The sequence below is a fragment of the Eptesicus fuscus genome, chromosome 25 (genome assembly GCF_027574615.1).
Source record: "Eptesicus fuscus isolate TK198812 chromosome 25, DD_ASM_mEF_20220401, whole genome shotgun sequence".
Lineage (NCBI taxonomy): Eukaryota > Metazoa > Chordata > Mammalia > Chiroptera > Vespertilionidae > Eptesicus > Eptesicus fuscus.
The window spans coordinates 11,082,195-11,152,522 of record NC_072497.1 but is presented as its reverse complement, the minus strand read 5'-3'; the positions used below and the strand labels follow the sequence as shown (position 1 = coordinate 11,152,522).

The 70,328-nt window shown below is 55.8% G+C and overlaps 1 protein-coding gene, 1 long non-coding RNA gene and 1 other non-coding gene across 3 annotated transcripts; all 3 read right to left on the bottom strand.

Annotated features, from left to right (window-relative positions):
* Positions 1–18,271: 18,271 nt before the first annotated feature.
* LOC114229985 (uncharacterized) lies at positions 18,272–21,987 on the bottom strand. Its single transcript, XR_008555398.1, has 5 exons — positions 21,921–21,987; positions 20,679–20,808; positions 20,073–20,219; positions 18,972–19,126; positions 18,272–18,462 (listed from the first exon to the last, which is right to left on the bottom strand). It is a non-coding gene; the product is annotated as an uncharacterized LOC114229985 (long non-coding RNA).
* On the bottom strand, positions 18,735–18,859 carry LOC129148418 (small nucleolar RNA SNORA54). Its single transcript, XR_008555442.1, has one exon. It is a non-coding gene; the product is annotated as a small nucleolar RNA SNORA54 (small nucleolar RNA).
* A 17,304-nt stretch (positions 21,988–39,291) lies between the features above and the next one.
* Positions 39,292–68,684, bottom strand: CHSY1 (chondroitin sulfate synthase 1). The gene is made up of 3 exons (XM_028135770.2): positions 68,283–68,684; positions 55,956–56,451; positions 39,292–40,917 (listed from the first exon to the last, which is right to left on the bottom strand). Exons 1-3 carry the CDS (start codon positions 68,603–68,605, stop codon positions 39,313–39,315), a joined length of 2,424 nt encoding a protein of 807 aa, XP_027991571.2. The 5' UTR covers positions 68,606–68,684; the 3' UTR covers positions 39,292–39,312.
* Between the last annotated feature and the right edge of the window lie 1,644 nt (positions 68,685–70,328).

Here is a 70,328-nt window from a genome sequence, read left to right as displayed (position 1 = left end):
TGCCCCCTGCACGCCCCACTCTGGGCATGGAGCCCACAACCCGGCATGTGCCGCGACCGGGAATGGAACCGCACGACCCCCCGGTTCCTAGGTCGAAGCTCGACCACTGACCCACACCGGCCGGAGGGCGTGGGTGGTTTTAATGGTCTCCTCTGCAGCCAAAGGCCCAAAGAACGGAGACAAAAGGAACGTTTGCTTGAAAATCAGAGGCTCCGGGGCCTGCGGGAGGGACTCGGACCCTCGCCCTCAGCCTGTGAACCGGCAGCCACGGTCAGGCGGCCCCGGGACAGGGTCCTCCCGACACCCTAGTTCCTCTGCCTCCTCAAGTGCACCTCCCAGGCCTCCGGCCCCTGCCCCTCACCTGACAGGCAGGCCCCACCCGCAGCCCTGCAAACTGGCACAGCCGCCACTGTTTTTTCTCTCTAAAAGAAGATAACACATTTTTATTGATTTCAGGGAGGGGGATACACACCCACGGTGAGAATCGGCGGCCTCCTGCACCTCCACACCGGGAATGGAGCCCCCAGCCCGGGCATCGAACCAGGAATCAGACCGGAGACCTCCTGATTCATAGGTCGAAGCTCAACCACTTGTGGGCTGTTAACTCTGTTAACTTAGGGTTAACAGCGCATTAACTCAGTGTTAACACCACGTGTAATCGCTGTGCCGGGGAAGAAAGACTCCTTGGCTGTGGGCTGTTAACTCTGTTAACTTAGGGTTAACAGCGCATTAAGTCAGGGTTAACACCGCATTTGCTCTGAGGGTGTCCTGGGTTTGATCCACCCCTGCGGAGGGGTCACCCCAGCTCCCGAACACTTGCGGTTCAGAGGTCCTGGGGGCCTTGGCTAAGTCCCGGTTCTGGTTACTTTCCGGGGGGCGTCTCTGGAGCCTAGGGGGTCCCTGATTGCGGACATTTGTACCCGCTGGTTCAGCAGAGTGTTAAGCACTCGAGTCTGTAAAAGGTTCGAGGACGAGGACTGGCGAGAGATGAAGACCCAATGCAGAGTGCGCCTCTCACGGGAAGGGGGTGTAAGCCGGTGAGGGGGGGGGTCTCTGGCCACCTGCGAAGGGCATTCCTGGGACAAAGGGCGACATTTGAATCCCGCCAGAGGACTGGGCGGCACAGACGCATCAGCGTGAACTTCCCGATTCTGACGGTTGTGCAGGAGGACGCCCTGGTTTATAGGAAATTGCCCCTGAAGTATGTGGGAGAACAAAATTTAAAATATTTGCAGGCGTCACAGGGTATCACACGGGTGATTTCAGATTGCTCATGAATAGAGATCTCTGTGCTATACTCATCGCTTTTCTGGAGCTTTGCTTTGGGATGGCTTAAAAAAAAAAAAAGTTTCAAAAGACAATGCAATTCCATATGTGTCCACAAGACGGCGACATAATCGCCAAAAACTGGTTTTTTACCAGGTATCGTGGTTAATAATACCCATTTTTTCCCCCTTGATGGACTTACTATTAATGAAGTCAAACTTCCCGCAAGTGCCCTTTTTTTGGGCACTAAACTCGACATTTTTAGGCGTAAAAATATCTACAATGTTAACGCCTTCAGAAAATGTGACATGAAGTTTTGGAGCTTGTCGGCAATACAACAAAATAGTATCCATATCAAATCGCAGATATGTCAACATATGAGTACTTGCCATTTCGCTTGCTGGGCTTTCAAAATGGTTGTGTGTTTTTATTTTGTTTTTGGGTTTTTTTTTTGTTTAAATCTGTTATTGATCTCAGAGGGGAAGAGAGAGAAATACCAATGATGAGAGAAACGTCCATCGGGTGCCCCCTGCACGCCCCACTCTGGGCATGGAGCCCACAACCCGGCATGTGCCGCGACCGGGAATGGAACCGCACGACCCCCCGGTTCCTAGGTCGAAGCTCGACCACTGACCCACACCGGCCGGAGGGCGTGGGTGGTTTTAATGGTCTCCTCTGCAGCCAAAGCCCCAAAGAACAGAGACAAAAGGAACGTTTGCTTGAAAATCAGAGGCTCCGGGGCCTGCGGGAGGGACTCGGACCCTCGCCCTCAGCCTGAGAACCGGCAGCCACGGTCAGGCGGCCCCGGGACAGGGTCCTCCCGACACCCTAGTTCCTCTGCCTCCTGAAGTGCACCTCCCAGGCCTCCGGCCCCTGCCCCTCACCTGACAGGCAGGCCCCACCCGCAGCCCTGCAAACTGGCACAGCCGCCACTGTTTTTTCTCTCTAAAAGAAGATAACACATTTTTATTGATTTCAGGGAGGGGGATACACACCCACGGTGAGAATCGGCGGCCTCCTGCACCTCCACACCGGGAATGGAGCCCCCAGCCCGGGCATCGAACCAGGAATCAGACCGGAGACCTCCTGATTCATAGGTCGAAGCTCAACCACTTGTGGGCTGTTAACTCTGTTAACTTAGGGTTAACAGCGCATTAACTCAGTGTTAACACCACGTGTAATCGCTGTGCCGGGGAAGAAAGACTCCTTGGCTGTGGGCTGTTAACTCTGTTAACTTAGGGTTAACAGTGCATTAACTCAGGGTTAACACCGCATTTGCTCTGAGGGTGTCCTGGGTTTGATCTACCCCTGCGGAGGGGTCACCCCAGCTCCCGAACACTTGCGGTTCGGAGGTCCTGGGGGCCTTGGCTAAGTCCCGGTTCTGGTTACTTTCCGGGGGGCGTCTCTGGAGCCTAGGGGGTCCCTGATTGCGGACATTTGTACCCGCTGGTTCAGCAGAGTGTTAAGCACTCGAGTCTGTAAAAGGTTCGAGGACGAGGACTGGCGAGAGATGAAGACCCAATGCAGAGTGCGCCTCTCACGGGAAGGGGGTGTAAGCCGGTGAGGGGGGGGGGTCTCTGGCCACCTGCGAAGGGCATTCCTGGGACAAAGGGCGACATTTGAATCCCGCCAGAGGACTGGGCGGCACAGACGCATCAGCGTGAACTTCCCGATTCTGACGGTTGTGCAGGAGGACGCCCTGGTTTATAGGAAATTGCCCCTGAAGTATGTGGGAGAACAACATTTAAAATATTTGCAGGCGTCACAGGGTATCACACGGGTGATTTCAGATTGCTCATGAATAGAGATCTCAGTCGCTTTTCTGGAGCTTTGCTTTGGGATGGCTTAAAAAAAAAAAGTTTCAAAAGACAATGCAATTCCATATGTGTCCACAAGACGGCGACATAATCGCTCAAAACTGGTTTTTTACCAGGTATCGTGGTTAATAATACCCATTTTTTCCCCCTTGATGGACTTACTATTAATGAAGTCAAACTTCCCGCAAGTGCCCTTTTTTTGGGCACTAAACTCGACATTTTTAGGCGTAAAAATATCTACAATGTTAACGCCTTCAGAAAATGTGACATGAAGTTTTGGAGCTTGTCGGCAATACAACAAAATAGTATCCATATCAAATAGCAGATATGTCAACATATGAGTACTTGCCATTTCGCATGCTGGGCTTTCAAAATGGTTGTGTGTTTTTATTTTGTTTTTGGGTTTTTTTTTTTTTTTAAATCTGTTATTGATCTCAGAGGGGAAGAGAGAGAAATACCAATGATGAGAGAAACGTCCATCGGGTGCCCCCTGCACGCCCCACTCTGGGCATGGAGCCCACAACCCGGCATGTGCCGCGACCGGGAATGGAACCGCACGACCCCCCGGTTCCTAGGTCGAAGCTCGACCACTGACCCACACCGGCCGGAGGGCGTGGGTGGTTTTAATGGTCTCCTCTGCAGCCAAAGCCCCAAAGAACGGAGACAAAAGGAACGTTTGCTTGAAAATCAGAGGCTCCGGGGCCTGCGGGAGGGACTCGGACCCTCGCCCTCAGCCTGTGAACCGGCAGCCACGGTCAGGCGGCCCCGGGACAGGGTCCTCCAGACACCCTAGTTCCTCTGCCTCCTGAAGTGCACCTCCCAGGCCTCCGGCCCCTGCCCCTCACCTGACAGGCAGGCCCCACCCGCAGCCCTGCAAACAGGCACAGCCGCCACTGTTTTTTCTCTCTAAAAGAAGATAACACATTTTTATTGATTTCAGGGAGGGGGATACACACCCACGGTGAGAATCGGCGGCCTCCTGCACCTCCACACCGGGAATGGAGCCCCCAGCCCGGGCATCGAACCAGGAATCAGACCGGAGACCTCCTGATTCATAGGTCGAAGCTCAACCACTTGTGGGCTGTTAACTCTGTTAACTTAGGGTTAACAGCGCATTAACTCAGTGTTAACACCACGTGTAATCGCTGTGCCCGGGAAGAAAGACTCCTTGGCTGTGGGCTGTTAACTCTGTTAACTTAGGGTTAACAGCGCATTAACTCAGGGTTAACACCGCATTTGCTCTGAGGGTGTCCTGGGTTTGATCCACCCCTGCGGAGGGGTCACCCCAGCTCCCGAACACTTGCGGTTCAGAGGTCCTGGGGGCCTTGGCTAAGTCCCGGTTCTGGTTACTTTCCGGGGGGCGTCTCTGGAGCCTAGGGGGTCCCTGATTGCGGACATTTGTACCCGCTGGTTCAGCAGAGTGTTAAGCACTCGAGTCTGTAAAAGGTTCGAGGACGAGGACTGGCGAGAGATGAAGACCCAATGCAGAGTGCGCCTCTCACGGGAAGGGGGTGTAAGCCGGTGAGGGGGGGGGGTCTCTGGCCACCTGCGAAGGGCATTCCTGGGACAAAGGGCGACATTTGAATCCCGCCAGAGGACTGGGCGGCACAGACGCATCAGCGTGAACTTCCCGATTCTGACGGTTGTGCAGGAGGACGCCCTGGTTTATAGGAAATTGCCCCTGAAGTATGTGGGAGAACAAAATTTAAAATATTTGCAGGCGTCACAGGGTATCACACGGGTGATTTCAGATTGCCCATGAATAGAGATCTCAGTCGCTTTTCTGGAGCTTTGCTTTGGGATGGCTTAAAAAAAAAAAAAGTTTCAAAAGACAATGCAATTCCATATGTGTCCACAAGACGGCGACATAATCGCCCAAAACTGGTTTTTTACCAGGTATCGTGGTTAATAATACCCATTTTTTCCCCCTTGATGGACTTACTATTAATGAAGTCAAACTTCCCGCAAGTGCCCTTTTTTTGGGCACTAAACTCGACATTTTTAGGCGTAAAAATATCTACAATGCTAACGCCTTCAGAAAATGTGACATGAAGTTTTGGAGCTTGTCGGCAATACAACAAAATAGTATCCATATCAAATAGCAGATATGTCAACATATGAGTACTTGCCATTTCGCATGCTGGGCTTTCAAAATGGTTGTGTGTTTTTATTTTGTTTTTGGGTTTTTTTTTTTGTTTAAATCTGTTATTGATCTCAGAGGGGAAGAGAGAGAAATACCAATGATGAGAGAAACGTCCATCGGGTGCCCCCTGCACGCCCCACTCTGGGCATGGAGCCCACAACCCGGCATGTGCCGCGACCGGGAATGGAACCGCACGACCCCCCGGTTCCTAGGTCGAAGCTCGACCACTGACCCACACCGGCCGGAGGGCGTGGGTGGTTTTAATGGTCTCCTCTGCAGCCAAAGCCCCAAAGAACGGAGACAAAAGGAACGTTTGCTTGAAAATCAGAGGCTCCGGGGCCTGCGGGAGGGACTCGGACCCTCGCCCTCAGCCTGTGAACCGGCAGCCACGGTCAGGCGGCCCCGGGACAGGGTCCTCCCGACACCCTAGTTCCTCTGCCTCCTGAAGTGCACCTCCCAGGCCTCCGGCCCCTGCCCCTCACCTGACAGGCAGGCCCCACCCGCAGCCCTGCAAACTGGCACAGCCGCCACTGTTTTTTCTCTCTAAAAGAAGATAACACATTTTTATTGATTTCAGGGAGGGGGATACACACCCACGGTGAGAATCGGCGGCCTCCTGCACCTCCACACCGGGAATGGAGCCCCCAGCCCTGGCATCGAACCTGGAATCAGACCGGAGACCTCCTGATTCATAGGTCGAAGCTCAACCACTTGTGGGCTGTTAACTCTGTTAACTTAGGGTTAACAGCGCATTAACTCAGTGTTAACACCACGTGTAATCGCTGCGCCGGGGAAGAAAGACTCCTTGGCTGTGGGCTGTTAACTCTGTTAACTTAGGGTTAACAGCGCATTAAGTCAGGGTTAACACCGCATTTGCTCTGAGGGTGTCCTGGGTTTGATCCACCCCTGCGGAGGGGTCACCCCAGCTCCCGAACACTTGCGGTTCGGAGGTCCTGGGGGCCTTGGCTACGTCCCGGTTCTGGTTACTTTCCGGGGGGCGTCTCTGGAGCCTAGGGGGTCCCTGATTGCGGACATTTGTACCCGCTGGTTCAGCAGAGTGTTAAGCACTCGAGTCTGTAAAAGGTTCGAGGACGAGGACTGGCGAGAGATGAAGACCCAATGCAGAGTGCGCCTCTCACGGGAAGGGGGTGTAAGCCGGTGGGGGGGGGGGTCTCTGGCCACCTGCGAAGGGCATTCCTGGGACAAAGGGCGACATTTGAATCCCGCCAGAGGACTGGGCGGCACAGACGCATCAGCGTGAACTTCCCGATTCTGACGGTTGTGCAGGAGGACGCCCTGGTTTATAGGAAATTGCCCCTGAAGTATGTGGGAGAACAACATTTAAAATATTTGCAGGCGTCACAGGGTATCACACGGGTGATTTCAGATTGCTCATGAATAGAGATCTCAGTCGCTTTTCTGGAGCTTTGCTTTGGGATGGCTTAAAAAAAAAAAGTTTCAAAAGACAATGCAATTCCATATGTGTCCACAAGACGGCGACATAATCGCCCAAAACTGGTTTTTTACCAGGTATCGTGGTTAATAATACCCATTTTTTCCCCCTTGATGGACTTACTATTAATGAAGTCAAACTTCCCGCAAGTGCCCTTTTTTTGGGCACTAAACTCGACATTTTTAGGCGTAAAAATATCTACAATGTTAACGCCTTCAGAAAATGTGACATGAAGTTTTGGAGCTTGTCGGCAATACAACAAAATAGTATCCATATCAAATCGCAGATATGTCAACATATGAGTACTTGCCATTTCGCTTGCTGGGCTTTCAAAATGGTTGTGTGTTTTTATTTTGTTTTTGGGTTTTTTTTTTGTTTAAATCTGTTATTGATCTCAGAGGGGAAGAGAGAGAAATACCAATGATGAGAGAAACGCCCATCGGGTGCCCCCTGCACGCCCCACTCTGGGCATGGAGCCCACAACCCGGCATGTGCCGCGACCGGGAATGGAACCGCACGACCCCCCGGTTCCTAGGTCGAAGCTCGACCACTGACCCACACCGGCCGGAGGGCGTGGGTGGTTTTAATGGTCTCCTCTGCAGCCAAAGCCCCAAAGAACGGAGACAAAAGGAACGTTTGCTTGAAAATCAGAGGCTCCGGGGCCTGCGGGAGGGACTCGGACCCGCGCCCTCAGCCTGAGAACCGGCAGCCACGGTCAGGCGGCCCCGGGACAGGGTCCTCCCGACACCCTAGTTCCTCTGCCTCCTGAAGTGCACCTCCCAGGCCTCCGGCCCCTGCCCCTCACCTGACAGGCAGGCCCCACCCGCAGCCCTGCAAACTGGCACAGCCGCCACTGTTTTTTCTCTCTAAAAGAAGATAACACATTTTTATTGATTTCAGGGAGGGGGATACACACCCACGGTGAGAATCGGCGGCCTCCTGCACCTCCACACCGGGAATGGAGCCCCCAGCCCGGGCATCGAACCAGGAATCAGACCGGAGACCTCCTGATTCATAGGTCGAAGCTCAACCACTTGTGGGCTGTTAACTCTGTTAACTTAGGGTTCACAGCGCATTAACTCAGGGTTAACACCAGTGTAATCGCTGCTCCGGGAAGAAAGACTCCTTGGCTGTGGGCTGTTAACTCTGTTAACTTAGGGTTCACAGCGCATTAAGTCAGGGTTAACACCGCATTTGCTCTGAGGGTGTCCTGGGTTTGATCCACCCCTGCGGAGGGGTCACCCCAGCTCCCGAACACTTGCGGTTCGGAGGTCCTGGGGGCCTTGGCTACGTCCCGGTTCTGGTTACTTTCCGGGGGGCGTCTCTGGAGCCTAGGGGGTCCCTGATTGCGGACATTTGTACCCGCTGGTTCAGCAGAGTGTTAAGCACTCGAGTCTGTAAAAGGTTCGAGGACGAGGACTGGCGAGAGATGAAGACCCAATGCAGAGTGCGCCTCTCACGGGAAGGGGGTGTAAGCCGGTGAGGGCGGGGGGGTCTCTGGCCACCTGCGAAGGGCATTCCTGGGACAAAGGGCGACATTTGAATCCCGCCAGAGGACTGGGCGGCACAGACGCATCAGCGTGAACTTCCCGATTCTGACGGTTGTGCAGGAGGACGCCCTGGTTTATAGGAAATTGCCCCTGAAGTATGTGGGAGAACAAAATTTAAAATATTTGCAGGCGTCACAGGGTATCACACGGGTGATTTCAGATTGCCCATGAATAGAGATCTCTGTGCTATACTCGTCGCTTTTCTGTAGCTTTGCTTTGGGATGGCTTAAAAAAAAAAAAAAAGTTTCAAAAGACAATGCAATTCCATATGTGTCCACAAGACGGCGACATAATCGCCCAAAACTGGTTTTTTACCAGGTATCCTGGTTAATAATACCCATTTTTTCCCCCTTGATGGACTTACTATTAATGAAGTCAAACTTCCCGCAAGTGCCCTTTTTTTGGGCACTAAACTCGACATTTTTAGGCGTAAAAATATCTACAATGTTAACGCCTTCAGAAAATGTGACATGAAGTTTTGGAGCTTGTCGGCAATACAACAAAATAGTATCCATATCAAATCGCAGATATGTCAACATATGAGTACTTGCCATTTCGCTTGCTGGGCTTTCAAAATGGTTGTGTGTTTTTATTTTGTTTTTTGGCTTTTTTTTTTTTGTTTAAATCTGTTATTGATCTCAGAGGGGAAGAGAGAGAAATACCAATGATGAGAGAAACGTCCATCGGGTGCCCCCTGCACGCCCCACTCTGGGCATGGAGCCCACAACCCGGCATGTGCCGCGACCGGGAATGGAACCGCACGACCCCCCGGTTCCTAGGTCGAAGCTCGACCACTGACCCACACCGGCCGGAGGGCGTGGGTGGTTTTAATGGTCTCCTCTGCAGCCAAAGCCCCAAAGAACAGAGACAAAAGGAACGTTTGCTTGAAAATCAGAGGCTCCGGGGCCTGCGGGAGGGACTCGGACCCTCGCCCTCAGCCTGTGAACCGGCAGCCACGGTCAGGCGGCCCCGGGACAGGGTCCTCCCGACACCCTAGTTCCTCTGCCTCCTGAAGTGCACCTCCCAGGCCTCCGGCCCCTGCCCCTCACCTGACAGGCAGGCCCCACCCGCAGCCCTGCAAACTGGCACAGCCGCCACTGTTTTTTCTCTCTAAAAGAAGATAACACATTTTTATTGATTTCAGGGAGGGGGATACACACCCACGGTGAGAATCGGCGGCCTCCTGCACCTCCACACCGGGAATGGAGCCCCCAGCCCGGGCATCGAACCAGGAATCAGACCGGAGACCTCCTGATTCATAGGTCGAAGCTCAACCACTTGTGGGCTGTTAACTCTGTTAACTTAGGGTTAACAGCGCATTAACTCAGGGTTAACACCACGTGTAATCGCTGCGCCTGGGAAGAAAGACTCCTTGGCTGTGGGCTGTTAACTCTGTTAACTTAGGGTTCACAGCGCATTAACTCAGGGTTAACACCGCATTTGCTCTGAGGGTGTCCTGGGTTTGATCCACCCCTGCGGAGGGGTCACCCCAGCTCCCGAACACTTGCGGTTCGGAGGTCCTGGGGGCCTTGGCTACGTCCCGGTTCTGGTTACTTTCCGGGGGGCGTCTCTGGAGCCTAGGGGGTCCCTGATTGCGGACATTTGTACCCGCTGGTTCAGCAGAGTGTTAAGCACTCGAGTCTGTAAAAGGTTCGAGGACGAGGACTGGCGAGAGATGAAGACCCAATGCAGAGTGCGCCTCTCACGGGAAGGGGGTGTAAGCCGGTGAGGGCGGGGGGGTCTCTGGCCACCTGCGAAGGGCATTCCTGGGACAAAGGGCGACATTTGAATCCCGCCAGAGGACTGGGCGGCACAGACGCATCAGCGTGAACTTCCCGATTCTGACGGTTGTGCAGGAGGACGCCCTGGTTTATAGGAAATTGCCCCTGAAGTATGTGGGAGAACAAAATTTAAAATATTTGCAGGCGTCACAGGGTATCACACGGGTGATTTCAGATTGCCCATGAATAGCGATCTCTGTGCTATACTCGTCGCTTTTCTGGAGCTTTGCTTTGGGATGGCTTAAAAAAAAAAAAGTTTCAAAAGACAATGCAATTCCAGATGTGTCCACAAGACGGCGACATAATCGCCCAAAACTGGTTTTTTACCAGTTATCGCGGTTAATAATACCCATTTTTCCCCCTTGATGGACTTACTATTAATGAAGTCAAACTTCCCGCAAGTGCCCTTTTTTTGGGAACTAAACTCGACATTTTTAGGCGTAAAAATATCTACAATGTTAACGCCTTCAGAAAATGTGACATGAAGTTTTGGAGCTTGTCGGCAATACAACAAAATAGTATCCATATCAAATCGCAGATATGTCAACATATGAGTACTTGCCATTTCGCTTGCTGGGCTTTCAAAATGGTTGTGTGTTTTTATTTTGTTTTTTGGGTTATTTTTTTTTGTTTAAATCTGTTATTGATCTCAGAGGGGAAGAGAGAGAAATACCAATGATGAGAGAAACGTCCATCGGGTGCCCCCTGCACGCCCCACTCTGGGCATGGAGCCCACAACCCGGCATGTGCCGCGACCGGGAATGGAACCGCACGACCCCCCGGTTCCTAGGTCGAAGCTCGACCACTGACCCACACCGGCCGGAGGGCGTGGGTGGTTTTAATGGTCTCCTCTGCAGCCAAAGCCCCAAAGAACGGAGACAAAAGGAACGTTTGCTTGAAAATCAGAGGCTCCGGGGCCTGCGGGAGGGACTCGGACCCTCGCCCTCAGCCTGTGAACCGGCAGCCACGGTCAGGCGGCCCCGGGACAGGGTCCTCCCGAGACCCTAGTTCCTCTGCCTCCTGAAGTGCACCTCCCAGGCCTCCGGCCCCTGCCCCTCACCTGACAGGCAGGCCCCACCCGCAGCCCTGCAAACTGGCACAGCCGCCACTGTTTTTTCTCTCTAAAAGAAGATAACACATTTTTATTGATTTCAGGGAGGGGGATACACACCCACGGTGAGAATCGGCGGCCTCCTGCACCTCCACACCGGGAATGGAGCCCCCAGCCCTGGCATCGAACCTGGAATCAGACCGGAGACCTCCTGATTCATAGGTCGAAGCTCAACCACTTGTGGGCTGTTAACTCTGTTAACTTAGGGTTAACAGCGCATTAACTCAGTGTTAACACCACGTGTAATCGCTGCGCCGGGGAAGAAAGACTCCTTGGCTGTGGGCTGTTAACTCTGTTAACTTAGGGTTAACAGCGCATTAAGTCAGGGTTAACACCGCATTTGCTCTGAGGGTGTCCTGGGTTTGATCCCCCCCTGCGGAGGGGTCACCCCAGCTCCCGAACACTTGCGGTTCGGAGGTCCTGGGGGCCTTGGCTACGTCCCGGTTCTGGTTACTTTCCGGGGGGCGTCTCTGGAGCCTAGGGGGTCCCTGATTGCGGACATTTGTACCCGCTGGTTCAGCAGAGTGTTAAGCACTCGAGTCTGTAAAAGGTTCGAGGACGAGGACTGGCGAGAGATGAAGACCCAATGCAGAGTGCGCCTCTCACGGGAAGGGGGTGTAAGCCGGTGGGGGGGGGGGTCTCTGGCCACCTGCGAAGGGCATTCCTGGGACAAAGGGCGACATTTGAATCCCGCCAGAGGACTGGGCGGCACAGACGCATCAGCGTGAACTTCCCGATTCTGACGGTTGTGCAGGAGGACGCCCTGGTTTATAGGAAATTGCCCCTGAAGTATGTGGGAGAACAAAATTTAAAATATTTGCAGGCGTCACAGGGTATCACACGGGTGATTTCAGATTGCTCATGAATAGAGATCTCAGTCGCTTTTCTGTAGCTTTGCTTTGGGATGGCTTAAAAAAAAAAAGTTTCAAAAGACAATGCAAAAAAAAAAAAAGACAATGCAATTCCATATGTGTCCACAAGACGGCGACATAATCGCCCAAAACTGGTTTTTTACCAGGTATCCTGGTTAATAATACCCATTTTTTCCCCCTTGATGGACTTACTATTAATGAAGTCAAACTTCCCGCAAGTGCCCTTTTTTTGGGCACTAAACTCGACATTTTTAGGCGTAAAAATATCTACAATGTTAACGCCTTCAGAAAATGTGACATGAAGTTTTGGAGCTTGTCGGCAATACAACAAAATAGTATCCATATCAAATCGCAGATATGTCAACATATGAGTACTTGCCATTTCGCTTGCTGGGCTTTCAAAATGGTTGTGTGTTTTTATTTTGTTTTTTGGGTTTTTTTTTTGTTTAAATCTGTTATTGATCTCAGAGGGGAAGAGAGAGAAATACCAATGATGAGAGAAACGTCCATCGGGTGCCCCCTGCACGCCCCACTCTGGGCATGGAGCCCACAACCCGGCATGTGCCGCGACCGGGAATGGAACCGCACGACCCCCCGGTTCCTAGGTCGAAGCTCGACCACTGACCCACACCGGCCGGAGGGCGTGGGTGGTTTTAATGGTCTCCTCTGCAGCCAAAGCCCCAAAGAACAGAGACAAAAGGAACGTTTGCTTGAAAATCAGAGGCAATCGGGGCCTGCGGGAGGGACTCGGACCCTCGCCCTCAGCCTGTGAACCGGCAGCCACGGTCAGGCGGCCCCGGGACAGGGTCCTCCCGACACCCTAGTTCCTCTGCCTCCTGAAGTGCACCTCCCAGGCCTCAGGCCCCTGCCCCTCACCTGACAGGCAGGCCCCACCCGCAGCCCTGCAAACTGGCACAGCCGCCACTGTTTTTTCTCTCTAAAAGAAGATAACACATTTTTATTGATTTCAGGGAGGGGGATACACACCCACGGTGAGAATCGGCGGCCTCCTGCACCTCCACACCGGGAATGGAGCCCCCAGCCCGGGCATCGAACCTGGAATCAGACCGGAGACCTCCTGATTCATAGGTCGAAGCTCAACCACTTGTGGGCTGTTAACTCTGTTAACTTAGGGTTAACAGCGCATTAACTCAGGGTTAACACCACGTGTAATCGCTGCGCCGGGGAAGAAAGACTCCTTGGCTGTGGGCTGTTAACTCTGTTAACTTAGGGTTAACAGCGCATTAACTCAGGGTTAACACCGCATTTGCTCTGAGGGTGTCCTGGGTTTGATCTACCCCTGCGGAGGGGTCAGCCCAGCTCCCGAACACTTGCGGTTCGGAGGTCCTGGGGGCCTTGGCTACGTCCCGGTTCTGGTTACTTTCCGGGGGGCGTCTCTGGAGCCTAGGGGGTCCCTGATTGCGGACATTTGTACCCGCTGGTTCAGCAGAGTGTTAAGCACTCGAGTCTGTAAAAGGTTCGAGGACGAGGACTGGCGAGAGATGAAGACCCAATGCAGAGTGCGCCTCTCACGGGAAGGGGGTGTAAGCCGGTGGGGGGGGGGTCTCTGGCCACCTGCGAAGGGCATTCCTGGGACAAAGGGCGACATTTGAATCCCGCCAGAGGACTGGGCGGCACAGACGCATCAGCGTGAACTTCCCGATTCTGACGGTTGTGCAGGAGGACGCCCTGGTTTATAGGAAATTGCCCCTGAAGTATGTGGGAGATCAAAATTTAAAATATTTGCAGGCGTCACAGGGTATCACACGGGTGATTTCAGATTGCCCATGAATAGCGATCTCTGTCGCTTTACTCGTCGCTTTTCTTTGGGATGGCTTAAAAAAAAAAAAGTTTCAAAAGACAATGCAATTCCATATGTGTCCACAAGACGGCGACATAATCGCCCAAAACTGGTTTTTTACCAGGTATCCTGGTTAATAATACCCATTTTTTCCCCCTTGATGGACTTACTATTAATGAAGTCAAACTTCCCGCAAGTGCCCTTTTTTTGGGCACTAAACTCGACATTTTTAGGCGTAAAAATATCTACAATGTTAACGCCTTCAGAAAATGTGACATGAAGTTTTGGAGCTTGTCGGCAATACAACAAAATAGTATCCATATCAAATCGCAGATATGTCAACATATGAGTACTTGCCATTTCGCTTGCTGGGCTTTCAAAATGGTTGTGTGTTTTTATTTTGTTTTTTGGGTGTTTTTTTTTTTTTGTTTAAATCTGTTATTGATCTCAGAGGGGAAGAGAGAGAAATACCAATGATGAGAGAAACGTCCATCGGGTGCCCCCTGCACGCCCCACTCTGGGCATGGAGCCCACAACCCGGCATGTGCCGCGACCGGGAATGGAACCGCACGACCCCCCGGTTCCTAGGTCGAAGCTCGACCACTGACCCACACCGGCCGGAGGGCGTGGGTGGTTTTAATGGTCTCCTCTGCAGCCAAAGCCCCAAAGAACGGAGACAAAAGGAACGTTTGCTTGAAAATCAGAGGCAATCGGGGCCTGCGGGAGGGACTCGGACCCTCGCCCTCAGCCTGTGAACCGGCAGCCACGGTCAGGCGGCCCCGGGACAGGGTCCTCCCGAGACCCTAGTTCCTCTGCCTCCTGAAGTGCACCTCCCAGGCCTCAGGCCCCTGCCCCTCACCTGACAGGCAGGCCCCACCCGCAGCCCTGCAAACTGGCACAGCCGCCACTGTTTTTTCTCTCTAAAAGAAGATAACACATTTTTATTGATTTCAGGGAGGGGGATACACACCCACGGTGAGAATCGGCGGCCTCCTGCACCTCCACACCGGGAATGGAGCCCCCAGCCCGGGCATCGAACCAGGAATCAGACCGGAGACCTCCTGATTCATAGGTCGAAGCTCAACCACTTGTGGGCTGTTAACTCTGTTAACTTAGGGTTAACAGCGCATTAACTCAGGGTTAACACCACGTGTAATCGCTGCGCCAGGGAAGAAAGACTCCTTGGCTGTGGGCTGTTAACTCTGTTAACTTAGGGTTAACAGCGCATTAACTCAGGGTTAACACCGCATTTGCTCTGAGGGTGTCCTGGGTTTGATCTACCCCTGCGGAGGGGTCACCCCAGCTCCCGAACACTTGCGGTTCGGAGGTCCTGGGGGCCTTGGCTACGTCCCGGTTCTGGTTACTTTCCGGGGGGCGTCTCTGGAGCCTAGGGGGTCCCTGATTGCGGACATTTGTACCCGCTGGTTCAGCAGAGTGTTAAGCACTCGAGTCTGTAAAAGGTTCGAGGACGAGGACTGGCGAGAGATGAAGACCCAATGCAGAGTGCGCCTCTCACGGGAAGGGGGTGTAAGCCGGTGGGGGGGGGGGTCTCTGGCCACCTGCGAAGGGCATTCCTGGGACAAAGGGCGACATTTGAATCCCGCCAGAGGACTGGGCGGCACAGACGCATCAGCGTGAACTTCCCGATTCTGACGGTTGTGCAGGAGGACGCCCTGGTTTATAGGAAATTGCCCCTGAAGTATGTGGGAGAACAACATTTAAAATATTTGCAGGCGTCACAGGGTATCACACGGGTGATTTCAGATTGCTCATGAATAGAGATCTCAGTCGCTTTTCTGTAGCTTTGCTTTGGGATGGCTTAAAAAAAAAAAGTTTCAAAAGACAATGCAAAAAAAAAAAAAAGACAATGCAATTCCATATGTGTCCACAAGACGGCGACATAATCGCCCAAAACTGGTTTTTTACCAGGTATCCTGGTTAATAATACCCATTTTTTCCCCCTTGATGGACTTACTATTAATGAAGTCAAACTTCCCGCAAGTGCCCTTTTTTTGGGCACTAAAATCGACATTTTTAGGCGTAAAAATATCTACAATGTTAACGCCTTCAGAAAATGTGACATGAAGTTTTGGAGCTTGTCGGCAATACAACAAAATAGTATCCATATCAAATCGCAGATATGTCAACATATGAGTACTTGCCATTTCGCTTGCTGGGCTTTCAAAATGGTTGTGTGTTTTTATTTTGTTTATTTGGTTTTTTTTTGTTTGTTTAAATCTGTTATTGATCTCAGAGGGGAAGAGAGAGAAATACCAATGATGAGAGAAACGTCCATCGGGTGCCCCCTGCACGCCCCACTCTGGGCATGGAGCCCACAACCCGGCATGTGCCGCGACCGGGAATGGAACCGCACGACCCCCCGGTTCCTAGGTCGAAGCTCGACCACTGACCCACACCGGCCGGAGGGCGTGGGTGGTTTTAATGGTCTCCTCTGCAGCCAAAGCCCCAAAGAACAGAGACAAAAGGAACGTTTGCTTGAAAATCAGAGGCTCCGGGGCCTGCGGGAGGGACTCGGACCCTCGCCCTCAGCCTGTGAACCGGCAGCCACGGTCAGGCGGCCCCGGGACAGGGTCCTCCCGACACCCTAGTTCCTCTGCCTCCTGAAGTGCACCTCCCAGGCCTCCGGCCCCTGCCCCTCACCTGACAGGCCGGCCCCACCCGCAGCCCTGCAAACTGGCACAGCCGCCACTGTTTTTTCTCTCTAAAAGAAGATAACACATTTTTATTGATTTCAGGGAGGGGGATACACACCCACGGTGAGAATCGGCTGCCTCCTGCACCTCCACACCGGGAATGGAGCCCCCAGCCCGGGCATCGAACCAGGAATCAGACCGGAGACCTCCTGATTCATAGGTCGAAGCTCAAGCACTGGGCCTCACCGGCCGGGCGCACCCACGTGTAATCGCTGCGCCGGGGAAGAAAGACTCCTTGGCTGTGGGCTGTTAACTCTGTTAACTTAGGGTTCACAGCGCATTAACTCAGGGTTAACACCGCATTTGCTCTGAGGGTGTCCTGGGTTTGATCCACCCCTGCGGAGGGGTCACGCCAGCTCCCGAACACTTGCGGTTCGGAGGTCCTGGGGGCCTTGGCTACATCCCGGTTCTGGTTACTTTCCGGGGGGCGTCTCTGGAGCCTAGGGGGTCCCTGATTGCGGACATTTGTACCCGCTGGTTCAGCAGAGTGTTAAGCACTCGAGTCTGTAAAAGGTTCGAGGACGAGGACTGGCGAGAGATGAAGACCCAATGCAGAGTGCGCCTCTCACGGGAAGGGGGTGTAAGCCGGTGAGGGGGGGGGGGTCTCTGGCCACCTGCGAAGGGCATTCCTGGGACAAAGGGCGACATTTGAACCCCGCCAGAGGACTGGGCGGCACAGACGCATCAGCGTGAACTTCCCGATTCTGACGGTTGTGCAGTTGGACGCCCTGGTTTATAGGAAATTGCCCCTGAAGTATGTGGGAGAACAAAATTTAAAATATTTGCAGGCGTCACAGGGTATCACACGGGTGATTTCAGATTGCCCATGAATAGCGATCTCTGTGCTATACTCGTCGCTTTTCTGGAGCTTTGCTTTGGGATGGCTTAAAAAAAAAAAAAGTTTCAAAAGACAATGCAATTCCATATGTGTCCACAAGACGGCGACATAATCGCCCAAAACTGGTATTTTACCAGGTATCCTGGTTAATAATACCCATTTTTTCCCCCTTGATGGACTTACTATTAATGAAGTCAAACTTCCCGCAAGTGCCCTTTTTTTGGGCACTAAACTCGACATTTTTAGGCGTAAAAATATCTACAATGTTAACGCCTTCAGAAAATGTGACATGAAGTTTTGGAGCTTGTCGGCAATACAACAAAATAGTATCCATATCAAATCGCAGATATGTCAACATATGAGTACTTGCCATTTCGCTTGCTGGGCTTTCAAAATGGTTGTGTGTTTTTATTTTGTTTTTTGGGTTTTTTTTGTTTGTTTAAATGTGTTATTGATCTCAGAGGGGAAGAGAGAGAAATACCAATGATGAGAGAAACGTCCATCGGGTGCCCCCTGCACGCCCCACTCTGGGCATGGAGCCCACAACCCGGCATGTGCCCCGAACGGGAATGGAACCGCACGACCCCCGGTTCCTAGGTCGAAGCTCGACCACTGACCCACACCGGCCGGAGGGCGTGGGTGGTTTTAATGGTCTCCTCTGCAGCCAAAGGCCCAAAGAACAGAGACAAAAGGAACGTTTGCTTGAAAATCAGAGGCTCCGGGGCCTGCGGGAGGGACTCGGACCCGCGCCCTCAGCCTGAGAACCGGCAGCCACGGTCAGGCGGCCCCGGGACAGGGTCCTCCCGACACCCTAGTTCCTCTGCCTCCTGAAGTGCCACCTCCCAGGCCTCCGGCCCCTGCCCCTCACCTGACAGGCAGGCCCCACCCGCAGCCCTGCAAGCTGGCACAGCACCCAGTATTTTTTATCTCTAAAAGAATTTTTATTGATTTCCGGGTGAGGGATAGACATCGACGGTGAGAATCGGCTGTATCCTGTACCTGCACACCGGGGATGGGGGTCCTGAAGGTGGGGTGGCACTGCCCGCTTCGGATCAGCCCCGAGAGTCGACGTAGGTGCCCGGGTCACTATCGGGAATGCAGCTGCCCCGCGCTATGCTGTTGGTGGGGAATAAAAATGGCAGTTAAAAAACCATTATGTATTTATTGATTTGGCAGCGGAAGAGAAACATGAGTTATGAGAATCATGGATCAGCTGCCCCCTGCACGCCCCCTACTGGATGGGGATGGAGCCTGCAACCTGGGCATGTGCCCTAACCAGGAAAGGAAGTGGGTCCTCTTGGTTCATAGGCCGAAGCTCTAACCACTGAACCACACCGGCCAGGGCTGCAACATTTTTTTTAAATCTGCCCTCCCCTCTCCTCCCCCATGCTTGTCTCCAAGACCTGAAACTGACAGCCACCCTCAGTCAGTCAGTGTGGTGGCCGTGGGGCTGCTGTCGCACTGGAATGGAACCGGTCAGCCACAGCAGGGCCACAGGTCACGAACAGTGCTGGGCAGGACTGTGTGTAAAAGGTGCCCTTCCCTCTCTACAGCGGCTAAAGCTAAATTAGACGATTTGTGAGTTTTTAAGAAAAAGTAATATAGATATTTAAAATTTTTTAAACCTTTTCCGTTTGAAGTTCCATTCAGCATTCCTTTGTCCTCACTGGCTGTTTAGGTCGAGGCCGGGCAGGGAGTTGTAAGGGACTCACTGTCACCGGGTCATCTCCTACCTCAGGGAGGTCAGCGACTTGAGCGACGCCAGCGGGTCCAGGTCACCCTGTGAGAGGAGAGCAGACCCCCCCGCTGAGACGCTTCGCACCCCGGCTGCCTCGGAGCGAGGACCCCCTGGTCCTGTCCTCCGCGCTCCGGCACCTGATCGGCTTCTAGCGAACAAGCGGACCAATACCCTTGAGCTTCTGCACCTTCCCACCTTGGCCATCACAGCTTCTCTACCCCCAGTGGCGCTGCCTTTAAAAAGCGCCGTAAACACACAGCGAGCTGGTGTGTGGGGCTGCAATGGCTCAGGCCTGTAGTGTCTAGGCGGGCAGAGGTGACACTGGTCACCTTTAAACACGGACAAAAGTGAAGACAACTGTGCAGCAGGCGCTGTGAAAACAAACAAAAATATTTCTGGATGTTCAGTCGGGCATTCCTCTTGCCCTCGGATGGTCTAATGAAAAATGACAACAGCCGAAACCGGTGTGGCTCAGTGGATAGAGCGTCGGCCTGTGGACTCAAGGGTCCCAGGGTTCGATTCCGGTCAAGGGCATGTACCTTGGTTGCGGGCACATCCCCAGTAGGGGGGTGTGCAGGAGGCAGCTGATCGATGTTTCTCTCTCATCGATGTTTCTAACTCTCTATCCCTTTCTCTTCCTCTCTGTAAAAAAATCAATAAAAAATATTAAAAAAAAAAAAAATGACAACAGTTACCCGGCCAGCGTGGCTCAATAGTTGAGAGTCAACTCAGGAACCAGGAGGTCAGTTTCATTCCCGGTCAGGGCTCATGCCAGCGGTGTGGGCTCGATCCCCAGTGTGGGGTGTGCAGCCGATCAATGATTCTCTCCATCGTTGATGCTTGTATCTCTCTCTCCCCCCCCCTCTGCCTCTTTGAAATCACTGAAAACCAGAACAATGTCTTCTTTAAAGAGGAGACGTGCAGGTGGAACCGGCAGCGGGCACAGCGTTTACACCGGGAAACAGATCGCTGCCCGGCCGACACTCACCATATCCTGTGGTTGTTCACCAGGAGGGTCTTCAGTCTCCTCAGCGAGGGAGGCCGTCCAGTTTCCGCATTTCATTGTCAGAAAAATCAATGGCATCGAACTGGTCTAAGGTCGCACCCAGTTTCTGGATGACAGGCATTTTATATCCTGTGACAGAGGAAAAGCCCACCGGTATTAATGAAATCACAAGATGAGAAAGTACATGACCAGAATTTCCTGATAATTTGGTTCAAAAAGCTAGCATTCATTCAGAAAGTGTTCACCTAGGCGAGCCCAGTGTAGCTCAGTGGTTGGCGACAGCCCATGACCCAGGAGGTCTCGGGTTCGATTCCGGGTCAGGGCACATGCCCGGGTTGTGGGCTCATCCCCAGTAGGGGGCCTGCAGGAGGCAGCCAGTCCATGATCCTCTCATCATGGATGTTTCTCTCTGTCCCTGAACCCCACCCTATCTGAAATCCCATGGGAAAAAGATCCCAGAGGAAGGATTAGCAAAGAGATAAAGGAGAGAAGGACCTGGGGCTTTGTCAGCAAGGAGTCTAAGCCCAAAGCAGAGCCAGCAGCAGACCCTGCGGACCCCGTGGGAGCGAATCCCGGCACAGACTGTACCTTCTCATCCCCAAGGCAGCGGCTCTTCCCGTTCTTCCTAAGTCACCTTCTGATCGGCTGAACAGACAGCTGCCCGTCCCTCCGACTTCTTTGTTGTTGCTGATCCTCACCCAGGACACTTCTCCATTGACTTTTAGAGAGAGTGGAAGGGAGGGGGAGAGGAGAGAGAGAGACGTCTATGTGAGAAACTCTTGGACTGGTTGCCTCCTTCACACGCCCCAACCGGGTCCGGATTGAGCCTGCATCCCAGGTTCCTGCCCTTGACCTCGAATAAACCCGTGACCCTTCAGTCCATGGGCCGACGCGCTAACCACTGAGCGAACCCGGCCAGGGCCAGAGCACTTTCCTTTTTATGAAGTTCAGCTCCGGAGGAGGCATTTCAAGGCTGACTGACCACTGAGCACCCTGGCCCAGGGAGCCCGCCCTCTCTCGGCTCTGACATGGGCGGGGGTGGAGGATGCTTCTTTGGGTGCAGCCTCGGCTTGGAGGTGCACGTCAGCCTTTAGCTGAGGAAGAAACAGCCCCGGAACCGGACAGTTCAGAGTCCTCACTGCCACGCGGCGCTGTTTCCAGCAAAGACCGGGCCCTGATGGGGCGTCTGGGTGACGGGGGACCGGGGCCCCTGAAGCTGCCGAGGAGGCGCAGGGAAACCAGCGCTTCCCTCACGGACTTCGCCTCCCCCCCCCCCCCCCCCCGGCTGATCAGAAATGACCAACTCGGCCGCGGCCGCTGTGGCCGGAGCGCCCGAGGGTCTCGGGTTCGATTCCCGTCAAAGGCACGTACCTGGGCTGCAGGTTCGATCCCGGACCCGGTCGGGGCGTGTGCGGGAGGCAACCAGTCCAGGTGTGTCCTCTCACATCCATGTTTCCCTCTCCCTCCCCCCCCCCCCTCTCTCTAAAGAGAAGAGAAGAGAAGGACCGGCGCGCGCCCCGTCCACACTCGGACGCCGTCACCTGAACGCGTTTCCTGAGAACCAGCCGCTCGCTCGGCGCTGGGGTGACCGCCCCCGCGTCCAGGCTCGGCGCTCGAGGGGATCTGACCGAGAAACGGTCCGGCGAGGCCGAACCGAACACGGGCCCACGGGTCCGGGTCGGGAAGCGGTCCCAGTCCCGTCCCCGAGCCGGCCGGGCAGGGAGCCTGCGGGATGGTCCCTCGCCCCGCCGGCCAGACACGGGCCGGGACGGCCTGGCGCAGCCCGCCCCCTGCGGGGCCCCCGGGCCGGGCCGCCCTCCCCGCACTCACCCCGCAGGCCCAGCTCGCGGTCCCGCACGGCGTTGTGTGCTGCGCCGCCGGCTCCATCGGCTCCGCCGTCAGCTTCCCCATCCCGCCGCCTCCCTCCTCCCGGCCCGCGGCGCCCGCCAAACCGACCACTGGGCGGGCCGTAGACACACTTCCCGACGTGCCCCGCGCCGCGCCGGCACCAAGACGCACCTCCCGTCACGTCGGGCGGCGCACGCCGACGCACTTCCAGGCGTACCTCACGACCGACGCAGGACGCACCTCCCGGCATGACTAGAGTCGACGTTGACGCACTTCCCGACGTGCCTCGCGTCTGACGCAAGACGCACTTCCCGGCATGCCAGGAGTCGCCACTAGACTCGTTTCCCGTCGTGCAACGCGCCCACGTCGACACCCTTCCCGACGTGCACCGCGCCCACGTCGACACCCAATGCCAGGTACACTTCCCAGCATGCTTTGTGCTCGCAGGTAGGCGGTGTTAATTGAGCGGGCCGACTTAAGAGCAGGCCGTTTGGCTTCCAGGCGGAAACAATGGAAGAGCTAGAATCCCGATCTCTTGCGGTTCGGAGGTCCTGGGGGCCTTGGCTACGTCCCCGGTTCTGGTTACTTTCCGGGGGGCGTCTCTGGAGCCTAGGGGGTCCCTGATTCCGTACATTTGTACCCGCTGGTTCAGCAGAGTGTTAAGCACTCGAGTCTGTAAAAGGTTCGAGGACGAGGACTGGCGAGAGATGAAGACCCAATGCAGAGTGCGCCTCTCACGGGAAGGGGGTGTAAGCCGGTGAGGGCGGGGGGGTCTCTGGCCACCTGCGAAGGGCATTCCTGGGACAAAGGGCGACATTTGAATCCCGCCAGAGGACTGGGCGGCACAGACGCATCAGCGTGAACTTCCCGATTCTGACGGTTGTGCAGGAGGACGCCCTGGTTTATAGGAAATTGCCCCTGAAGTATGTGGGAGAACAAAATTTAAAATATTTGCAGGCGTCACAGGGTATCACACGGGTGATTTCAGATTGCTCATGAAGAGAGTTCTCTGTACTAGTAACTTTTCTGTTTTGCTTTGTGATCGCCTAAAAAAAAGTTTAAAGAAATCACGCAATTCCAGTTGTGTCCACAAGACGGAGCGCTTAGACCACAAAACTGGTTTAACTTGCCATTTCACTTGCTGGGCTTTGAGAAAGGTTTTGTGTGTTTTTTTTTTTGTTTTGTTTTGCGTTGTTTTTAAATATGTCATTGATCTCAGAGAGGTAGGGAGAGGGAGGGGGAGAGAGAAACACCAATGATTAGAGAAAAAGATCAATCGGCTCCCTCCCTCCTGCACGCCCCTCCCTGGGCATGGAGCCCACAACCCGGGCAAGTGCCTGACAGGGAATGGAACCGCAGGACCTCCTGGTTCAGAGGTGGAAGCTCAACCACTGAGCCACACCGGCCGGGCGCTCCCACGTGCAATCACTGCGCCCAGGAAAGAAACAGACTCCGTGGCTGTGGGCTGTTAACTCTTTTATTAACTTAGGGTGAACGCTGCATTTGCTCTGAGGGCGTCTCCCTCGGTGTCCTGGGTTCCATCCACCCCTGAGGGGGGGCCCCCCAGCGCCCCTGGACGCGTCCGATGCGTGATGGTCCCATGGGGGGAGCCGGACACGACGGAGCCGTAGAAGCTCGAGAGGAATTTAAGGCAAAGGCTGTTTCGGGTCCCGGGAGCCGATCGGTGCATTTCCGGTGAAATATCGGGGCTCTGTCCACAGGACCCCCCTCGGGGAGAGCCGGAGAGGCTGACGGACACGCCCACACCGGTTGGCAGCAAGGGGTCCCGCGGGCCGCCTGGCACAGTCCGGGGGACACGGGCCCCGAGGCCACTCCACACGGTGGACGCACCGTCGGGCCGGGCTCCCCGCGGCGGGACTGCCGGGACGCTGCTCGGCGGCGGGGAGACCCCGGGACACGGACGGACGCGGTGCCGGGCGGCAGTGCTCCCCTCGGAGCGGGGGCTCCGGGACGGGCAGCCCCTTCCCTCGGGGCCGCGGGCTCTGACCTTCTCGGGCGTCTGCGGGCTCTGACGGGGCGATGCAGACACAGACCCCCCACCCGCCCCCGGTCACACAGTCCCCGTCCCCGAACCGGCCCGGCGGCTCCGTGGCGGCTGAGGTTGACCTTGGAGGAGCTCGAAGCCCCGAGAGCAGTGACGGGGAGGCCACGTGCTCGCCGTTCTCTTGTCGCTGTAGGGACCCCCTGGGGCCGCCCCCCCCCCCCCCCGGGCCGGGCGCCCACAGCGGCTGCGGCCACAGGCCCTGGCCCCGCGGGAGGTAAAGCTGTCAGAGGCGGGCGGACGGACGGACGGACGGGAGCGGCCTGGCCTCCGCCCCTACCCGGCCCGGAGGCACGTGCGGCAGCAGAACTGGATGAAGAGCTTGCGCTCACACAGCCGGTTGGACTTCACCATCTCGCAGAAGGTCTCGTCCGCTGGGGAGAGGGGAGGGGGGCCGGTCAGACTCGGGGGGTCCTGGGGGTCCCGGCCACCTGTGACACGCAGCGTGTGTTGGGGCCATGGCTGGGACCATTCATCCCCAAGCGGTTTGGATTGCGGATGGGAGGAGAAACACGGGCATCAGCGGGCCTCACCATACCCCCATGGGTACCCCCACGGGGTGGGAGGGGGGACGGGGAGAACGGGAAGGCGCCCACGTTCCCATTTCCCATGCAGCATACGTGCCCCTTTCTCCCTGAAGCAAGTGGAAGTTCCTGGAAACCGCCTCGAACCCCAGGGACGGGGGGGGGGGGGGGGGGGGCAGATGCTGCGGGTTGGGGACAATCTCCTCCTGAGGACCCGCCGTGTCGGGCAGCAGCTGGCTCTCAGGCCCAGCGGGGTCTGAAGGCCACTCGGTGAGAGTAAGAGCATGTTCCCTTTGCCCTGAGTCAGGTGTGGGGGGGCTGGGGTCTTGCTTGGGGGCACACAAGCGAGGCAGCCATTGTGTGCAGACCGTCTTGCCCCCCACAGTTCAAACCGATGAAAGGGAGCGCTTTGAGAGCAGCAGAGAAAACGTGCCCCCCTCCCCCCAAACCTCTGTCCCGAGGGCCTCACCGCCCCTGCAGTGTGAGCTCTGCCGCTGTGACCCGGGCAGGTTTGCAAGGGGACACGTGTCCCACCGGCACCCAGGACCCTTACAACCCGTTTACCCTGGCTGGTGCTGCTCCCCTTGAAACAGGAACTCCAGGGGTAACACGGGACAGGCTTAGGGGATGTTAGGAACTAAGGGGACCAGGGGGGAGCACAGGGCCGCAGAGCCGCAGAAGGGCTGTGATGGACCAGGAAGTAACATCTGGTCGGGACTCTCTTTGGGCCCAAGAGAGACCTCCCGGTCACAGTAACAGCTACCGACCACAAGAGGGCGACATTGTCACCGGGTCCCCGCCCCCTGAGCCCTCTGCTTCATACAATAGGCCAAGAGCTTGTGGAAAAGGAGTCTCTCTTGTGTGTGTCCCAGGGTTTTCAGGAAAACCACACCTGGCACGAGGCCCTAGGGGTACGGGCGCTGCACAAAGGAAGTGCAGGGAGGAGCAAGAATGAGACGAACGGAGAGATGGACTCGGAAGGAAGCGTGAGCGTTTCCATGGTCTGAGGAGGCTCTCACTGGTCCCACGCGGGGGGGACACGTGGGCCCGTTTCCACGCCCGGTAAACAGGAGCGAAGCTCTCCCGTCGAATCCATGGTCTCGGGGACCAACATTCTGCTCATTGTTTCAGGGCTTCAACTTGGGGGAAGTGGATGCTTTGTGGGGAGAGTTAGATGGATCATACATTCACATCATTAAAAAGCCCAGGTGGAGGCCCGGCTGGCGTGGCTCCGTGGTTGAGCGTCAACCTAGGAACCAGGAGGTCACGGTTCGATTCCCAGTCAGGGCACATGCCCGGGTTGTGGGCTCGATCCCCAGTAGGAGGCGTGCAGGAGGCAGCCGATCCATGGCTGTCCTCATTGATGTTTCCATCTCTCTCTCCCCCTCTCAGAAATCAATAAAAATATATTTATATATATTTTTATTTTTTTTTTTTTTTTTTTTTTTTTTTTTTTTTTAATTTCTTTATTGATTAACGTGTCACATATTTGTTCTCATCCCCCCATTCCCATCCCACCCCTCTCCCCACGCATGCCCCAATCCCCTGTTGAACTTAACCGTTGGATAGGCTTATATGCATGCATACAGGTCCTTTGGTTGAACTCTCCCCCTCCCCCCCACCCTCCCCCTACCCTCCCCTATCCTCCCTCTGAGGCCCGATAGTCCGATCGATGCCTCCTTGCTTCTGGTTCTGTTCTTGTTCCTCAGTCTATGTTGTTCATCATTTCCCCTAGATGAGCGAGATCATATGTCACTAGATATATACTAATAAGAACTGAATGTGAGACGAGCAATAATAGTTATGCTGACAGGCAAATGAATCAGTCTGTAGCGAGCTTCCCCCTGGACCAACAGTTCTTTTGAGACCCAATTTCACTGTCCAGTAGTTCCTTATGTGTACATGTCAGCACTGACCCCTCAGCTCTGGATGGTGGACAAATGGTGGTAATGGAGGTCCGACTCCCTCTGGTGTGGTCTTGGCCGAACCCAGGGGCACGGCGTCACCCGGACTAAGGGGCACGTGGCCTCACCCATACCCAAGAGGCGCATGGTCTCACCCGGGCCTGGGACCCAGCCTCACCCGGATGGATCCAGGGGCGCACGGCCTCACCCGGACCCAGGATCTGGCTTCACCCGTACCCAGGGACGCTTGGCCTCTCCCAGACCCAGGGGCACGTGGCCTCACCCGGGCCTAGGTGCACGAGGCCTCATCCGGATCCAGGGACACATGGTCGCACCCGGACCCAGTGACGTTTGGCCTCTCCCAGACCCAGGGCCACTTGGGCTCACCCGGGCCTAGGTGTACGAGGCCTCACCCGGATCCAGGGACACATGGTCTCACCCGGACCCAGGGACGCTTGGCCTCTCCCAGACCCAGGGCCACTTGGGCTCACCCGGGCCTAGGTGCACGAGGCCTCATCCGGATCCAGGGACACATGGTCGCACCCAGACCCAGGGACGCTTGGCCTCTCCCAGACCCAGGGCCACTTGGGCTCACCCGGGCCTAGGTGCACGAGGCCTCATCCGGATCCAGGGACACATGGTCGCACCCGGACCCAGGGACGCTTGGCCTCTCCCAGACCCAGGGCCACTTGGGCTCACCCGGGCCTAGGTGCACGCGGCCTCACCCGGATCCAGGGACACATGGTCTCACCCGGACCCAGGGACGCTTGGCCTCTCCCAGACCCAGGGCCACTTGGGCTCACCCGGGCCTAGGTGCACGAGGCCTCACCCGGATCCAGGGACACATGGTCTCACCCGGACCGAGGGACGCTTGGCCTCTCCCAGACCCAGGGCCACTTGGGCTCACCCGGGCCTAGGTGCACGAGGCCTCATCCGGATCCAGGGACACATGGTCGCACCCGGACCCAGGGACGCTTGGCCTCTCCCAGACCCAGGGCCACTTGGGCTCACCCGGGCCTAGGTGCACGCGGCCTCACCCGGATCCAGGGACACATGGTCTCACCCGGACCCAGGGACGCTTGGCCTCTCCCAGACTCAGGGCCACTTGGGCTCACCCGGGCCTAGGTGCACGAGGCCTCATCCGGATCCAGGGACACATGGTCGCACCCGGACCCAGGGACGCTTGGCCTCTCCCAGACCCAGGGCCACTTGGGCTCACCCGGGCCTAGGTGCACGAGGCCTCACCCGGATCCAGGGACACATGGTCTCACCCGGACCCAGGGACGCTTGGCCTCTCCCAGACCCAGGGCCACTTGGGCTCACCCGGGCCTAGGTGCACGCGGCCTCACCCGGATCCAGGGACACATGGTCTCACCCGGACCGTGGGACGCTTGGCCTCTCCCAGACCCAGGGCCACTTGGGCTCACCCGGGCCTAGGTGCACGAGGCCTCACCCGGATCCAGGGACACATGGTCTCACCCGGACCGAGGGACGTTTGGCCTCTCCCAGACCCAGGGCCACTTGGGCTCACCCGGGCCTAGGTGCACGAGGCCTCATCCGGATCCAGGGACACATGGTCGCACCCGGACCCAGGGACGCTTGGCCTCTCCCAGACCCAGGGCCACTTGGGCTCACCCGGGCCTAGGTGCACGCGGCCTCACCCGGATCCAGGGACACATGGTCTCACCCGGACCCAGGGACGCTTGGCCTCTCCCAGACCCAGGGCCACTTGGGCTCACCCGGGCCTAGGTGCACGAGGCCTCATCCGGATCCAGGGACACATGGTCGCACCCGGACCCAGGGACGCTTGGCCTCTCCCAGACCCAGGGCTACTTGGGCTCACCCGGGCCTAGGTGCACGCGGCCTCACCCGGATCCAGGGACACATGGTCTCACCCGGACCCAGGGACGCTTGGCCTCTCCCAGACCCAGGGCCACTTGGGCTCACCCGGGCCTAGGTGCACGAGGCCTCACCCGGATCCAGGGACACATGGTCTCACCCGGACCCAGGGACGCTTGGCCTCTCCCAGACCCAGGGCCACTTGGGCTCACCCGGGCCTAGGTGCACGAGGCCTCATCCGGATCCAGGGACACATGGTCGCACCCGGACCCAGGGACGCTTGGCCTCTCCCAGACCCAGGGCCACTTGGGCTCACCCGGGCCTAGGTGCACGCGGCCTCACCTGGATCCAGGGATATATATTTTTTTAAAAGAATGAAAAGCCAGGTGCACAGTTTAAATTATCCATTGGGAAATCTCACTCACCTCTTTCCTTTCAACCCACCCCAACCCCCACCCCAAAGGTTTCACTTTTATTTCTTGTGCGTTCTTGTGTTTTGTTATAAAAACACTGGCAAGCCCTCACCGGTGTGGCTCAGTGGATAGAGCATCGGCCTGCGGACTCAAGGGTCCCAGGTTCGATTCCGGTCAAAGGCGTGTACCTTGGTTGCAGGCACATCCCCGGGTGTGTGTGTGTGTGTGTGTGTGTGTGTGTGTGTGTGTGTGCAGGAGGCAGCTGATCGATGTTTCTCTCTCATCGATGTTTCTAACTCCCCCTCTCCCTTCCTCTCTGTAAAAAAATCAATAAAATATATTTAAAAAAAAAAAAAAAGAACCTTTTCCAAGTGCCGTTTTGTGCTGGTAAGCCTGGAGGAGAATTCCCAGAAGTGGGATGGCTGGGTCAAAGGTCAATGCACTTGCAATTTGTAATTTGGACAGAACTGCCTTCCCAGTAGGCTGCAGGGCTTCGCTCCTACCAGCAGGCAGGCGGGGGGCCGAGAGGGGGGGACTAAATGGCTATGAAGCATTGGGGGGACGCGGGAGGGGGGGTGGTTGCTGGTATCTGGCTGCCTTTTTGCTTCTTGTGAAATTTGCTGCACAAACCACACTCCGGCAACAAGAGCCGACATGTTGGCGTCGCTTAGCATCTCGATGCCATGGTGACCGGGTCTGTGCCATCTCTCACAGGGCTGGGCTGCTTTTCGGGGAGGGCAGGCGTCAAGGCACCTAGTTGCCACGGCCCCAGAAAAGAGCATTGGGGGTCACCAGGGGCCCGGTGGTCCCATAAAGTACCTGAGGAGCGGGGTGCAAATCAGTGATCACACACCAGCACCCGCGGAGGCCGGGAGAGCATTTGCCACCAGCTTTTCTTTTTCTTTCTTTCCTTTCCTTTTCTAGAATGAGGAAGGGAGGGGGAGAGACAGAGAGAGAAACATGGATGTGAGAGAGACATCGATTGGGTTGCCTCCTGCGCCCTGACCAGGGGATGGAGCCTGCAGCCGAGATACATGCCCTTCACCGGAATCGAACCCGGGACCCTTCGTTCTGCAGGCCGACGCTCTAACCACTGAGCACACGGCTAGGCCTCTTTCTTCCTTTCTTTCCTTCTCTCCGTCCCTCCCTCCTTCCCTCCCGTCCTCTCTCTTTGCTTCCTTCCAAACCAGAACTTTTCTAAATCCCTCAGAAAACCACCCGCATCACCAAACACCTTGCAAAGCCAAGCCCAGGCGTTCAAGGCCTTCTCTCCCCCGAGGGGCCCCTGGGCGTGTTCCCTGTGGATCGCCCTGGGCACCATTCATGAGGCGGACCTTCCGCCCAGCCCGGGGCCGACTCCCCAGAGGCCGACTCCCCCTCAGCCAGGTGCTCGGAGCGAACAAAGGCCGGATCCACCCATCCAGGCGGCGGCGGCCCGCGGCCCAGGCTGGCCAGGTGCTGCGGCCCCGGACGGTCCTTTGAGGCTGGCTGTGGTCCTGGCAGAGATCTCGGACAGATCGCCAGGCCGGCAGGAACAGCTGGGGAGTATCCGGCGCCGAGGGGAGCCTCCAGGCTCCGCAGCAGCTGCTCGGAGGCCTGAGCGGCTCCCCGGGGTCCGGGGTGGGGCTGCTCAGGCCATCTGCCGGGTCCTGTTCACCTAGGCCAGTGGTCGGCAAACTCATGAGTCCACAGAGCCAAATAGCAACAGGACAACGATGGAAATTTCTTTGGAGAGCCACATTTTTAAAACTTAAACTTCTTCTAACGCCACTTCTTCAAAACAGACTCGCCCAGGCCGTGGTATTTTGTGGAAGAGCCACACTCAAGGGGCCAAAGAGCTGCTTGTGGCTCGTGAGCCTCGGTTTGCTGACCAGGGATCTAGGCAACAGTCAAACCTGTAGCTCATTGGAGCCAGACTGTCCACTGTCGCCAGAAAGCAGGATCTTACCGGGTTGGCCCATGTGCCGGGCCTCTGGGGGGCTCTCACCGACCTGTGGGGCCTCAGCGCAGGCGAGGAGGTCCTGGCCGCTCAGAGAGCCGCCCGGACCCCCGCCAGCCCCGGTTGGCTTACCTGCTTCGGGAATTCGTCCATATTCCCCACCAGCACCGGTGCCCTGGGTCCCCGGCCCCCACATCCAGGCAGGAGACTCACTCCCCCGCAGGCTTCAAAATGAAGTGGTTTTATTTATCTTCACCAGACAAGTCACCCAATATAATGGGGGCTGCTGCTTTTCATATTCTTTTTTTTTAAAAAATATATCTTTATTGATTTCTGAGGAAGGGAGAGAGAGAGAGAAACACCAATGATGAAAGAGAATCATTGATCGGCTGCCTCCTGCACGCCCCCCACTGGGGATCAGGCCTGTAACCCGGGCATGTGCCCCGACCGGGAATCCAACCTGGGACCCCTCATTCCGCAGGCCGACGCTCTATCCACTCAGCCAAATCGGCCAGGGCCATGTTCTTTTAAAAAAATATATATTTGTATTGATTTCAGAGAGCGAGAGAGAGAGAGAAACATCCATGATGAGAGAGAATTGTGGATCGGCTGCCTCCTGCACACCCCACACTGGGGATGGAGCCCGCAACTCGGGCATGTGCTCTGATCGGGAATTGAACCGTGACCTCCTGGTTCCTAGGTCGATGCTCAACCGCTGAGCCACGCCGGCCGGGCCAGCTGCGATTTTCTCAGCGAGGAGCCGCGGTCATCCGCTGGCCTGGCCCCCCGCAGGGCCCTGGCCTCCCTGGCCGTCCGGGGCTCCAGGCCAGGGTCCACCCAGCAGGCGCTGGTAGGAGTGACTGAGAAGGCCCAGATGGCCTTTATTTTTACTTCTAGGGTTGCCCTCACCGAACCAAGGCTGCTATTTGTTTAACCAGCGGCCACTAAAAATAAATATTTAAACACTACATTGGTGCGGCCGAGCCAGGCCACGGGGCATGCTCTCCTCTCCTCGGCTGGGAAAGGGGCGCCCTCCTGCCTCCAGCGCTGGGGGCCGGGCCGGCTCCAGAAGGGGACGAGCCTGTGATGTCACACACAGCCATGTCCCCCGGGGGCCGAGGAGAAGGGTAACTAAGAAGTTAGAGAAGCTGGCTCCCTGGTCAGTGGCCCAGCGGTTAGCGTTGACCTAGGAACCAGGAGGTCACGGTTCGATTCCCGGTCAGGGCACATGCCCGGGTTGTGGGCTCGATCCCCAGTGTGGGGCCTGCAGGAGGCAGCCGATCGACCATTCTCTCTCATCATGGATGTTTCTCTCCCTCCCCCCCTCCTCCCCGTCTCCCTTTCTCTCTCTGAAATCAATAAAAAATATAATTTTACATAAAAAAAAAAATGTGCCCATTTCTCCCCGTCCTCCAGCACCTCAGGGCCCAGGGAGCCGGCCTGAGAAACGTGTCTGTCAACTTAAAAAACACACAATGCGTTACAGGTTTCAGATTCCACCCCGTATCAGCCCGGGTTTAGTTACAGGAAACAGGCACCGTGCTGGCGATTTTGAGCAAAAGGGAGTTCAGACAGGAAACGAGGGGCTTGTGACTCGGTGGGGAGGCGGGAGGAGCAGCCGGGCCAGGGCCATTGGAGCGATGCCCGGGACGACGCCTGGGGACCAGCTGGCCCGGGCTGCTGCCTCCGCCACGTGACCCGGGACAGGGGCAGAGGTCACCGCCTCCGTCTCTACACCTGGGTCTTTTTCTTTTTTTTTTTTCCATTTCAGAAAGGAGATGGAGAGAAACATCAGTGATGAGAGAGAATCATGGATCGGGTGCCTCCTGCACGCCCCCTCCTGGGGATCGACCCACAATCCGGGCACGTGCCCTTGATCGGGAATCAAACCTGGGACCTTTCAGGCAAAGGCCGACGCTCTATCCACTGGGCCACATGGGCCAGGCTACACCTGCCTCTCTCTCTAAAAACCAATTTAAAAAATCTTAATAATCCTTGTGCTCACAGACCTTTCCCTTCCTGACCCCTGACCCTCCTCTGCCCCAGCCCCGTGTTCTGGCATTGGCTTCCTGAGCTTGGCGGGGCCCCAGCAGCCCAGGGCCTGAGTCTGGCCTGGCCACAGCTGCAGGGCGCCTACGCTGCCCCCCATCTGTCAGGGCCTCCGGCCATGTGTTCCAGTTCTCTCACACTCAGGCTGTGGGGTAGGAGGGGCCGCCCGTGTGGGCCACGGCAGGCTCCGGGGGCCGGGGGGCCTGGGTGGGCACGGGGAGGGGCTGCCTGCTCAGACCTGGGCTGCCTGCCCCTGCCCGGGGAGATCCTGCCAGGGTGCCCAGAGCCTCGGCCTGCTGCTGGGGCCAGAGGCCAGGCATGTGCCCACCTGTGGGGGGAGAGACCAACAGGGACACGAGGAAGACAGACACTCAGGGTGCGCAAGACTGGGGTGCTGCCGGCTTCTGAGGCAGCAGACTGGGCAGCTGTCCCTCTCTGCCTTCAGCTTCCTCATCTGCTCACCCCCCCATCCATCCATCCATCCATCGACCCACTCATCTTCCATCGACCCACTCATCTTCCATCCATCCATCCACCCACTCATCTTTCCATCCATTCATCCATCCATCCATCCATCCACTCATCTTTCCATCCATCCACCCACTCATCTACCCATCCATCCATCCATCACTCCATCCATCCATCCATCCATCCATCCATCCCTTCTAGGCATTGTGGGTACTAGCATAGGAAGAAAACTAGCACAACAGCAGCAGCAATTAGCCCCGCTGTGGCCAGTGCTCTGACGGCTGTGGGGTGCATGCCCACAGACACAGCGAAGGTTAGACAGGAGCGGAGCCCTGAGGAGCCCTCCTCCCTCCCCGCCAGGAGCCCAAGCTCCTGAGGTGGGCTGAGACCGGCCCCCCAACGCTGAGGGAGGCGGAGGGACCCCCCCATGGCCTGCTCTGGCCGGGGCCCGTGAAGCCAAGGTCGGGCTGGGGCCAGCCCCCTCCTGCCTCGCTGGGGCCCAGGTTTCCAGGCTGCCAAGTCTCTGCCCCCACAAGGGGAGCAAACCCGGGAACCCCCAAAGCGTGACCTCACCTGTGGAGGCGCCAGGCCCAAGCTGCCTGTGTGGCGGGAGCTTCCCTTCAGAGGCACTGCCTGGGGGTGGGGGGTGGGGGGTGGGGAAAGAGGAGGGGCCGATTCGGCTGCTCAGGCGACCGAAGCCCCGACAGGGAATGTGACATAGACACAGACCCTCTGCCTTGCAGAGCCGGGTGGGGACTGAGGACGATGCGCATACAGCCGGAGCCAACTAAATGCTCCCGGCCGTACATGTGTCCTTTTCCTTTTCTTTTCTTAAATATTTTTATTGCTTTCAGAGAGGAAGGGAGAGGGAGGGTCAGAAACATCCATGATGAAAACATCCATGGATCGGCCGCTTCCTGCACGCCCCCCCCCCCCGCTGGGGATAGAGCGGCAACCCGGGCCTGTGCCCTTGACCGGAATCGAAACCCTGACCTCTTGGTTCAAAGGTCACCCGCTGAGCCATGCCCGCTGGGCCCCGTGTCCCCTTTCTACTCCGCTGCTGGGAACGGAGAGGTCTGGGTGAGGGGGTGCTCCTACCGCCCCACAAGCCTGCACAGAACACCCTGTCCGGGGCTCCATGGGCTGGCACCCACCTGTGAGGGCACCGCCTCTGACATCGGAACGCCTTTCACCCGCCTGGGGGTGCCCCCCCCCCCCCGCCCACTGCCCGGGAGTCTCCGGAGAACTGTCATCACACACATGGACGTGCCAGCCAGCCAGGAGGCGTGGGGCCTCCGGAAGCGCCTTTTACACGCATGTGAACGGCCCCGGGGGGCACCATTCACGGCGGGTGGTACACGGGGAAGGCGGGGGTGGGGGTGGGGGCTTGCACAGACAGCCAAGGGTGAGCTGGCTGGCTGCATTTTAATGCTGGTGATGAAAAGATCAGATCAGCGTGGCCGGCGTGGCTCAGCGGTTGAGCATCCACCTAGGAACCAGGAGGTCCCCGGTTCGATTCCCGGTCAGGGCACAGGCCCGGGGTGCAGGCTCCATCCCCAGTGTGGGGCGTGCAGGAGGCAGCCAATCCATGATTCTCTCTCATCATGGATGTTTCTATCTCTCTCCCTTCCTCTCTGACATCAATAAAGATATAAAAGAGGAAGGAGAGGAGCAAGTCACGAAGGGGACGGGGGAGGGATCCCCAGGGAAGCCCCGAGCCGACCCGCTGCCGTCCAGCAGAGTCCCCTCTGGGAGGAAAAGGAAGCCGCTCAGCTCCCCGCAGCTGGCCCTCCCGGAGGCAGGCTGGCCGCGGTCCTTGCCACAGGCCCGCCAGCAGCCAGACAGCGTCTTCCGTGGAAGGAAACCAGCTGGTGGCTCGGGGCCTGGCCAGGGACCGCGTCCAAGCTCCCGGCGACCGCAGGGACAAAGGCGTCCCCGGGGGAGGGACCAGAAACCCTCTGCGGGAACTGAGGCTCCGCTCCGACCCTCTGGCCCAGATGGACGCCCATCGGCCAAGGGGACAGTCCTGGCAGGGAGCCAGCCCGAGGCGGCCAGCCGGCCACTTCCCCGGCCCCCGGGCAGCAAGGCCCGGTCCAGAGAGGAGCTTCTCCCCAGAATAATGACGAGGCAGAGCCTGCCTGGCCGGTGTGGCTCAGGGGTCGAGCATATACCTACGAACCAGGAGGTCCCAGTTCGATCCCTGGCTTGCGGGCTCGATCCCCAGTGTGGGGCGTGCAGGAGGCAGCCAATCCATGGTTCTCTCTCATTGATGTTTCTCTCTCTCCCTCTCCTTTCCTCTCTGAAATCGATACAAATACATTTAAAAAATAAATTAAAAGAGAAAAGGCCAGTGTGAAGCAGCTGCCACTTCCTGTGGTGTCAATACTCCCACCTCACTGACTTCAGGCAGCCCGTGGGATGGGCGTGGACTTGGGAGTTGGGAAGAGCTGTGCCCAAGGGATGGTCGTGAGCTAGGACTAGCCGGGCCAGCCTGCCACTGGCTCCGCCCTCAGGGACAAAACGAACACCTGTGGACAGGTCTTCGTGCTTTTACCCACTGCCCCTCACCCCAAACTCTCACCGTCTACAGAGCCACGGCTTGGTGGACCCCATGAGATACAGATACAGGGCAACACCTAACAGTACAGAGAACCAGTCTCCCTCATCCTGCCCATTCTGTTCCCGGGATGCCCACTTCAGTGAATTCTTTTTTTTTTAAAGGTTTTTATTGATTTCAGAGAGGAAGAGAAACATCCATGATGAGAGAGAACCATGGATGGGCTGCCTCCTGCACGCCCCACTACTGGGGATGGAGCCCACAACCCGGGCCTGTGCCCTGACCGGGAATCGAATGGTGACCTCCTGGTTCATAGGTCAACACTCAGTCACTGAGCCAGGCCGGCTGCGCTGGAAAGAGCTGCTCTTATCTGGAGCCGGCCACTTCCGTCCCTGGCCCTGACCTCTGGTCTCCGGAGACCGGTGTCTGCGGCCGGGGAGCGGAGGCCGTGTGCCGGGAACTGGCCGCTCCTCAGGCCCTGAGTCACCGAGAAGGCCGTCAGCCCGTCTTCACTGTCATGACTCAGCGTTTGCAGCGTCGACGGAGTGGGGCTCCTGGGACTGCGTTTTCACCGGATGATGCAACCAAGACTCCCCTTCGTAGTTCTTATTTTTTGCTCCTCCTCACCCGAGGATACTTTCCCAGTGATTTTCAGAGAGAGTGGAAGGGAGGAGGAAAGACAGAGTGAAACATGGATGTGAGAGAGACTCATCGATGGGTTGCCTCCCGCACGCGTCCCGACCAGGGCCGGGGATTGAGCCTGCAACCCAGGTAACGTGCCCTCGACCGGGAATCAAACTCGGGACCCTTTAGCCCGCAGGCCGACGCTCTATCCATTGAGCCACACCGGCCAGGCAGCCCTTTCCTTTTATTGGAAGTCACACAGGAGTCGCTGTCATCTGAACCGCCGCACGGCAGCCTGCATGCTCCTTTGTGTCTACTGTAAGTTAGACTGCGCAGGCTCGTTGTCCGGGGCCCTTTCCTCCGAGCGGGCCAGCAGGGACACCTTCTGGGGACGTGGAGAGGGCGGGGGGCCCCGTGGAGGCCGGGGCAGCCTGTGGGGTCACGGCAGCAGGCAGATCCCCCTCGGGCCCCCGGGCCCTGCCTCACCTAAGCGCCTTTGCAGCCAGATTACAGCAACTCAGAGGCAGCCACACCGACTAATCCCCAGGGCGGGCCCCAGCCGAGGGGTGGAGGACTGACAAGCAGGCACAGGGGAGCCCGGCCGGCGTGGCTCCGTGGCTGAGCGTCGACCTAGGAAGCAGGAGGTCACAGTTCGATTCCCGGTCAGGGCACAGGCCCGGGTTGCGGGCTCGATCCCTAGTGTGGGGCGTGCAGGAGGCAGCTGATCCATGACTCTCACGATTGATGTTGCTCTCTCCCTTTTCCCTCCTCTGAAATCGATAAAAATATATTTTAAAAGTATATATACACATATCTATTTTTAATTGATTTCAGTGAAGAAGGAAGAGATAGAAACATCCATGAAGAGAGAGACTCATGGATCAGCTGCCTCCTGCACACCTCCTACTGGGGATCAAGCCTGCTACCCGGGCACGCGCCCTTGGCCGGAACTGAACCCAGGACCCTTCAGTTTGCAGGCCGATGCTCTATCCACTGGGCCAAACCAGCTAGGGCAATGAAAAAAATATTTATATATATTTTTAAATATATATATTTTAAAAAGGTTCGTTTCATTTCCCTCCCACACTGCATCCACATAAGTATCGCCCTCCAATCAACCGAGAAACGCGATGAATTCGCGGCTTCCGCTTTTACCCCCCCCCACCCCCCCCCGAGGTCACACCGCTTGGGCGAGAACAGAGGCTCGAGGAGACACAACGGCTCTGCAGAGTCTGACAGGAAAATACTGTCGACGGGTTTATTTCGCCGAAGGAGCAACTGGCTATTTACAGATCAGCAGACCTCCGAGGACGGGCGTGCACGCGGCGTGTCCGTCGCCGCTGCGCGTCGGAACGCCGTTTGCTTAAGGCACGTGTGGGCCGCCAGACGGACACGGAGCGCTCTGGCCTGGTGACGGGTTCGTTTCGCTTTTGTTCCTAAAAACGCGTGAGCACCAAAGTTGTCAAAGAACACTTGATAGTTTAGTAAAAAAAAAACAAAATAAAAAAAAAAACAACCCAAAAAACGGTAAGGAATGTAGGAAGAAGGGGGAGGGGGGCGCATTTTCGGGAGGAAAATCTTTGGAGTTCGGTTTACTGCAAACAACACCCACTGAACACGTCCAGATCCGCATCAACATTAGGTCGCCCGGCAGGGAAGGAAGAACCGGCAGCGCGCTTCACAACGAGCATCAAATAAATTAAAGGTGCTTCGGAGACGAAAGGGAAAAGACGGGGATTAAAGAGTGAAACAGCCGTCCCCACCGAAGGGACACAGACAGGAGATGGAGGGAACAAAAGCAAATACAATTTCACCCCCCCCACACACACACACCCCCCCTTTCATCGGGGAGGTTCTGTTTCCGTTTTCGCGGGCGTACATGGATGTGCCGCCGTCCTTCTCTGCCATCCTAAAGACGGGTAGTTTGGACCTGGCTGGTGTGGCTCAGTGGATCGAGCGTCCGGCGGCCTGCGGACCAAAGGGTCCTGGGTTCGATTCCGGTCAAGGGCGTGTGCCTTGGTGGCAGGCTGCTCCCAGGCCCCGGGCCCCGGTGGGGGCGTGTGCAGGAGGCAACCGATTGATGTGTGTCTCGCACATCGACGTTTCTCTCTGTCTTTCTCTCTCTCCTCCACTCCCCCTAAAAAAAAAAAAAAAAATCAATGGAAAAACATCCTCAGGTTAAGGATTAAAAGAAAAAAAAAATTAATATTTTATTCTTTGAAGAGAAGGACCAGGGAGAGAGGAAATGCCAGATCCTTCTTGGGTTTTCACACCAGATCCACGGAGGCCACACGGATGGCAAGAACAGCCCTGCTCTCTCTCTCGGCGTCTCCCTCGCTCCCTCTGCCGAGAAACCCCACGTGACCGCGGGGAGCAGGAGGGCGCGGGGGACGGCTCTTCTGGGGACCACGACGACACAGACGACGATCGCCGCGTTTCCTTATCCCGCGATCGACCGGAACCCAAAGCGGCTTTCAACACATCGCCGCCGCCGCCGCCGCCGCGGCAGAGACAGACAGGTAGACGCTGTGTGGTGGGGACAGTTACGACAAAAACAGTGAACAAAACCGCGTTTTGTGACAATAATACTTTGTCGCGAAGGGGCCTGGGGGGAAAGAGAACCAATAGAACAACAACAAGAATGTTTCATTCATTCATCATCGGGGACATTTCAAGTCGTGAAGAACAGCGGATTCCGCTATACAGCGTGTCCGGCGAGGAGAAAAACATGTCTGAAGCATCCCATGTTTGTTCCCAGCGCGGGGGGGGGAAAAAAAAAAAAGCTCCATCTTCAACAAAGAGTGCCGGGTATAGGTCCGAAAGGTCACGTGGAACATAGATCCTGATGCAATAGACGTGCAAAAACGGGATCGGTACCAAAAAAACAAAAAACAAAAAAAAAACAAAAACCAAAAACAATTTCTGGAAAAATAAATTAGAGAATTAAAAAAGGTCTTGGCCCAGCCCGGGGGGGGGGGGGGGGGGGGGCCGGACGTCAGGCTGTCCTGGCCGAGCCGTTGGTGTGGCCGCCCTTGCTGTACCCCGGCTCGTTCTTCTCCAGCCACATCTCGGCCAGCTGCTGCGCGGACCCGTAGGTGGCCGCCTTGGAGCCCAGGCACATCTTGTACTGCCTGGGGTCCAGGTTGGGGTCGCAGAACACGGGGTGATGCACGTGGACCACCCCGACCTCCTGGCTGCGGAAGGGCCGGAGGCCGGCCCGCACCACCTTGTTGAAGAGGTCCACGTCCTCCAGGCCCCAGCCCTGGATGGACACGTCGAAGCCGCCGGCGCGGACCAGGTCGCCCTTGTAGATGCAGGTGACGCCGAACCCGTAGTTCCTCCAGAAGCCCGCCTTGCGCGTCAGGGCGAAGTGGCCGTCGCCGCCGCCGCCGCCGGGGGCCTTGCCGCCGTACACGATCTTGGGGTCGTACTGGCTGAAGATGATGGGGAAGTAGACCTGCCGGCCCGGCGCCGCGTTGGCCCGGCACCGCTGCAGGAAGTCCGCCGTGAACACGAGGTCCACGTCGCAGAAGAAGAGCAGCGAGTCGTTGCGGAACTGCGAGGACCCCACCTCGAGGGCCAGGGCCCGCGAGAACGCGCCGGACACGGGCAGGATCTGCATGTCGGCCTTGGGGTAGCGCAGGCGGTAGTCCCGCATCAGCTCCACCTGCTTGGCCTTGTCCGGGTTCGAGTCCGAGTTGAAAAGCAGCAGCACCAGCTTGACGTTCTGGCCGGGCGCCAGGCACGTCTTCTCGAAGTTGCCCATGAACCGGGCGAACATGTCGAAGCGGCCCGACAGCGGGACCAGGACGTTGACCTTGGTCTCCCCGGGCTCCCTGCGCTCGCCGCGGGCGCCGGGCAGCGGGAACGGGACCAGCCTCCGGAGCGAGTTGGACAGGAAGGACAGCGAGCCCGCCTCCTGGTTCATCTGGTCCGCCAGCGCCTCGGCGTCCAGCTCCTCGTGCTCGGCGAACTGGATCCTGCTGAAGCTCTGCTGCAGGTAGGCGTGCCTCCGCACCGGCACCGTCACCTTCTTGCCCTTGTGCCGCTTGTACAGCAGCAGCAGGTCCAGGATGTACTCGGCGCCGTACGTGGGGTTGACGCGCCGGTAGCCGTACTGGATCTCCTTGAAGTCGATGACGCGGCCCCGGGCCTTGGCGTTGGCGTTGATCATCTCCATGACCTGCATGACGATGTCGTCCAGGGCCTCCCGCTGCGCCGAGTCCATCCCCCGCCGGGGGGGCTGGCCGTCGGCGGCCGAGTACAGGTGCCGGCCCGTCAGGAACTCCCACTCCAGGATCTCCTCGCGCTGGCGGGGCTGGAAGCGGGTGAAGGACGGGGGCGCGCCCAGCTGCAGGTCGTCCTTGTGCGTCTCGCCGCCGCCGTAGCGGCCCATGAGCACGATCTCGCGGTGCAGCTGGATGGTGCGGTGGCGCAGCGCGGCGATGCGGCCGCTCAGCACGTAGCTGTGCAGGCGGTACTGGTAGGGCGGGCTCTTGTTGGGGTGCAGCGTGATGGCGCGGTGGATCTTGCTGTTGTGCAGGTCCCGGATGTAGCCCTTTTTGTTCTGCTCGTAGTTCTCGTAGAACAGCTGCTGCATCTGTCCGGGGGGGAGATTAAAGAGAAAAAAAAAGGCGGCGTTTTTAGTGCGCGGGGACCGAGCGCCCCCCTACTTCTCTTTGTCACGCGTACTTTTTTTTTTTTTTTTTTTAGGGTTTCAGGGCCAGGGCCAGGGTCTAGGGTGATGGGATTATGTTGATGGGTTTAGGGTGATGGGATTAGGTTAGGGTTAGGGTTAGGGTCAGGGTGTTAGGGTCAGGGCCAGGTCCAGCGTTTAGGGGTCAGGGTCATTAGGGTCAGGGTTATTAGGGTCAGGGTCAGGGATATTAGGGTCAGGGTTTAGGGTGATGGGATTAGCTTGATGGGTTCAGGGTGATGGGATTAGTTTGATGGGTTTAGGGTGATGGGATTAGGCTGATGGGTTTATGTTGATGGGATTAGGTTAGGGTTATGGTTAGGGTCAGGGTCAGGGTTAGGGCCAGGGCCAGGGTTTAGGGTTTAGGGGTCAGGGTCAGGGTTATTAGGGTCAGGGTCAAGGTTATTAGGGTCAGGGTTTAGGGCCAGGGCCAGGGTTTAGGGTTTAGGGTTAGGGTGTACGCATACGTTTTTTAAAAATTTAAATTCTTTATTGTTTAAAGTATTGCATTTCTCCTTTTCCCCCATGTCATGCATACTCTTTTTAAAACAAAACAAAACATTTTATTGATTTTTTACAGAAAGGAAGGGAGAGGAATAGAGAGAAACATCGATCAGCTGCCTCCTGCACACCTCCTACTGGGGATGTGCCCGCAACCAAGGTGCATGCCCTTGACCGGAATCGAACCCGGGACCCTTCAGTCCGCAGGCCAACGCTCTATCCACTGAGCCAAACCGGTTTCGGCTCATGCATACTTTTTGTTTGTTTGTTTTGTTCTGTTAATCCTCATCTGAGGATCTTTTTTTTCCCCAATGATTTTTAGAGGGAGGGAAGAGGTGGAGAGACAGAGAGAGAGAAACACTGATGTGAGAGAGAGAGACACATCGATTGGTTGCCTCCCACACGCGCCCCGACCAGGGCCAGGGATCAAAGCTGCAACCCAGGTACGTGCCCTCAACCGGGAATTGAACCCGTGACCCATCGGAACACAGGCTGACACGGTAACCACTGAGCCCCACCAGACGGTTCTACCTGCCTACTTAAAAAAAAAAAAAAAAAAATCCGAAACCTTTCTAGATGAGCCCTAGCGTACCAAAGGCCTGGGGTAAGACTGCTCGACAGCAGCCCAAGGAAGATAGAGGGATTCAAAACTATAAACCGTGTACAGAAACGGGGCTTCCTCACAGACCGGGACGCGCCAGTGGAATTCTGCAGAGAGAAGGACGGGGAGGTTTTCCCAGGAAGCAGCAGCGGTAACGTGACACCCCGAGGCCGGCGCGGCTCCGTGGCTGAGCATCGACCTAGGAACCAGGAGGTCACCGGTTCGATTCCCGGTCAGGGCACAGGCCCGGGTTGTGGGCTCCATCCCCAGTGTGGGGTGTGCAGGAGGCAGCCTATCCATGACTCTCTCATCGTGGATGTCTCTCCCCCCCTCTGAATAAAAATATGTTAAAAAAAACACACACACACAAAACAACACAAAAAACCAGGCCAAGCCCACAGGCATAAAGTGGGCTGACCCCGGCTCGCAGGACGCAGGGCCCCCCGATGAGGTCTCTGCCAATTCGCTTCCTGTGGGCGCTGCCCATGGCCAGCCAGCACGTTCAAGGAGAAGCTGCTTTGTGCTGCAAAGACTCCACTCACAGAGTCACGTTTCTTATGGGGATTACGCTGGGCCCCCCGGGGTAAGAAAGAGACCGCCTGCCTGCGTCTCCAACGGTTCGCGTCCAATCCTGGAATCTAAACGCCTTTTAGGAAAAGTCGGATCCATTTCGGAATAAATGAGGGTGACGCTTGGGGAAGTACAAATGTCAGCCCCCCCGAGGCAGCTGGACGGAGAGTGAGCCGAGGCCTGCGGGCAGCCGGAAACCGTATCTGAACCCCCACCTGTGCTCTTCACGAACGAGTGTGTGTGTGTGTGTGTGTGTGTGTGTGTGTGGTCACTTCCGCTTTCCAGACATCACCGGCTTTTTTCCCCCCATAGATAAGCAAAGGTGGCCACATTATGAAGAATGAATGCATGCAGACTTATCTTTATTTATATTTTTATAAATACATTTTTATTGATTTCAGAGAGGAAGGGAGAGGGAGAGGGAGGGAGAGAGAGAGAGAGAGACAGAGAGAGAGAGACAGAGACAGAGGGAGAGAAACATCCATGATGAGGGAGAATCATGGATCTGCTGCCTCTTGCACGCCCCCCACTGGGGATCGAGCCCACAACCCGGGCCTGTGTCCTGACCGGGAATCGAACCGTGACCTCCTGGTTCCTAGGTGGACGCTGAACCACTGAGCAGCACCTGTTCAGGGCACAGGCCCGGGTTGTGGGCTCCATCCCCAGTAGGGGCCGTGCAGGAGGCAGCCGATCCATGATTCTCTCCCATCATGGATCTCTCTCTCTCTCTGTCAACTTCCTCTCTCTCTCTCTGTCAACTTCCTCTCTCTAAAATCAATAAAATAAAAAACTATTTATTAAAAGCTAGAAACCATGACCCCACCTTTCTGAACCAGCGAGGACGCTCCGCCGCGGAGCCGATCCAGAGAAAGGTCAGAGCTGGGGAAGGAGCGGGCGGGTGCCTGTGCCATGGGCACCACACCCCCATCCCGGCGCCGGGAGCCCACACGGGGGCGGTGAGAGCCCTCGGGAACCTGTGCTTCCTGAGGAAAGCCACCCACTTGGCGATGGAGCCCGTAGTCGGGCATCCGGGCTTTGTGGGCAAGGCAGGTGGGAAACTGAGTCTCGGCAGGGCTGGGGGGGTGGAAGTGGGGGGTCTGGGGGGTGGTGGAGGTGGGGGCCCATTCCAGGGAGGGGGCAGCGGGGACTGCACGCCTCCCTCTCCACCCACTTCCTTCCCTTCCTGTGCTGCAGCCGGCAGCCGCCCCGCCCTGGCCCGGAACCAGCGCTGAGCCGGTCCAAATGCCAGCCTGGGCGTCTTTTAAAGTGGAAATGACTCAAAGGAACCCAGCAACTCCACCCCCCCCACCCCCCCCCCCGCCCCAACCCCGTGCCCTCCGGAGGCAGGAAAGCCATTCCTAGTTAGAGCGCTGCAGCCAGAAAGAGGAGGAGAGTCGACCTACGAACCAGGAGGTAACGGTTCCATTGGATTCCTGGTCAAGGGCGCGTTACAGGTTCGAGCCCCGGCCCCGGTCGGGGCGGGTACAGGAGGCGACCGATCAATAATGTCACTCTCACATCGATGTTTCTCCCTCCCCCTCCCTCCCCTCCACTCTCTCTCAGAAAAAAAAAAAAAAAAAATCAATGGGAAAACTATCCTGGGGTGAGGATGAACAACAGAAAACAATGAAGAGAGACTATCGTGTCTTCCAATAAAGACGTGGCTCTGAGGATGAAATCGGGTGTGTGTGTGTGGGGGGGATTGCATGAGCCCCGGGGAGCCTGAGACACGGCCTTTTATGAGCCTGCGCCGTCAGCATATGATTCTGGAAAGCCATCTCGTAAAACTTTGTACGTCACCACGAGGACTACTTTTAAACCTTTAAAAAAAAAAAGTATTTTACTGGTTTTTCACAGAGAGGAAGGGAGAGGGAGAGAGAGCTAGAAACATCGACGCGAGAGAAACATCAGTTTGGTGATAACTAATAAGGAATGTCCATGCTCTCTCACTCACCAGCTTAATCCCAAATGCAACCCCAGCGCTGGGGTTATGGTTAGGGTCAAGCTAGAACCTGCCTATTTTTTAAAAAATGCCCTCGGGGAAATTCCCATCTGGACTGATTTGTTAACTTTCAGACTGTATTCTGAGAATATTCCCAAGTCCTTACATCCTTCTATTTTTTTAAAAAAAATACATTTTTAGTGATTTCAGAAGGAGAGAGGGCTAGAAACATCAACGATGAGAGAGAATCACTGATTGGCTGCCTCCTGCACGCCCCCTACAGGGGACAGAGCCCCCCACAACCCGGGCATGTGCCCTGACGGGGAATGGAACTCTGACCTCCTGGTTCACAGGTCGACGCTCAACCACTGAGCCACACCGGCCGGGCTGTCTAAGTTCCTTAAACGCATTTGCTTCGAGCTGAAGTACCAGCAGCGGAAAGCGCTGGGCATGCCTTACCCTTTGGCGGTGGACATGAGTTCTTCTTCGGTTTTGGGCGTAAAAGGCGGTTTCGAGAAACTAAAAACAGACGCGGCACTGCCCAGAATAGAACCCTCTGTGACCACGAACAGCCGGGCCTGTCCCTTTCAGCCGCCTCTAGCCCGCATTCCGGCTGCATCAGCAACTGGATACGCGTGAGTCACCGGGGCGCCTGGACGCGTCGCCCGGAATGAACGAGGGCCCAGGAGGAGCGGCTCCGTTCGCACAGCGGGCACCGTGGAGCATCCGCGGTAAGCCGGGCCCGGTTCCACTACAGCCGTCCAACACTTCAGAGCCGTGATGGCGAACCTATGACACGCGTGTCAGCACTGACACGCGTAGCCATTTCTGATGACACGCGGCCGCATGCCGAGGATGAAACATTTGCTGCTCCTGAGGATGAGACATTTGCGACTAGAGTCTTGGAGTTAGTTTTTTCCTCAAAGTGACACACTACCCGAGTTATGCTCAGTTTTTTGGCGAAGTTTGACACACCAAGCTCAAAAGGTTGCCCATCACTGCTTTAGAGCATGAAAAAAACCATTTATTCACTTTAAAGTAGATTTTCACTGATTTCAGAGAGAGGAGGGGAGAGGGACGATAGATAGAAACAATGATGAGAGAGAATCATGGATCGGCTGCCTCCTGCACGCCCCACACTGGGGATCAAGCCCGCAACCCGGGCATGTGCCCTGACTGGGAATCGAACCGTGACCTCCTGGTTCATAGGTTGATGCTCAACCACTGAGCCACGCCGGCCGGGCTGAAGGTGTGGTTGTGGGAAGGGGTTCTGTTAGAATGAAAGGCTTGAATGCCTCGGCCGAGGGGACTATCCAGCCATCAATCTTGTCCTCGCTAACAAAATTGCTCCACCCTTCTATTTAGGAACGGTTCTTTTTTTTCTTGGTCCCGCATTCATTCAGAGCTTTGGGGAGGCAGAGAGGGGCCTCAGAGCGCCTGGCCTGATACTACTTCCTCCCTCGGCCCGGCCTCCTGCCTTCAGGTCCTCTGGGGGCTGATGGGATGCATTTCCCGGTGGAGGAGGAGCTCGAGGAGCTGGGTCCTCCCTGAGGCTGCGGCTGTGAGTCACCGGATGGAGGGATTACGAGGTGGGTAGTGCCGGCGGCAGGGGAGACGTGCAGACAGGCATCCCCGGCCCTGTGGTGCCGGGGCTGCGAGGGCCACATGTCCTTCCTCGAGCCACCAGACGGACAGAAGGAAAGGGAGGGAGGGAGGGAGGAAGATGGTCGCCATCCGCCTTTCCTGACTCTGAGCCCAAGAGAGAACGGGAGGTGGCCTTGGCTCCGTGGCTGAGCATCGACCTACGATCCAGGAGGTCACGGTTCGATTCCCCGTCAGGGCACTTGCCCGGGTTGGAGGCTCCATCCCCAGTGGGCTGCACGCCAGCGAAAGGCCCGTCTCCACAGCGGAGGACACGCCTGGAGGACACGCCTGGCAGCGGGGCCACCGGCTGCTCACGCAGGATCCCGTCTGCCCAGCCTGCCCCTGGGCCTGCGGGGGGCCCAATGGTCCGAGGGCATTTGTGACTCCCGGCTGCATTCCCTGACCCCAATTTAGGATTTTTTTTTTCCCGTTTTACTTGAGGGCCCCTGAAAAAACACACACAAAAACCCCCCACAAAAACTGGCCGGCACCTGTTGACAATGTCAAGGTCAAGAATGGCCGAGACAAGGTCAAGGTGAAAAGACACTTGAGAGAGACTTGTTCACGAAACAGTGCGTGTGATCCTGGCCTGCACCCCGGATCGCTCGAATGTTTAAGGGTTTTGTTTTGGGCCAGGAGGGACGTCATCAGGTGAAATATAAATAGAGCCCGGAGATTAGATACTGGTCCTGTGTCAGCATGCATTTCCGGACTGGGATTGTCACGCTGTGTTCCTGTTTTGAGGAGACAGATACACAGGGACGTATTTAGGGGCAAAAGGGGGCATTGGGCCTGGCCAGTGTGGCTCAGTGGTTGAGCGTCGACCTAGGAACCGGGAGGTCACGGTTCGATTCCCAGTCAGGGCACAGGCCCGGGTTTTGGGCTCCGTCCCCAGTAGGGGGTGTGCAGGAGGCAGGCGATCCAGGATTCTCTCTCATCATGTATGCTTTTCTCTCTCTCTCTCCCCTCCTCTCTGAAATCAATAAAAATGTATATTATGTATATATAAATATAAATAAATAAAGCAGGGGCATTGGGTCTACAACTTACGTTGCCACTTCTTCTCCAGCGGTCCAGGGAAAAGAGAGTACGCGTACAGAGAATGAGCGATGAAGCGGATGTGGTAAAGGCCCACCTTCGGGAAATGTGGGTGAAGGACACCTGGGAGTTGTCGGTCCTATTCTTGGAATGGTTCTAAGTCTAGAGCTATTTTAAAATAAGAGAATCACCCCCAAAAAGTGGTGAAAAATGACAGCGATGGTTTTTGGCGACAACCCTCTATTACTCCACAGCCGACCAATCAATCGTGGAATGATGGTCACGGATTTCCAGAAGGTCCTTTAGCCGTTCACGGGGACTTTCGGAAGTAGGAAGTAAGACGCTCTGAACCTGAAATCTGTCTCCTTGAACCTAAGCTTTCAATATTTTATACTTTGGATTTTCCTCCCTTAAATTTTTTTTTTTTTTTTTTTTATTAAAGTTACCAACATGGCAAGACCTCATTCTATTCTTAGAGGTTTCCTGGACAAAAAAAAAATCTGTTACTATTTCTGTCTCTAATTCCTCCTGTTTGCCGGCCGGGCCGTGGGCAGGACATCGATTTATTATAACCGATCATTTGCAGTGCCTCCTGGCCCCTAAATTACCACCATCCACCCTGATGATTCAGAGGGGAAGAGAGACCAGCATGTGCCGCCCAAACCAGCATGCCCTCCGGTCGGGTGAGAGGAAGCCTGGTCCCCATCGTTCCCTCATTATAAACAAAGCAGCTCTCCATCCGAATGGGATCTACAGAGCTGCCTGACAGCGCAGTGGACAGAGCGTCGGCCTGTGGGCTGAAGGGTCACGGGTTTGATTCCGGTCAAGGGCACGGACCTCGGGGTTGCGGGCTCCATCCTGGTCGGGGCTTGTGTAGGAGGCAACGAATCAATGTGTCCCTCTCACATCAATGTTTTCCTCGCTCTCATTCCCCCTCCCTCCCACTCTCCCTAAAAAAAAAAAAAGAAAAAAAAAGAAAAAATATCCTTGGGGGAAGATTATAAAAACAACACCCCCCCCCAAAAAAAAGATATCCTTTAAAAAGCCCCTCATTGAAAGAATGATGTTCCATGGGAAGCTAGCATACAATGGAAGCTAGGGAGGCAGGACAGAGAGCCGAGTTCGGCCACCTCAGTAACCTGGCGACAGAAAAGGGAGGGATAAGACACACTTTGTAACCCGTGAGGAAACGTGTGGGGATGGAGCCCGAAACCCGGGCGTGTGCCCTGGCCGGGAACCGAACCAGCAACCCTCTAGGTTCACAGGTCGACGCTCAACCGCTGAGCCGTGCCGGCCGGGCGGGCTAAAATGAATATTTTACTGAAGAAAAACAAGGACAGAGACACAAGGAAACAAAACCAAAAGCAAAGAAAGAAACCTAAAGGGGAGAAACACGTGAACAAATCCTGTGTTTCTCAGGACGGGTCCATTCCGGACAACTTTTCTTTTCTTTCTTTAATTAGCAACATCTACAGTCAGTCAAAAGGAAAATGAAAGCACGCACGCACCACCTAAGATGGCAAGGCAAGCCTTTTCTTCCACACCTCGTTTGTAGAAACAAACAAACAAAAGTCTTTGGCTGGAAGAGGAGGAAAGAGTTACACTCATATAAAACTCCAGAACGGGAGGAATTAGTATCACCAAGTGCCCGCCCCCCCCCCACCACCACCGACGTTGCCAGCAAACAACTGCATTTAACAACTGGTCACTCCAGCCCTGGCCCGTGTTGCTCAGTGGTCAGAGCGTCCGCCCTGGACGGAAGGGTCTCGGGTCCGATTCCCCGGTCAGAGCACATACGGGCTCGATCCCCAGTGTGGGGCGTGCAGGAGGCAACCGATCCATGATTCTCTCTCATCATGGAGGTTTCTCTCTCTCCCCCTCTCCCTTCCTCTCTGAAATCAATACAAATAAAAATTAAAAATAAAGTTTCTAAATAAAGAAAAAAATCGCTCTTGGGTCCTTAACACTCACCTGGGCAGGACGCACGGAATGCGTTCCTCTGCCGTAAGCTGTTGGGACCTGCACTCACAGTCTAGACGCCTAAGGCATATAAGCAGCCATAGAAGGAGTGTGTGTGTGTGGGGGGGGTGCGGGGGGCAGAGGGGATCAACCCCAGCCTCCAAGCAGATCGATTCAGCAAGTTTCCTCACGAGAACCGAGCGGAGACCTGCCCAGGCTTCGCAGTAACACAACGCGAAAAAGCGGAAGCCACCAGCCCCGAGTACAAACTGTCAGAAACGGGGGGCCCAGGCCGAGCGCATCAGCCTGGACCCAACGATCAATAAGGCAGGAAGCCCGGCCGGCGCGGCTCAGTGGCTGAGCATCAACCTAGGAACCAGGAGGTCACAGGTTCGATTCCCGGTCAGGGCACATGCCCGGGTTGCGGGCTCCATCCCCAGTAGGGGGCGTGCAGGAGGCAGCCGATCCATGATCCTCTCTCCTCATTGAAGTTTCTCTCTCTCTCCCCCCTCTCTCCCTTCCTCTCTGAAACCAATAATTTTTTTTTTTTTTTAAAGAGAGAAATGGTTGAAATAAATGGCAGGCATCAGAGAAAATGACCTTGTACACATCTCTCTCTCCCTGCGAGTGTTCACTGAGAGAGAACAGAAACGAACCACACGGGTCAGCCGTGATGACGTGATCGAATGGGGCGGGCGGGGTGGGGGGATGTGTGGGGGGGGGGGGCGGCGCTGGCCGGGAACTGCTGTGCGGACGCTGAAAGACCCTTTGTTGGCGGGAGCAGGTCCGCTGCCCCGGGACCGTGACGCGCTTCTCGCAGGAATAACATGGTGTGTTGTGAGCCCGCTCCGGCGATAAGCTCCTTACGAGGGGCGCCGTCTGCAGCCCTTTGCGCACAAAGGCCTCTCTGTCTGCGATTTCCTAGAAGTCGAGAAGCTAAAGCTCACATCCTGCACAATGCCCACTCAGACGCACAGACGGGCCCCTCTTCGCGGCCTCACCCCGCTGCCCCGCGGCCGACGCAGAAACCCCCCGTCTGTGTCCAGTTAGGGCATCCCTGGTCCCAAGTACTCTTTCTTTTTTCTCCCTCCCTCCCTCCCTTTCATTCTTCTTTTCTTTCAAACATCTTTTTCTTATTGATTTATTTTTAAAAAATTTGATGTCAGAGAGGAAAGGAGAGGAAGAGAGATAGAAACATCCATGATGAGAGAGAATCATGGATCGGCTGCCTCCTGTACGCCCCACACCGGGGATGGAGGCCACAACCCAGGCATGTGCCCTTGGCTGGAATCGAACCCGGGACCCTTCAGTCCACAGGCTGACACTCTATCCACTGAACCAAACCAGTTAGGGCTCTTTCTTTTTTTTATATATACACTATTGAACCGGTGCACGAAATTCGTGCACATTAAAAGGGGATTAATTAAAATATTTTAATATTGCTATTTGCCCTTCCTCTATAATAGAAGTGTCAAGAGATAAAAGAAAATTAGTAAAATGTGTATGAAAATCTTCCTCCTGTCAGAGTCTGGGGCACGCCATGGGAACCAGAGTCAAGTCCCTGCCCACCCACGTGCGCCTCGAAATCGCTCGAGACCCAGACCTAGCCGGCCCCACCCCTGTCAAGCCCTGCTGGGGTCCCTGCCGACTGCTCATTAAGGCTCGTTACGGGAACTTGGCCTCCCCTGTGGGTGCAGCCATCATGTTACGGTGTGACGGTCAATTTGCATATCCACTCTTTATTAGATCAGAGGATATCTTTATTGATTTCGGAAAGGAAGGGAGATGGAGCGAGAGATAGAAACATGGATGATGAGAGAGAATCACTGATCGGCTGCCTCCTGCACGCCCCACACTGGGGATCAAGCCTGCAACCGAGGCCTGTGCCCTGACCTGAATGGAACCTGGGACCCTTTAGTCCGCAGGCCGACGCTCCATCCACCGAGTCAAACCAGCCAGGGCTTAATATTTTTTTCCATTCCCTAATCCATTCATTAAAAATGAGTCACAGGCAAGCGGAGGGGAATTAAGTCCCGCCTCCAGGAGGGAAGGTTATCCAAAAAATGTGTGCGTGTTAAAGGGGCCACAGTCGTTAATAAACACTTTGTAACTACTTCTGGTTGTTAATCCTCACCCGATTATATTTTTTCCTTTTTTTTTTTTTTAAAGAGAGAGACGGGAGGGAGGGAGGGAAGGAGGGAGGGAGAATCATTGATATGGGAGAGACACATCAATTGGTTGCCTCCTGCACATGCCCTGATTGGGTCAGGGATTGAACTTGCCACCCAGGTAGATGCCCTTGACCGGGAACCGAACCCAAGACCCTGTGGTGCGTGGACTGGCGCTCTAACCACTGAACCACACCAGCCAGGGTGCACTACTTTTTCTTTTTCTTTTTTTTTTAATTGAAATTTGTTGATAAGCAAATCTCAAGTTATGGTTCATGGTGACAAACAAAAGCTGAGGTCTGAGGAAGACTGATAACCCGGCACAGAAACAAGCCATCTGTGAAACCCACCGCAGGGACAAAGGCGATTGAAAATGCCGCTTGCGTTCTTCCAGCTTCCAAGTGTTTGTCACGCCCACCCCGGGCCGCGTGCTATTTGTCTGCGTGGTCGCATCGACGAGGGGCCCCTCCCCGGCCCTTACCGGGGATTGACTGCTGGCCGGCGCTTGCGGTCACGGGCTCCTATCGGGCTCCACAACCCACTGCCCTTAACGCGGCGTAGAGGAGGGGGGCGGGGGAGACACCATGTCAAGCATTAGCCTGCCAATATAGTTATGATGCCCGGCCAGTGTGGCTCAGTGGTTGAGCCTCAACCTAGGAACCAGGAGGTCACGGTTTGATTCCCGGTCAGGGCACGTGCCCGGGTTGTGGGCTCGATCCCCTGTAGGGGGCGTGCAGGAGGCAGCCCATCCATGATTCTCTCTCATCACTGATGTTTCTCTCCCTCTCCCTCTCCCTTCCTCTCTGACATCAATAGATATTAAAACAAAACACACAAATAAAACTCTTCTGTCTTCTCCACGACCCAGGACCAAAGCCTGGCATGGGTCAGGGGGCTAAAGATGACGCTGAGTGACCGAAAGATCACCTCCGCCTCCAGGGAAAACGTCACCGGGTCACAGGAAATGCTGTCAGAGCACGAAGGGCTTAGGACATGAGCAACCAGACTTCACCAGAGCGGCCGTAAACAGCATGGATCCTCCGACTCCGCCGCCAAGAGCCTGGCTCTGGGTTTGGGCCTGGAAATTCGCTCTGTAACCAACATCTTGAGTGACTCTCTCTTTTTTAAAAATTTATTTCAGAGAGAGGAAGGGAGAGAGGCAGAGAGAGAGAGAGAGAGATATCCATGATGAGAGAGAATCATGGATCCGCTGCCTCCTGCATGCCCCACACTGGGGATCCAGCCCGCAACCAGGGCATGTGCCCCGACTGGGAATCGAACCGTGACCTCCTGTCCTAGGTCGATGCTCAACCACTGAGCCAGGCCAGCCGGGCAGGATGGGGCTTTCTAACTGGTTGCTGGCACTCACGCTGGGTCTCAGCTCTTGATCAACTCAGGACCCTGGCTCTCCTGGTGTCTGTCTCGCCGCATGGGCGATGTAACAGCACGGCAACAACGAGAAAGAAAGACAAGAAGTCAAAGGCTATTTTTTCCATTGATTTCAGAGAGAGTGGAAGGGAGTGAAGGGGGAAGGAGGGCGCGCTCGAGAGGAACATCGATGTGAGAGGCAGGCCTGTCCCCTAGGATCAAAGCAGGAAGGTGATTCGCAGAGGGCGGGGGCAGCCGACATCGGGGCAGGACACACGCGGCGGTATGAGCCTCACCCACAATGAGACACGTGAAGGTTACAGCTACTCCACTAAGGGAGGGGAAACGCACAAGTATTTCATGCTGAGAACGGCACGAAATACCCCACCCGCTTTCCTTGCTGCAAAAATCCATGACACAGCCCGGCCAGTGTGGCTCAGTGGTTGAGCACTGACCTACGAACCAGGAGGTCAGGGTTCGAATCCCAGTCAAGGGCACAGGCCCGGGTTGCAGGCTCGGTTCCCGGTGGGGGGGCGTGCAGGAGGCAGCTGATGGATGATTCTCTTTCATCACTGCTGTTTCTATGTCTCTCTCCTTCCCCCTTTCTCTCTGAAATCAATAAAATATTTTTTAAAAAATCCAAAAAAAAAACCCCCACACACAAAAAAGCCCCCCACAAAAATCCATGACAACAGGGATCCCTAAATCTGGCGAGGTGTCGCCCGTGTCGGGTACACACGGAGATGAGGTGGCTCGCCGAAATCCCGTCTGGGATTGAAAATGGGTCTCTCGTAACCACAAACTACACGAAGACGGCTTCCCGTGTGCTTGAACACGTGCACGTCCCCAGAAGGAAGAGAGAGAGGGACGAGGACACACAAGTCCGGCGGGAGGACGAGTCCGGGCATTAATACGTCCCTTCACGCAAGCGCTTTGGGAAATGAACTCCGGGGAAGCGCGAACCGTTTACGTCAGAGAGTGTGTTTCTTTTCCTTGGACAAAAGGCCCGGCGATTTCCCCTGCTGCTCACGGCTATCAGGAGTTTATCAGCCTCAACACAACCCAACCTACATCATTCTTTCCACGCTGACTAACAGCGGGTCCCGTGATCGCAGGCCAGGGGCGTGCATCTGCCAATAAAAACAGAGCGAAGTCAAAGTGGACGCATGTTCCCTAGAACGATGAGGGAGAAAACGTCTCCATGGAGACATCCTTCAAACACAGGCATCTCGGGCCCGGCCGGCGTGGCTCAGGGGCTGAGCGTCGACCTAGGAACCAGGAGGTCACGGTTCGATTCCCGGTCAGGGCACATGCCCGGGTTGTGGGTTCCATCCCCAGTGGGTGGCGGGCAGGAGGCAGCTGATCCATGATTCTCTCTCATCATTGATGTTTCTCTCTCTCTCTCTCTCTCTCTCTCTTCCCCTTCCTCACTGAAATCAATAACAATATCCTATCATAGTGGTCGGCAAACTCATTAGTCAACAGAGCCAATTATCAACAGTACGATTGAAATTTCTTTTGAGAGCTGAAAACCAACTTCTGCACATGGGCCACGAAGTTTCAATCGCGCTGTACGAGCGCGCCCGCACGTGGTATTTTGTGGAAGAGCCACACTCAAGGGGCCAAAGAGCCGCATGTGACTCACGAGCCGCGGTTTGCTGACCAATGTCCCATCTAATAAAGAGGGAATATGCTAATTGACCCTCACGCTGTTGCACAGATGGCGGTGCCCACAGCCAATAAGGAGGGAATATGCTAATTGACTGCCATGCCCTCCAAGATGGTGGCGCCCACAGCCAATAAGGAGGGGATATGCTAATTGACTGCCATGCCCTCAAAAATGGCGGCACCCAATCCCCTCAGCCCCGCCAGGGCGCCTGCCTCCGGAGTTCCCCAGTCCCCTCAGCCCCCCAGCCACCCCAGGGCCGCCAGAGGCTCAGGTAACCAGGGCCGGCCGAGGCTTGTGCTGCCGGCAGTGGCAGCAGAGGTGTGATGGGGGTGACGCTTTCCCCTGGTCTCCGGGTCACCTCCCGCCCCTGAGGGCTCCTGGACTGTGAGCGGGGGCAGGCTGGGCTGAGGGACCCACCCCCTCCAGTGCATGAATTTTCATGCACCGGGCCTCTAGTATTAAAATTAAAAAAAAAATCCTGCACCTCTGGCTCAAGATCACTCAGAACCTGCCTACCACTTACCCTGAAAGGAACAACGATATTGCAGACTGACAGATCCAAATAGCTATCCAAACAGCCCAGGCTGAAAAGCCATGCAAAGCCCCATGCTCTTGGCTTTTTAAAACATCATTACTCATTGTATGAATTCAAAACAGGGACGTGTGTAGACGGTGTGGGTCAGCATGACCAGAAGAGAAAAGCCAGGTCTCGGGAGGGACGGGGAGAGGGGGAACACCCCACACGGTTGCAATCACATCTGTGGAACCAGCGAGAGGTGATGGGACACGTGTTCTGGATAATCATGACGGGATCAGTGAGGGCTACGCAAACCATCTTTCCTGTGGGCCCCAGATGACACCTATTTATTGCCTGAGGAATCGGGACAAGAAGTATAGAAGGCATGTTTTCTTGGTTCTAGAAAAAAAGGTAACAGAAGGGAATTCAAATGGGAAAAAAAAAAAAAGAAGGCAAAAATGTAGCAATAGCCCATCAGATGTGGCTCAGTGGTTGAGCATTGACCTATGAACCAGGAGGTCACGGTTCGATTCCCGGTCAGGGCGCTCGATCCCGAGGTGGCCGATCCACGATTCTCTCTCCCCTTCCCTTCCTCCCTGAAACCAACAGGAAATATTAAAAAAGAAAAGCGTGTGATAACTTAATGCCAACACCTTAACGAGGTCCTCACCACCAATTTCCTGCCATCGCGTCAGAACAGATGGCGACATTCACAGGCTGGTTCGGCTCAGTGGACAGAGCGCCGGCCTGCGCACGGAAGGGTCCCGGGTTCGATGCCCAGTAAACGGCACATGCCCGGGTTGCGGGCTCGGTCCCCAGCAGGGGGGCGTGCAGGAGGCGGCCGATCCATGATGCTCTCTCCTCATGGATCTCTCTCTCTCTCTCTCTCTCTCTTCCTCTCAGAAATCAATAAAAATACCTAAAAACAAAACAACAACAAGACCCAGACGGGATTGGGCTCTTACCTCGTAGGACCAGACGCACTGCACGCCCGCGAACCGCCGCACGCAGCGGCCCACCTCCACGTCCTCGTGGGTCGTGTACATCTCCCGCAGGCACTTGCCGATGTGGGGGACCATCCTGCGCAGCACCTCGCGGCTCAGGATCACGCCGGGCCCCCCCATGCAGAAGTTCTCGCCGGGCTCCAGGGCCAGCTTGCCCATCTCCTCCGTGGTACCCAGGCCCGTCTGGCCCAGGAACAGGGGCTCGCTGCTGTTGAGGCTGCGCAGGAAGCTCTCCAGCCGGTCCCCCTTGATGTACACGTCGTCGTCCGCCCGCATGAACCACTCGTACTGGTCCAGGTAGTGGTCGTGCATGTACTTGAGCATCATGAAGGACTTCTTCTGCGGCGGGTACGAGTCGTCCACGCCCCGCAGCGGCACGACGGGGATCGGGAGGGACGTGTCGGAGCCCTCGCTCGAGAAGAACTCCACTTTCCCGGGGATCGTCTTGGACCACGTCCTGGAACGGAAGAGCAGAGGGGACGTGAGAGGGCGGCGTGGGCACGGCACCGCGTCGGCCCAAGCCCGGGTGTCGGCGGCGGCCGTGTGTGTGTGTGTCAGAGGGAATCTGATAAGCAGCCACTTGGGCAGCTGGCTTCCCCTCGGCGGAGACTGCCGGGTCCCCGTTCATTCTCAGAAGAATCCCAACAACAACAACAACAAAAAGGAACGATGGAGCGTCGAAGCGGGTCCAGGACGGCGGAGAACCCGCTTGCCAGGCCTCCGAGGGCAGAATGTTCCGGCGAATTTGCCGACGCTGGCAACTCCCTCGCTACAAACTCCTCCGCTCTACAAAATAAAAAAGCAATCAGCCCGGCCGGCCGGCGTGGCTCAGGGGTTGAGCGTCGACCTAGGAACCAGGAGGTCACGGTTCGATTCTCGGTCAGGGCACATGCCTGGGTTGTGGGCTCCCTCCCCAGTGGGGGGCGTGCAGGAGGCAGCCGATCCATGATTCTCTCTCGTTGATGTTTCTCTCTCTCTCTCCCCCTCGCCCTTCCTCTCTGAAATTAATAAAAATATATATATTTTAAAAAGGAGCTGAAATAGCCAACTTCTAGGAAAAACATCTCATACTGGATATTTCAATCAGTGAATTTAGCCATAGTAAGATAAAAAAAACACGAAAACAAAAAACACGGTTCCCTCCCAAATGTCCTTCCCAGTATATTTCTATCTCACTTAACTGTTAGATTTGGGTTTATTACGGTGACAGTGACTTGAAGGGTCAAAACAGCACGTATCCCTAATGGGAAGTCTGAGGGGTAGAGGCGACTTCCACCTTTTATTCTGGGTTAGAATTCTGTTTTGTTTTGTTTTTTTAAATATATTTTTATTGATTTCAGAGAGGAAGGGAGAGGGAGAGAGAGAGAGAGAGAGAGAGAGAGAGAGAGAGAGAGAGAGAGAGAAACATCCATGATGAGAGAGAATCATGGATCGGCTGCCTCCTACACGCCCCACACTGGGGATCGAGCCCCCAACCCGAGCATGTGCCCTGACTGCGAATCGAACCGTGACCTCCTGGCTCCTAGGTGGACGCTCAACCACTGAGCCACGTGGGCGGGGCGGTTAGAATTCCGTTGTACTATCCATCTCAGACAACGTCAGGGTCCAAGTCGAACAAGACTTTGAACTTGACAAGTGTTTTCCCTGAAGATACCAGAATCCTTCATAGTGAGACCGAGGGTCAAAGTCTGGCCCACCAGCCAGGCCGGGCGACGTTCACCGACACTGAAGATGCCTAATCCATGACTTGAAGTGACATCATTGTCCAAGAAGAGAAACCAATTAATTTCAAAGGCAGACAATCTAACCTCAAACCACCGCCAAAGCCTCCGTGCCGTTGTATGGTTAACTCCACCCAGTTCTCTTCTCCTTTTTAGGGAAAAAACGCGTGGCCCTTTTCTCGTCTTAAATGACTGGTGGTTGGAGGCAAATCTCTTAATGTGAAGTTTTTAAAATGTTGTTTTTTAAAAATATATTTTTTATTGATTTCAGAGAGGAAGGGAGAGGGAGGGAGAGAGAGAAACATCCATGATGATAGAGAATCATGGATCGGCTGCCTCCTGCATGCCCCCTACTGGGGATCAAGCCTGCAACCCGGGCATGTGTCCTGATTGGAAATCGAACTATGACCTTCTGGTTCCTAGGTCGACGCTCAAACACTGAGCCATGCAGGCTGGGCTAAACTGATTTTGTAGAGAGAGGAAATGAGACAGGACAGAGACAGAGACAGAGAGAGAGAGAGAGAGAGAGAGAGAGAGGGAAGCATTGATGTGAGAGAGAATCATGGATCAGCTGCCTCCTGCACACCCCCTACTGGGATTGAGCCTGCAACCCTGGGCCTGTGCCCTGACCGGGAATCGAACCAGTAACCTTTTGGTGCATGGGACAATGCTCAACCACTGAGCCACCCCGGCCAGGGCGATCGGAAGTTTTTGTAAAGCCTCCAATCTCTAGAAATGATGATCTTTCCACTCAGGGTGCCTGTGCTTTAAACAGCTCCACCACGTCAGCGGGCTCTGAGCATACTGGTACACGGGGACTCACCGTCCTGGGGGGAGAGGGGACGTGGATGGATGATGTGAAAGAGACGAAGGAAAAGCTGCTGTGCCAGGAACAGGTCAGCTCCCCAAGCAAACGTCCACTCGGCCATGGGCACGTGGTGGTGACCGGGACAGAGAGCTCTCACTTAATGGAAACCACAGAACACTGGCGAAGGCCCCTGCCAGCCGGCTCGGCTTTCCACCGCCTGATAACCGGCTCTTGCTCGAGCCCAGATAAGACAGCTGAAACGTGAGCGTGCCAAGCGGGCTTCCGCCCGACGGGGCCTTGCCAGCGACGGAAATCACGGCCGGGCAGTCCAGCCGGCCCGCGCCAGCCCCGCCGCGGGACCCTCTGCGGAGCGGGCATCTCCTGGGTCTCCGTTTCTATGTCGTGTCGCTTTAAGAACGACGATGTCAGCCGAAACCGGTGTGGCTCAGTGGATAGAGCGTCGGCCTGCGGACTGAAGGGTCCCGGGTTCGATTCCGGTCAAAGGCATGTACCTCGGTGGCAGGCTCCGTCGCTGGCCCTGGTCCGGGCTCATGTGGGAGGCAAGCAATTGATATGTCTCTCTCACATCGATGTTACTCTCTTGTGTCTCTACCCTTTGCTTCCACTCGCTCTAAGAATCAATGGAAAAATACCCTCGTGTGAGGATTAAAAAATAATTTTTTTTTAAAGTTTACAAAGCAGACCGTGGTATATAGACTTGTGGTGTGGGATTATTATTATTATTCTTAACTCTACCTTCAAGTGCTTACTGTTTTGTTTTTGTTTTTTTGTTATTAATCCTCATCAGAGGATATTTTTTTCCATTGACTTTTAGAGCAAGTGGAAGGGAGTGGGCAGTGAAAGAGACAGAGAGAGAGAGAGAGAGAGAGAGAGAGAAACATCGACGAGAGAGAGAGACATTGATTGGCTGTCTCCCACACATAACCTGACCAGGGCTGGGGATCGAACCTGCAACCCAGGTACGTGCCCTTGACCAGGAATCAAACCCGTGACCCTCTGGTCTGGGGGCTGATGCTCTAACCGCTGAGCCACACCGGCCAGCCCGATTCTGGCTGTTTTTGGATGAAGGATCAGAAAGGACTTATTTCACTTTCTCTTTTTTTGCGTTCTCAACATTTGCTCAATTTTCTGCAACGACGGCTAGGTGCTTTTAGAGTCAGAAAAACCCCCCACTGCATTTGGGGGAAAGCGTTCAGCCCTAAAGAGCATCCAAAAAACACTAAACAGATCAGACAACAGGAACTTTTACTGGTGCAGTAAAAACAGGTTCCACTCCACCCGACGGACAAAAACTCAAAGACAGACAGACGGAGATGGAGCACACTCTCTCACAACCTTCTACACTTTAAGTTTTGCTGCTTAGGATGGGTAAAAAGGGGGGATTGTCTGTGAGTTCCCCCAGATCACTACGACACATGCTGTCTGAGGGTCACAAGTGCTAAGTTTGAAGGGACTCAGAGGATCAAGTCATCTCAGAATTTCGAGTCAAGGAAGGGAGGGAGAATAGGGTTTTACCCTGAGAACGGATAGATCCCAGGAGTTACATGTATACTACAGCCCGGCTGGTGTGGCTCAGTGGTTGAGCATTGACCTATGAACCAGGAGGTCATGGTTTGATTCCCTGTCAAGGCACAGGCCTGGGTTTCGGGCTCGATCCCCAGCAGGGGGCGTGCAGGAGGCAGCCGATCCGTGATTCTCTCTCCTCATTGATGTCTCTCTCTCTCTCTGTCCCTCTCCCTTCCTCTCTGAAATCAGTAAAAATGTATTTAAAAAAAAAGAAAAAAGGACCAAGGTTTAAGAATGATGACTCCAGGCTTTGCCGGAAACCGAGGGAACAGGCTCAGGCAGATGTCAGGAGCGTGATTCAGGCCGTTACCTGGGCCTGACGCATGCGGGGAGCGGCCCAGCCGGCCGGGGTGCCTAGCGGCTTAGCGGCAGGCGCCTGCTTCCACGTCTGTGGTTTCCGGATGTGCGGTTTCCTCTTTTAAAATCGTTAACTGTCTCATTGTGCAAGGACCTTACGCCTGAGCAATCTCACATTCTTTTTGAAAGTAGGTAAAAAGGTGGGGAGATTAAAAAAAAAAAAAAGACAAATCAAATTACAGTCACCTTTTTCTTTCTTTCTTTCTTTTTTTTTTTTGCTTTAACAAAGCTACTGGCAGGTGGATTACAGGTTTCCCACCTGGACAATGGCCCGGGCTCGGGCCCAGGAGCGGTCTCAGGCTATCAGGAGCTAAGGGCAGCCTGCCCCGCGGCAGGGACCACAGATCCGCCCTCTCTGAAGGGCAGAATGAAAACGTGGAGACTGAGCACAAGGGGGGGTGGGAAGGGGGAGGATTCTGATCCCACCACATGGTCCCCAAGTTCAAGTGCTGGAGAGCTATCTTACTGATCCCAGAAAAGGATAAACGTGCAAGGAGTTTTTAAACGTGTTTTTAAGATTGAGTTTTATTAAAAAAAAAAACATTTTTTTTATTGATTTCAGAGAGGAATGGAGAGGAGAGAGAGAGAGAGAAACACCAATGATGAGAGAGAATCATGGATCGGCTGCCTCCTGCACACCCCGACTGGGGATGGAGCCTGCAACCCGGGCATGTGCCCTTGACCGGAATCAAACCTGGGACACTTTAGTCCGCAGGCTGATGCTCTATCCACTGAGCCTGGCTAGGGCTAAAATTTATTTTTACAGAGGAAGGGAGAGGGAGAGGGCGAGAGAAACATCAATGATAAGAGAGAATCATGGATCGGCTGCCTCCTGCATGCCCCACACTGGGGATGGAGCCCACAGCCTGGGCCTGTGCCCTTGACCGGGAATCGAACCTGTGACCTCCTGGTTCCTAGGTCGATGCTCAACCACGGAGCCCCGCCGGCCGGGCTCATCACTGTTCCTTGTTCCCCCAATTCCATCCGGGACCAGAAGGCAGAAACGATGCTGACAGCAGGCGCAGCGCTGAGTACGCACATTAACACACGGGGTCCCCGTTACACATGCGGCCCCCCCGCCCCCGCCACGTCCCCCCCGAGGATCACCCCCACGTCGAGATGTTCCGGTAACCGAGGAAAATCCAACTCCAGTGACCAGACAGGCGTGCTCAGCCCTACCTTTCCGGGCGGGATTAACGGACTGACTGAAACAAGAGTGACCCCGGCCAAGCGCCAGGGAGCCCGGAGCCAACATGCCACCTGTGCCCAGCAGTCTTGCAGTTGCCGACGATTTAACACGCTCACGGCTGCACTGGCCCTGGCTGCACAGCGGGCTGGGCGTGCACTGAGAGGTCACGGGTTCGATCCCCGGTCAGGGCACGTGCCCGGGCTGCGGGCCCATCCCCGGCAGGGAGAGTGCAGGAGGCGGCCGAGCCATGGTGCTCTGGCATCATTGTGCTTCTATCCCTCTCCCCGTCTCTCCCTTCTTCTCAGAAACCTACATACAGAGAAACGAAGGAAAAGAAAAAGGGCAGGAGCCTGGAACAGGCCTTTCCTGATCTCTTTTTTAAAAAATATTTTTTATTGGTTTCAGAGAGGAAGGCACAGATGCACCGAAAGTGCCAAGTCCAATTCGGAGAGCGCGAGCGTGGCTCTAAAGTGTCTCCGACGAACAAGGAAGGGCGCCCTCACCCAGGGCGGGGAGGGACACTGGGACCAGGCCCCCGAGGGGGTGACACCTGGCAGTGAGATTCCGGTATCCAGAGCTGGCTGGCTGGCGTTTCTCAAACTTGCTTCCCGCAACTCCCTGCAGACCGATGCTAACTCCCTGCAGGCCGATGCTAATCTCTCCCGGAGCCCCGTGTCACCCCCGGGGCAATGAAGGGAAACCATCCCCCTCTATCTTCTGGGAAAGGAAAGAGAGAACGAGGCCTGGCCGGTGTGGCTCCGTAGATAGAGCGCCGGCCTGTGGGCCGAGGGTCCCGGGTTCGATGCCGGTCCAGGGCACGTGTCTCGGTGGCAGGCTCGATCCCCAGTCCTGGTCGGGGCGCGTGGGCAGGAGGCAACCCATCGATGTGTGTCGCTCTCACATCGATGTTTCTCTCCGTCGCTCCCTCTCCCTTCCACTCTCTCTAAAAATTAATGGAAATCAGGGGAGGATTAACAACAACAACAAAAAAAACACACACAAAAATAGTTCCTCGTCTTCAGCTCAGGGCAGCTAAGAACCAAGACCAATAAAAGGTATTGGGTTAGCCCGGCTGGCGTGGCTCAGTGGTTGAACATCAACCTAGGAACCAGGAGGTCACAGCTCGATTCCCGGTCAGGGCACAGGCCCGGGTTGCGGGCTCGATCCCCAGTGTGGAGCGTGCAGGAGGCAGCTGATCCCTGATTCTCTCATCATCGATGTTTCTATGTCTCTCTCTCTCCCTTCCTCTTTAAAATCAATAAAAACTAATTAAAAAAAAAGAAAAGAAAAAAGAGGTGGTTGATTAGCTCAGTGCTCTAACCCTAAACATGGACCAAAAAGTTAAGAATGTATGCTTCTAATCAACCCATTAATTTTTTTTTTCAAATCTCTAAATGGCATCACAACTCCCCCAGCGAGAACAGGTGAAGGGTGGCCAGGAAGTGGCGGGGCCAGACGGGTAACAAAGGGGCCCTTGTCCACCGGAAATTGAAGTGTTATTCAACGTCCAGGCCCCTCCTCGGTGGGACTGGCTGAGGACTGGCGGGAACAGCCAGGGGACCCAACAGCAAGTTCCAGAAACAGACCCAGGAACGCGGCGGACGGGGGAGACGGCCTTCCATCTGGTAGGGAAACCGGGGCCATGACAATCTACCGGTCGGGGAAAACGGGAGGTTGGGGTGTTCCTACTGTACCCCTTTAATGATCAGGACCAAAAAGTTACTTTTAAAACTCCCTCCTGGATAATAACTCTCTGAGCCTGGGGTGGGGGTTTAAAAAAAAATGGAGCTGCGCCCTGACCCGTGTGGCTCAGTGGACAGAGCGTCGGCCTGCGGACGGAAGGGTCCCGGGTTCGATTCCGGTCAAGGGCATGTACCTTGGTTGCGGGCACATCCCCAGGAGGGGGTGTGCAGGAGGCGGCTGATGGATGTTTCTCTCTCATCACTGACGTTTCTGACTCTCTATCCTCTCCCTTCCTCTCTGTTAAAAAAAAATCAATAAAGTATATTAAAAAAAAAAAAAAAAATGAACGACATGAAGATGTCATTTTTTTTCTTATTGGTTAATCCTCACCTGGGAAAGTCTTCCATTGATTTTTAGAGAGAGTGGAAGGGGAGACAGAGACAGAGACATCGCTGTGAGAGAGACACATCGATTGGCTGCCTCCTGCACGCGCCCCGACCAGGGACGGGGAACCTGTCACCCGGGTAGGTGCCCTTGACTGGAATCGAACCTGGGACCCTTCCGTCCACAGGCCAATGCTCTACCCACTGAGCCACACTGGCTAGGCCTGAAGATGTCACTTCTGTATATCAAACAACATAATTTTTTTTTTTTTTAAAGGGGAAGAATCTGAATTGCAACTAGCAAAGGAAGACGCAAGGAACCCAGGCGTACTGATGACCTGTCTCTAACCAGCGTGACACGTCACCACGGGGGATTCCCGGGACCACTTGGAAGTGAGATGACCTGGAAAACAAACGCTTTGTCGAGGAGTCAAAACAACTGTCCAGTTCATTTGTACGTCTTCCAGCTCCCCAGAGCCTTCAAGGAAGCTTAGCTCAAGACCGGTTCGGAGCCCCAAACAATACCATCACTTTAGATGCAAACCTCCTTTCAATTTAAAAAAAATATATATTTTATTCATTTTTTACAGAGAGGAAGGGAGAGGGATAGAGAGTTAGAAACATCGATGAGAGAGAAACATCGATCAGCCGCCTCCTGCACACTCCCTACTGGGGATGTGCCCGCAACCAATGTACATGCCCTTTGACCGGAATCGAACCTGGGACCCTTCAGTCCGCAGGCCGATGCTCTATCCACTGAGCCACACCGGTTAGGGCCCTCCTCTCAATTGTTAAACAATTCCGTTACGTGGATGACACGAAGGGTACACCCACCCGTGTGTCTGAGAGCTCTCTCAACTCCTCGTGTGCAAAACCAGCTCTCTGCTGACGCACCTCCTTCCCCTAAACCGACCCCCCTCAGGCCTTCCCCACCTCCATCAGTGACTCAACCGCCCACCCTGCCTTTCAAGGCAGAATCCTAGAGACGCGCTAATTCATGGCTCACTGGTCGTGTACGTCTCGGGCCCAGGGACCGCCCGCTTCTCCCCACCGCCCCACGCTAGCCCCAGACGCCCGCAACCCCACCCGGACCCCCTCCTAACATCTCCATGCTTCCTACAACCGACCGTCCACACAGCAGGCAGAATTTACTGCTCAGAACAGAATGCAACCGCCTCCCTTTCCTGCCTAAACTGAGGCCTTGCTAATTCACTCAGAATAAAACTCCAGGAGACAACCCGACCCGTGTGGCTCAGGGGTTGAGCGTCGACCTATGAACGAGGAGATCTCGGTTTGATTCCCGGTCAGGGCGCATGCCAAGGTTGCGGGCTCGATCCCCAGTGGGGGACGTGCAGGAGGCAGCCGATCGAAGATTCCTTCTCATCACTGATGCTTCTCTCTCTCTCCCCCCCTCTCTGAAATCAATAAAAATATATTAAAAAATAAAAAAAAAAGAGCCCTAACCGGTTTGGCTCAGTGGATAGAGCATCTGCCTGCAGACTGAAGGGTCCTGGTTCAATTCCGGTCAAGGGCATGTACCTTGGTTGCGGGCACATCCCCAGTAGGGGGTGTGAAGGAGGCGGCTGATGGATGTTTCTCTCTCATCGATGTTTCTAACTCTCTATCCCTTTCCTTTCCTCTCTGTAAAAAAAATCAATAAAATATATTAAAAAAATAAACATAAATAAAAAAAAGAAACCAAAAACATTGGAGTGTTTTCTGAGGCAAAGAGAGAATTGGAATGAATTTGCCTTTTAGGAGAGATGTAAACTGACCACACCCTATGCCAAACTGGAGTCCCACCTTGTGCTGGAAGATTCCAGCTGACTTTTTATTTATATTGATTTCAGAGAGGAAGGGAGAGAGAAACATCAATGATGAGAGAGAATCAATCATTGGTTGCCTCCTGCACGTCCCCTACTGTGGGGGGATCGACCCCGAAACCCGGGCATGTGCCCTTGGCCGGAATCGAACCTGGGACCCTTGAGTCCGCAGGCCGACGCTCTATCCACTAATCAAACCAGCGAGGGCCCAGCTGACTTTTACACAGAGCTGTGCACAAACTCTTTCTAATCTAAGAGCTGAGCGTGGACTTCTGGCTCAGGCTGCAGAGCGCGGCAAAGTCGTAATCATAAAGTTACACCCCACAGCCTCCATCCCCCTTCAGGCCTGCCTCCCCGGTTCCTCCAGGCTAAAATGGTCCCGTGCCATCTCTTGCAGCCAGTCTAAACACAGGGTGGACAGCTGAGAAGCCCAGGCCCTGAACAGGGCGGGGCAGGTCCTTTCTCAGGCTCCAAGTAACTGTAACTTCTTGAGATCAAAGAGATAAATGAAAAGGTATGCGGGAGAGCGGATGAATGACTGGATAAGATACACTGCTTCCCCTCCCTAAGGGCTCTTTCCTTTATCAGAAAGGCAGGGCTGTCCACCCAGAAGGAAGACAGGATACAATGTGTCTGGATAAGGTTTTTTTTCTTTATCGGAAAGGCAGTTGTCACAGAGAAGCAAGGGGGTAGGGAGGTCAATTGTGTTTCCACTTTCCCCTAAGTGCCTGAAGGGGGGAAAAAAAAGGGGGGGGGGGGGGAGAAATGGTACCTCTGAAAAAAGATGAGAGAGGAGATTCTGGAAAGAGGCCACACAAGGTCAAGCTTGGGCTTTGGGACAAAAATCACCTCCAAGCGTAAAACATTAGGTTCGGCCTGAGTTCCACTTTCTGAATCCTGCGGGTATACCAGAACGCCGACTGGATTTTGCATCCACAAAAATGTGTATGTTTGGTGTGTGTGTGTGTGTGTGTGTGTGTGTGTGTTGGGGGGGGGGGGCGGTTAAGGAGTCACACCACCTACTATTTGAACTTACCCGAAGGTGTACCGTCCCAGGACTTGTCACCGAGTGGCAGTCATGTGGGTGTACTTTCAAAACCACAACGAGAGCCATTTACAAAGCTCACCCTCCTTTTCCGGTGTGGGTAGTGCTCGGCCCAGAAAGCACAATTTTCGTACAATTCTGGGTAATTATTCACTCTAGATCGGGGGGGGGGGGGGGGGGAGGGGACACACCTTGATCTCCAGGTTCCCCAAATTGGGACTTTGGTCTACATTTGCACTTAGGGGCATTCTGAGCGGTTCAGTCGCTCAGGGCCCTTCTGGGCAGAGAACCTCAGCTCTGGATTTAGACGCGATCCTAAAGGGAACACTCACACGAATCAAGGCAATGAAAGGGCAAACGGAACCAGGAGGTCACGGTTCCATTCCCGGTCAGGGCACGTGCTCCATCCCCCGTGCGGGGCGTGCAGGAGGCAGCCGATCCATGATTCTCTCTCCTCACTGATGGACGGATGTTTCTCTCTCTCTCTCTCTCCCCCTCTCCCTTCCTCTTTGAAATCAATAAAAATATATTAAAAATAAATAAATAAAAGAAAGAACCAACCAGCTTGGCCTTGCTCAGCGCTGTGTGCTCCAAAAGTTCCTTCCAGGAGGCCCTCCCAGCCGGGTTTGCGCCTCGGCATATCTGTACTTCACACGTGTTAAGTTTTCTGTTACGATTCCACGCCCCTCGTCTACCTCAAATTCACCCCAGCACCCATCTGCCATTCCCAAACCATCTCCCTCCTACAGACGACTTTGCCTAATCCCTTCGCTAATCCCTGGACATGATTCCAGCCACTTTTCTGACTCATCTGGCCAACTAGGGCCCAGCCGCCACGGGGATCCCATCGCTGAACCGGGCTGGTGAGGAGCAAATCCCCCGCGGGGCCAGGAACCGCTTTCCCCAAAGGCGCGCTTTCCATCCACGGCACAGACGGGCGGGCTCCGTGGGCAGGGGGCACCCCCCTTTCACCACCAGCAGCGCCGCCAAAGTGAAATGTACACGCAGGCCAAGGACGCGGGTCTAACCAGGTTCATTTCCCTGGGCTGGGCCAGGGCAACCGGGCGCCTTTCAGACCATCCGCTAACCGCCACCGCTGTCACCCCAAGAGCTGTTCTAACGACCTTACGAGGGAGATGCCTTCAGTCAGGACCATCTAAACTAAAGCCAGGTCGGAACGTGGAAAGCGCAAGCGCCTTTGCGCAGCCAGGCCGGTGTGGCTCAGGGGTTGACCGTCCTCCTAGGAACCAGGAGGTCAGGGTTCGATTCCTGGTCAAGGGCACATGCCTGGGTTGCGGTCTCGAACCCCAATAGGGGGTGTACAGGAGGCAGGCGATCCATGAATCTCTCTGATCACTGACATTTCTCTCTCTCCTTCCTTCCTCTCAGAAGTCAATAAAATGTACTAAACATTTTTTTTTTTATTTTAAATAAAGTGCCTTGCACAGTCTGGGTGAGGGCCACACCCAGAGGGACACCGCGGTCCCTCTGATCCCCAAGCCCCTGCATCTTGGGTGATGAGCTCCACGTCCAGCCTCTGACCTCTGACGCCCAAAGCCTGGCATCCCCCCGCCTCCGCCCCAGGGGCGCCCCGGGAGCCTGGGTCCTGAGAACCAGGCAAAGGCATGAGCCGTGGGAGTGTCTGCGGGGCCGCCCGCCAGGATGCCGGCTGCCGGAGGAGGGAGGGCTCACCTGTAGACGGCCACGGCGCGGGTCTGCAGGTATTTCTGGGCGGTCATGACTCCCACGAAGAGAAAGTTCCGGTCGCGCGGGCCGCCCTCGGGAGCCGAGCCGTGGGGCCAAGGCTGCGCCCCGCGCGCATCGCTCCGCGCCCCGCCGACCTGCGAACCCGCCGCCGCCTGCCCGGCCCGGCAGCCCTCGGGGCTGGCGCGGCGCCGCGGGCCCGCTCGCTTCAGCTCGGAGGCGCGGGGCAGGACGAGGCGCGAGGCCAGCACGAAGCCCAGCACCAGCCCGAGCAGCACGCTGAGCCAGGCGCGCCGGCCCCGCGCGGCCATGTCCGCGCCGCTCTCCGCCCGCCGGCTCCGCGCGCGCTCAGCTCGCCGCCCCCGCCCGCGGAGGCCAGCCCGTCCTAGAGCCGCCAGGCCCGGCCCGGGCAGCGCCGCCGCCGCCGGGGGCCCGCCGCGCCCATCGCGGCCCCCGAGCCGCCCGCAGGCCCCGCGCTGCCGCTTTGTTCCGCGCGCGCCCCGCCGCGGCCTGCGCCTTTAAGGCGGGACCATGCCCGGCGCGCGCCGGCGGCGGCGGCTGGGGCGCAAAGCGGCGGCGGGGGCGGGGGCCGCGGGGGCGGCTCCTCCCGCTCGCTCGCGGGGGCGCAGGGCCAGCTCGACGGCGACCGCAGTGGCCGCCGAGTCCGGGTCCCCGGTCCTGCCCGTCCGCGTGCGCCCCGGCCGGCTCGGCTGCGATTGCGCTGCGCCCGTGCCCGTCCTCGTCGTGGCCGGCGCCGCCGCTGCAGCCGCACATCCTCCGGCTCAGCTCGCCATTGCAACAGGAGCCCCTCACGTCACGCACGGCGCGTTAAGAAGCGGTGGGGAGGCGAGGCGTCGTGGCCCCGCTCGGGATCCGTCCGCGCCCGCCGATTGGTGCAAAAGTGAATGGGGGGCGGTGCACGTGGCTAAAGTTTAACCAGAAAAAAAAAAAAAAGCAAAAAAAAGCAAAGCCCTCCCGGCGCGCGCGCACTGCCCCACCCGCGCGGGGTGCATCGGGGTCGCCTGGCGGCGGGGGGCGCACGGCCTGACAGGCGCGGGAGGGGACCCCGGACCGGCGCCCGAGTGGCCCGTTAGGCAACCCCGCCTCCCCGGCCCCGCTTCCCCAGGCGGCGCCCCTGCTGCCCGCTGCGTGGCCAACGTGCGGAGGGGGGCTTCTCGGTTCCCAAACTGTCCCCGATCAGCGGGTGCGCCCCGGCCGAGACTGTCCTCGGATCAACCCGCCGTCCACGCCCTGCGCTCCAGCCGGGCGGACCTGGCCGCCCCTTCCCCGCGTCGTCCCGGTTCACACTGTCCCTTTGTTCCCGCCAGTTCTGCGGGCGGGACGGGCACGTATAGAATCAACAGCTCCGGGAGGCGTTCGCGACGTGCGCGCTGGGGGAGTGAACCGTGAATTCAGTTGCCTTGTTCCCTGTCACTCGTTCTCGATGCTTAAAATAAAAAAATAAAAATAAAAATTTAAAAAGCGCGAATGTTTCATGTCCAAGCCCCTAACAGTAGTAGCATTTAATGGATGAGGAATAAATGGTAGGGGATGTTCCTACTTGGGTGTGAAGTCTGAACCCCGCTTCCCCCGCCCACCCCCATATTCTCTGTGGGCAGATAGTCCGCAGGTACCCTAACCTGAGTCTTCGTTAACTTTTTTAAAAATATACTTTTTATTGATTTCAAAGAGGAAGGGCGAGGGAGAGAGAGAGAAACATCAATGATGAGAGAGAGTCATGAATTGACTGCCTCCTGCACGCCCCACATTGGGGATGTGCCCTTGACCTGAATCTAACTCAGAACCTCAGGCCGATGCGCTATCCACTGAGCCACACCTGCCAGGGCCTTTGTCAACATTTTAATGTGGTCCCTCCACAAAAAGATAGGTTTTGGAGTTTCAATTGTATACATTTCTAACTTTAAAAAACAAGAAACGAACAACAGCCACGGCCACAGAAGCTGAGAAAGTTCCCATACAAGGAATGTTTGTCTGAGAGTGAAAGACGGGGCGGGGCAAAAGTAGGGTTCCAGG

What these genes read in the sequence shown, in the direction of transcription:
- CHSY1 (XM_028135770.2), bottom strand. Translation starts at nt 68,605, where the DNA reads ATGGCCGCGCGGGGCCGGCGCGCCTGGCTCAGCGTGCTGCTCGGGCTG. An exon ending in CGCGCCGTGGCCGTCTACAG is followed by an intron (nt 56,452 to 68,282) that starts GTGAGCCCTCCC and finishes CTTCCGTTCCAG; the next exon opens with GACGTGGTCCAAGACGATCC. An exon ending in AGTGCGTCTGGTCCTACGAG is followed by an intron (nt 40,918 to 55,955) that starts GTAAGAGCCCAA and finishes CCCCCCGGACAG; the next exon opens with ATGCAGCAGCTGTTCTACGA.